The sequence below is a fragment of the Gymnoscopelus microlampas genome, assembly GCF_963454915.1.
Source record: "Gymnoscopelus microlampas genome assembly, chromosome: 2".
In the NCBI taxonomy this organism is placed as follows: Eukaryota; Metazoa; Chordata; class Actinopteri; order Myctophiformes; family Myctophidae; genus Gymnoscopelus; species Gymnoscopelus microlampas.
In genome coordinates, this window is record NC_139939.1 from 43,489,560 (window position 1) to 43,561,648 (window position 72,089).

The window sequence follows — 72,089 nt, forward strand, 5'->3', positions numbered from 1 at the left end:
GCGAAACGTACTAGAATAGAGGGTTGAGATGAATTCACATGTAGGCGTTGGAAGCGTAGCTGTGCTGGTGAGTCAGTAAGTGCTTAGCTATTTGAACACAATAACATGCACACATACAGTAGCTACAGTACAAACACTTTTTATTTTTCATTTTCTTTCAGTCTTTCAGAAACACCAAAAGCATTTTTTCCTCCTTTCACATCTTACCACGTAAACACCTCTCCACTTTTGAACCTGATGTGGAATCTGCTGTATCACTCAAGACTTGAAGACTGAACTCTTTCAGTGTGAGTGACAACAGCCACAGTGAGTCACTTCCCATCCCCTGCCTACAGGGTACAGTCAGTCAGTCAGTCAGCCAGGCACTGCCCTTTCTGAAATGAAACAAGGCAGACAGAGGCAGGCAGCAGTGGTGGAAAAAGTACTCACATTTTTTACTTAAGTAAAAGTATCAGTACTGCAATGTAGATATACTCTGTTACAAATAGAAGTCCCGTATAAAAGATTTTTTGAAAATAGCCGATCTACAAGCTCACAATGTGTCGCATTGTGAGCTTGTAGATCGGCTATTTTCAAATGGCCGAAATGTATATAGGGCTGAAGTGGGTGATGTTTTGTATGTTTTGTTATAATAATTAAAATCTACAAAGTTACTAAAGTTTTCATATAATTGTAGTGGAGTAAAAGTACAACATTTGCCTCTGATATGTAGTGGAGTAGAAGTGAAAGTACAGGAAATTGGAAATACTCCAGTAAAGTAAAGAATACCTCAAAATTGTACATATAAGTACAGTACTTAAGTACATGTACTTAGTTACTTTCTGACACTGGCAGGCAGGCACCAGGCAGGCAGGGCTTCAACATGCAAATGTGGCCTGAGTGGGCGGCGGCCAAGCAGAGCGGCCAAGGGAAGAGTCTGCAGCAATGTGAGGACTCTCCCAAGGCCCGCCCCCTGAAGCCAGTTGCTAAGCAACCACCCCGAGAGGGTGGGAGGGAAGGAGGAGCGATGTGAATCCAACAACTGTTGCCTCAGTCTGATCATCAGAGCTCTCACTGTGTGTGTGAATGCGAGTCAACCGGCGAACCAGAGAGAGAGGGAGTGAGAGAGAGGGAGTGAGTGAGTGAGTGTGAGTGTGAGTGTGCGCGTGTGTGTGCATGTGTGTTCGTGTTACACAGAGCCTGTGCTTGTGTACCGTACGTGTGTGTGTGTGTGTGTGTGTGTGTGTGTGTGTGTGTGTGTGTGTGAGTGTATGTGCGTGCGAGTGAGTGTGTATGTGCGCCCAGGCGGCTGCAGTCTCTCTCGGCAGCAGTTGGGAGAACCCATCCCAGCCAGTGCAGCTGGTTGGTTACACAGCGACACAAGCGGCTCTCCTCCGGCTAGGCTTTCTGTGTTGTTGTGTTTTTGGACTATAATACCAACCCCTCAGGACTTTAACCCTTTGGATTTATCTATCTATCCCTGACACCTCCTCCTCCTCCTCTGCCTTCCCAGTGAACTGAGGGAACACCTGTATGTGTTGTAGTGCGAGCAGCGTGTGTTCGCAGTGGACTTTAGCCCTGGAGGAACAGGACGGGGCAAGTGGATGACTTCAGCGAATGAGGAGGGCTTGTCTGGCGGAGAGTGGAGGCAGCAGGGGCACCATGGACCCCCCTCACTAGCACACAGGGTAAGAGACCACCATGAACCCCCCCCCTAAATAGTGCACAGGGTAGGAGACCATGGACCCCCCTCACTAGCACACAGGGTAAGAGACCAGGGACCCCCCTCACTAGCACACAGGATAAGAGACCAGAGGAGGCAGGGGTACCATGGACCTCCCTCACTAGCACACGGGATAAGAGACAGAGGAGGCAGGGGTACCCCTGTGTGCTAGCGAGGGACCCTCACTAGCACACAGGGTAACAAGAGACCAGCTAGAGGCTGCAGCCGGCCGGCTAAGGGGGTCGGGGGAAGGGGGCTATAGGGGGGTGTCACATTGGGGGTTATAAGGAGGAAGGTAAAGAGATGGAGAAGTGAAAGAAGTAAGGGGCTAGTGGAGAAAGGCAGAGAAAGTGTGTGTGCGTGTGTGTTGGGGGATGTTGGTTCGGTTGGCTGAAGGGTTCATTGTCCTCGTGGTTGTTTGTGTGTGTGTGTTTAACCATTATTTGACCCCAGCTCACCACACCACCAGGCTAGTGGTGGGCTGATCATTCTGATTCTGTAATGTTATCCCTTTCAATGTCTCACCCTGTCAGTGTCTCCTCTTCCTCGTCTCCTTGTCTATAGTGGTTCTCCATATCTCTCTGCTTCTGTCTTTCTCTGCCTCTCTGCGGCTGGTGGTGGCTACAGGGTTTCCGTCTGGCTTCGGCTCTCCATCTCTAGTAATGGGATTAATTGAGAGCTATCCTGCGTGAGGACAGGGAGCGGGATAGAGAGTGGGGACTGGAGGAGAAACAGATGGAGGAGGTATATAGGGACAAACAAACACCCCAGGAAAGTGAGCAAGACAGACATTTAAACCATGACAAATCTCTGCTCTGGACCATGTGATGTCTGTAACTTTAGCGCCGTGTCCAATGGCATTCTGCCTGGATATGATCACACCGAAATAGGTTTCAAATGCGAGGAGGAACACTGTATTGATGTGTTGTAAGCATTGTGGTAAAACCCTGGGACTAAGAATTCTTCAGGAAGCAGGTTTTCTTAGACCTTGTCCTTAACCCTAAAACGTGTGACCATACAATAATCAAAGGATATTGCCATTTTGAACGTTTTTAGCATATAGGCCTACATACAATGCATTAATGTCAATGGCATAAATATTGAAGGAGTGATGTTTTGTTTATTGTTGTTGACAGTTTTATTTTTCATTTTGCACCATATTTTAAAGAACATGTACTTTAAATGATTTGGATTAGTCCAGAAACTTGATTCTGTGTGGGAATATGTTCAGCATATCATGTCTGCTGTCTCAGAAGAAATGAAGTTTGAGTTGTGTCCATCAGTATCAAAGTCCAAAGTATGTTAACCCAGGACAGTGTTTTTTCTTTTTAAAACAAGGCCTGGCCTCTGACCAGATCATTTTACATAATCCATTTGACTCATTTGGCTTGTCATTGGGCAAAGATGTCATTAATACTACTTGTGGTAAACCCTCTGGGTTACTTACTTACTGTAGTACTGTTTTAGATCTAAGCTGCAGTGTACCAGGACTAGTATAACTAGATTATCAGCGCTGACTGCTGAGCCCTGGATAAATGGCAGCTAATCTGCATCAGTCAGATGGGAACCTCTCTTGTAGTGTGTGGGTTGGTTCTTTGACAGAGAGAGAGAAACCAAAAGAGAGAGGGAGTGATAATAAGAAATCTAACATAATCCATAATTACGAGTGCGTGCGAGAGCAGAATTACAGAAAACAGTTCCCACTTTCCGTTCCAGTCTGTCGTTGAGATTAAAGATGGAGTACTTTGAATGGCCCTAAACATGTTCATGTTTTACACTGTCAAACATCATGTAGGCTTTCATTTCAAGTGGTTATAATAAAAAGATCCAAGCCTTTCTTGATAAAGTCTGAAACAGACAGCTGACGGCAGACAGGGCCCGGGGACCACCTGCTGAGGGTCTGCCTCTCTAATCTCACAATGAGATGCCTCCATTCAATGGATGGCAGAGAGGCCTGACAAACTAAGAAAAAGACAATGGACTTTTTTTTAAAGAAAGGCAGACGGATTCTTTTCAGTGGACATTTGTTTTCTTTTTTCCTCACTGGCGGTATGGAGGACAACACAACACACACTGCAGCTCACACTTGGCTGTGAGACGATGGCCTGGCTGGCAGAGAGACATGGAGACAACCAATAGTTTTTTACAGACATTATTCCCGTGCCAGCGTCTCATCTTATTTTCTCCTTGTTTTATTGTAATTAATTTACCTCATTACAAAGGCAACAGTGGGTATTGAAATGTAACTTGCCTTCTAATTTTTTATTCTTACAAAACATTCTTTATCACAGTTTTTTAGCTCAAGCCCCAAAAGAGACTCCCCAGGACCTAAACTAGTGAAAATAGCCGATCTACAAGTTCATAACACATTGCGATGCGACATGATGTGAGCTTAATGTAGATCTTCTATTTTCACTATTTCTTAAAAGTATTTTGTTTCCCTTTTCCCTTAATTTTTGGTAATTGTTTGAAAGTCTTTTGGAAAACATAATCATTAAAAAAAAAATGTAGGAAACAAAAAATAAAGGGGTATTTACTTGCGACCCATAAAATTGGTCCGCGACCCACATATGGGTCCCGAGTCCGACCCATTGTTTGGGAAACGGTGCTTTATCAAATACAAGAGTGCAGATTAGCATGCCCAATACTGCACACACATGTATTTTAATAGTATAAACTACAACTGTACAATTTTACCCAACTGGCGACTTTGGTCTGACTCCATCATGCTAATATTGACGTAGTTCCTTGTTTCGATAAGAGGGAGGAGGCTGTTGGCTGTTTTGTTTGAACAGGACCAACAGTTGTTGCTCAGCACTTGTTGCTCTGTGTGGGAACAGGGGGTTGACACCTTGAGGACAAATGGATGGATAATAAACACAAACACACATCAGGGTGTGACATTGGTGTTGGGTGTGACATGTTCCTGCAATATGACACTTAGTTGATTCTGTAGCTTAAGCTTGGGATTTTGTGAATGCACACATAGGCTCGATATGTACAGCACTCGTGCGAACAACTAGCTCCCTGAATGTTGTGCATTTCTTATTAAACAATAGCGTTTGTAAAATACTTTTAGGTCAGAGTGACGCACACGTAGACCAAATGTTTTCCCTGTTTTACAAAACAAATTCTAGTCTCACACATGTAGGGCGGTGTATAGGAAAACTAAAATAACTCCATATAGATAGATGGGCATGAAACACAGGACAGATACAGGTAAAAGTGGAGATTAAAGCTAAGATTCAATTATAATTAATGGGAATAAAAAGTAGTAGATAAAAATAAGTAATAAATAAGATGGACATTTATAAAATAGAAGGCATAATGTCAGGCCTGGCTATCTGCACTTGCACTGTCTGACCGCGTAATGGGTTAGCATAATGTATGTGATTGTGTATGATTGTTGGAAAACCAGTCAGATTGAAAAAGGAGTGCTCGTTGTCTTCGAGTTCACCTTCCGCGCTCCCCTGCGGCGGGGTGGGGCCTCCCCATAAATAAAAGAAAAGACGTCTTGGAGGTACCGAGACTAGGGGGGGTGATGATTTACGATTCTGTCCCTATCGGGACATAACTCAGACGGCGCTGAGTCGGCTGAAGGTAACTTCGCAACGCTCGGCACAGCGACTTCGGCGTGCCTCTCGAGTCCCTACAGATGGCGTGCCTCCGTCGGTGAAAACGAGTGCACCTTTTTCAATCTGACTGGATTTCCAATCATACTGTAGCATATGGACTGTTAATAGACAGACAGACAGATAGGCCTTTCTTGATCCTTGTAATGAAATTCTGGTGTCATCGCAGCACCGCAGTAGGATGATAAACAGAACAGGTGCATAAAAACTCTGAGTAAAAGAAAGTGAACTTTTATTAAGCAATGAGAACAATGGGATCTGCATTTGTATTCATCACAGCCCCCTGTAACAATAAACATGCAACATCATAGCACAATGTTCTAGTTCAATCTGAGACAAGGATTTAACAATTCACAAAACATAATATCACGACAATGAAGTGTATTGATATCTTCTTTTACGACTAGTACACACACACACACACACACACACACACACACACACACACACACACACACACACACACACACACACACACACACACACACACACACACACACACACACACACACACACACACACACACACACACACCCTTACACACTTGGCTGTATTGGCAGATTGTTCTTGGACACCATACACTGTTGCTACTGTCCTCGAGTTTCCCTGTGTATGCAGCCTTGTACACCATTATTAATTATGCTCCATTCATCTGTCACGTTGTGAGGGACCATGTCTGGGTGAATAAACATTTACTCTCAAACACACCCTGTGTGCGTGTGTGTGCACACACACACACACACACACACACACACACACACACACACACACACACACACACACACACACACACACACACACACACACACACACACACACACACACACACACAAATCTGCAATATGACCTTTTTAAACAAGGCGTGTATTTCAAGCCCTCCAAAGACACACACACAAAACTGCAATATGAGCCTTTTGAACAAGGCATGCATTTCAAGTTTTCCAAAAACACACACACACACACACACACACACACACACACACACACACACACACACACACACACACACACACACACACACACACACACACAGTCACACACACACACACACACACACACACACACACACACACACACACACAGTTCAGTTATTATTTCACCCTGAGGGTTATGCTACATGTGCTTCCACTCTCTACAGGCTTTCATAGAGAATCCCTGTTAGTTAGTCTCCAGTGTACTTCTGTTCTGCTGTCCTACATTGTCCATTGTTCAGGCCAACATTCTTGGTAATCCAAGTACCTACCTGTTCCCCACAGGACTCAGGTGGAAATGTCCATTAACCACTTAAACCCTCTATACTTGGACATGGGTTGCCTCTGTTCTGGGCCTCACAGTAATTACTTACGTCGTTTGACAAATAGCGAGAATAGCCTACATACAAGCTCTGCTATTTTAGCTATTTTTGGAAAATAAGAAATTCTGGAACTTTGGAAACTTGGAAACTTTTATACAGACATCAGGGTTAATGTGGTTAAGTGAAGTCCCAAGATTAAATCACATTTATTGCATGTATGGCAACATGTGTTACGACTTGGCTCTCATCATCATCAGCAGGATACTGTACGTAGCGGTCTGTGTATAAGAACAGGTGGATGTAGTGATCCTTGTCTTACCTGATGGGCTGTCTTGTTAAAGAGAAAATCCACCCGAAAACAGAATTTACATTGTGCTATTCCAATGCTCTTGGATATTGCGTCTGTATCTATAAACAACAGTTATAAACAACTGCTTTCTCCATAAGCAGGAAATCAGCAAGCACCAATACTGAATTCATGTTGTCATCAGCTGACACAGTGACACTTATAGTTTGAGATATCACATGCAAATGTCATTTTATTTGATTGTAGGGCTTACAGCTCTGACTGAAAATATATACCCAGTCCCATACCCCAGGTATGGAGCACTATGGAGCAGATGCAATATTTGATAGAATCACACCTTGATGTGCAGCTGTCTATGTTTGTAAATATTGATATAACTGTTAAATATCATTGGAATAGCACTATGTAAATTCTGTTTCAGGGCTTTCCCTTCAAGGAAGTAAAGGGAAATATTCGCAAAAGATCAAAGCAATATTGATTGGTATCAACCTGAAACACCCAACAGTTGCCAAGGGCCAAAGGAAAACGAAAATAACATTTCAATCTTTGTGACATTTGGTCACATCAGATGTAATGAAGACATGAAGCTTGTGTGAAAATGTAACTTATGTAGAAAGAGAGGTTTGTAGAGAGAGGTTGAGGTGTCATTTAGATTAGAAGTATCTGTCTGCCAGTGGAGTGGACCACGTGTTCATGTGACGAGGCTGAAGGTCTGTCTGCCTCAGCTGTCAAAAAACAATGTGCTTACAGTATTTACTGCGTGAAATTGTGGCCGGATTATGAGTCAATAGTTCCTCTTGTGTGTGTCTGTCTGTGTGAGTGTGTCAGTGCTGCTATTGCTACAGGAGGTGAATCAGACACAAATACACGTAGAAGCAGACAAACTGTACTTTGACACACACCCACACACATATCTAGACATACAGTATATATACTGTACATGTCAGACCTAAAATATAAACACATGCACTTGAAAAGAGTGGAATTTACTACGTAGAAGTGAGAGAAGGAAAATACAGTGCTGAATCGATCTGTCACGCTAAAGCTTTATGTACAGTGGCCACAGTTCAGTGTTTATCTATTTATTTGTTAGTTTATTTATTTATAGTGCAACACCACCCCTAGGTGTCTCTGTACAGTAAATTGGTAAAACTAGGGGAAGCCATAGTGCCCACACTAACGTTGTACTACCATTCGCTGATGTTGATGTATTGACAAACCCACTTATTGAACACATGATGTGTTGTATATTTACTGATATCATTCTTTTCATTTTGTAAATCCTCTGATGGCCTCACAAGATCTTGCGAGGAACCACCTAAGAGTGTGAAAAGACTACCCAGTAAAGAGTAAAAGTTACACCCACTGAGAACACAGAAAAAAGCTTCAAAGATGGTGCATTAAAGCTGACTGGTCATTTTATAGTTGAACATTGTTGTGGAGAGAGCACTTAAGCACTTGAGAAGAAATGAGAGACTGTGGGAGAGAGAGCTGTTTTGACAAATGGATAGAGAGAATGCTACTGCAGAGAAGCATGTCTTATCTCTGGAGTCCAGGCTGACATAAAATTATCTCTCACTCTCTCTCTCTCTCTCTCTCTCTCTCTCTCTCTCTCTCTCTCTCTCTCTCTCTCTCTCTCTCTCTCTCTCTCTCTCTCTCTCTCTCTCTCTCTCTCTCTCTCTCTCTCTCTCTCTCTCTCTCTCTCTCTCTCTCTCTCTCTCTCTCTCTCTCTCTCTCTCTCTCTCTCTCTCTCTCTCTCTCTCTCTCTCTCAATCTCTTTTTCTCTCTCACTTTTCTCCATCATTCTGTTTAAGTGCACACTTGTTTTATTCTGTCTGTCTGTCTGTCTGTCTGTCTGTGTGTGTGTGTCTCTCTCTCTCTCTCTCTCTCTGTCTGTCTGTCTCTGTCTGTCTCTTTCTCTCTGTCTACGTCTCTCACTCACTCACTATCCCAACCCAGTGTTGTCGTATTTCTGCTGACATACTATAAATCAAAGCTTCATCCATTGAATCAGATTGTTTATTCCTGTGGCTACATATCTAGCCCACACACTGCATAGCTCTGTCTGCCTGTCTCTATTTACATCTCTGTCTGTCTCCAGCACTCTTGTGTAGCTGGGATGTTGAGGCAGGAAATGATGCTTAACACAATGAATACATTACGGTAACAGGAAGAGTGGGCACCTTGGATGTAAAATTGGCTATTTTGTCCAAAATGTAAAAAAAAATAAAAAATGAAAACGGTCTTAAGTAATGTAAAGTATACATGATTAGAACACGATCGAACATTTGACAATTAAGGTCTAATATTTCTACAATTGCTACAAATTGCTACAAAACCTGTATATCCAGTCATTTTGGGGCATTAACTAGAACTTTAAGGGTAAATGTAGGTGTGTACTTTACATTGATATACAGTATAACCTATATGGTTTATTTGGTCTTCCTGCTCTTCTATTGAGACATTTAGATCCTGTGTCTAAGTTGGAGAAGACCTTTGACACACACAATCCTGTTTCTGGTTTGGCACGAGTTTTGACCTGAATGGTAAAGATTCTATCTCTCCCCAGAGAAATCAGGCAGGCTCTATTGGCCCATTGGTAAAGATTTCAGAACTTGCGCAGAAATTCTGGGTTCAAATCCAGGGGTAGAACAGGAAAGTTACATAGTGTAGCTTTAAGTAAGTAAGCTAAATGTTCAGTTAAACAAGACCTAGTCTGGGCAGCAGTGGCTCAGGACAGCACGCCTTGGAATCGGAAGGTTCCCGGGTTCGATGCCCGGCTCTTCCTGGCTGTGTGTCAAAGTGCCCTTGAGCAAGACACTGCTCCCAATGAGCAGGTTGGTGCCATGCATGGCTGTCAAATACGTTGTAAAGCGCTTTGGACAAAGGCGCTATATAAATGCAGTCCATTCACCATCCACTTATATGAAAGCAGTCCATTTGAGTCTAAAAGCCCTGCTAGCAGCCCCTAGACTGAGGCTGACATTTTGGCAGAAGCATGGTGCTAGACTAGAGGAAAGGCCATGGGCTCACCAACATCCCTAGCTCAATTTATAATCCAGCCAATAGTTTTGGAGAAATCTTGTTTGAGAGTAAAATGTGAAAAATAAAATGTGAGCCAGTGTAAATTCTGGCCTCCATGGTGACGTTAGAGCAGTGGTTCTCAAAAACGTTTTCATGTCAAGGACCCCCAAAATGATATTTAGCTGCGGACCCCCCATCTCGAAAATATTTTGTGCCAGGGATTTTTCAAAAATAGCAGATCTACAAGCTCATATTGCCACGCTATGAGCTTGTATATCTGCTATTGTTGAATAGCCAAATGATCAAATATGGTTAAAGTGGTTAATATGATTGTGACGCTATATTAACTAATTTTGCTGGGGTACCCAGCTAAATTAGTTAATATAGCGTAAATATAGCGTAAACCTTAGTTAATATAGCGTAAACCTCTAACGCATTGAGAACCAATGCGTTAGAGGAAAGGTGACTGGGTCACCAAAATCAGTAGCAGTCATCCTCAGGGGCTTATGAAGCATAATAATCATCATTGCAATCCAGCTAATAATTTTTGCGATATGTTGTTTGGGATCAACGTGATGGACAGACCATGAATTTTCACAAACACAAATTATGCTTAAAGGGATGGACCCCCAAAAATGACTTGTTTTCTATCGATTACTCACCCCATGGAGACTTGAATTCATGGGTATTTCTTTGTTTTTGTCGTATTCCTAAGCCAATAATTTGATGACGAGCAGTGGGTTCCGGTAGGAGACACAAAGAGTCTCAAAAAGAGTCAACAAAAAAATATCCATGAATTCATGGGGTGAGTAATCAATAGAAAAAAAAGTAATTTTGGGGGTGAACTATCCCTTCAAGAAAGGAAAGTTGTTATACCACACATTTTTCCTAAGTATGAAATACAATAGAAATACAGTACATGTAGCCTAACATTATAAATTGTGGGACATGCCACATTGTTTCACTTGAGGTGGTTTTCTCTCTATGCCATGGCTGGGCAAGTTCAAAGCCAAGCCATCTCTTCTACCCTCCACTAACATGAATTGATGATGCCTTGAAATGCATGGTCATCCACAGTGTTCTCCACGGGAGCCAAGGGGGCAAATTAATGATTTGTTCAGCACTAAAATTGTATTGACCCACAGCACTCAGCCCTGACTGAGACGAAGAGACGAGAGAGGTAGGGTCCATCGTTTTAATGTTGGCCGTTAACAATCTTGCTCAACTTGATGAAAGGAGTTTTAACACTTGAATAACAGAGAGATTGAGCGCCAACTGCTAATGAAGTGTGTGTGTGTGTGTGTGTGTGTGTGTGTGTGTGTGTGTGTGTGTGTGTGTGTGTGTGTGTGTGTGTGTGTGTGTGTGTGTGTGTGTGTGTGTGTGTGTGTGGTCAGGGTGAGAAAGGTGAACAAACCACTAAGAATAGTTTGTAAGTTTGCTGTGCAAACATAGCAAAAACATTTCTATAAAACAAAACATGTTTGTGTGGAATGTAGCATTAGATAGCTACATACTGCGGTTTCTTATAAACTGCTGTGGGTCTCAATATACTCTGAGAAGATGGCCATTTAAAATTGAAATGGCTCTTCCATTCATTGCTAACTTCAAGCTGTTAGAATTGTCCAGCATCATTAAGAGGTTTCCCGGAGCATGTTTATATCATTATGTTACGCTGTGCTATTAATAACAAACATGTTTTGATCCGAGTACATACCGTATCGATTGAGTAACAATTCAGCGTGTCACCATTTACATTTCCTCAACTTCCTTCTGCATTACTCAACAGCTGTGCATTACTCACTATTTGTGTTTCAGTTGGTTACACAACATTCATCAGTAGCATAATAATCATGGTTCATCCCTCACGGAACTTGTCTATCACACTGTTGAAAGACAAAAGGCAACATAGACAGAGGCTAGTTGAAGGTGAGATTAGAGAAGATGCTCTGCAAGGTTGTCGCTGATGTGGTCTTTGTGTGTGTGCGTGCGTGTGTTCTTGGTGTGCGTGCGTTTGTGTATTTGAGATGAGTTAAGTGCCTTTATTTCCTCTCCATGCATTTGAATAGTTCTAAAGGTTTTTCTCCTGTACTTTCTCTCCACCTGACATGCAATCCATTTTATTTTCCTGGAGTGAACGGACTTCCCCCCCCATGCGCGCGCACGCACATGCACACACACTATTTCCCTCTTCTCTTGTTTTGTCTCTCTCCCTCTGTCCCTCTCTCAGCTGCAGTGGCTGTGAATTATAGATGTTTCCACTCATCCTTCCACCCTGTGTGGTTGGCTCCATTTCTCTCTGTCTTTTCTGCTGTCTTCCCTCCCTCTCTATCACACCTGGACACTACACACACACACACACACACACACACACACACACACACACACACACACACACACACACACACACACACACACACACACACACACACACACACACACACACACACACACACACACGCACACTGTGTGCGGGTTTGACATTTATATATCCAGAGACAGAGTTTGCTGAGCACACATGCTCTTTTTCGGCTGCTGATGAGGTTCATAAAGCTGTCATCTTGGTGACGACAGGGTGTAAAGAAGAAAGATAGGCCTCTCTTCAAAACAATACGGCTAAGCTTAAGGAGAGCGTTGGACGCAGAGCACACACAACATGCATGCAATTAAAGAGAGTTCAATTCAAACTCACGATAACACATCTCAGCCACCAATCAATAAATGATGGCATTAGTGACACAATGATTTGCGAAGCCACTGCAACGCTACAGTATGTTGTTATTCACCACTGATCGATGATACTTAATTATAGATTTTTAGATTTGTTTTTTAAACAAGCACTTTGCAATCTTGTTTTGATAATAATAATAATTGTTATTAATCAATTAACAGCCAACCTGTGTTCAACTGTCCAACTGTTGTCTGGCTTGTCTCTAAGCAACATTTGGATGAAGTTTGGGGCAAGGCATCACAGTAAAATCTCTGTGTTCATTTAACTCAGAGTGTAAAAATGTGTACATTTTGTACACGCTCTAACACTGATGATTTTACTGTGATCTTGAGAGTTGGAAAGATGTAGAATGGTTTTCCCTTGTTACTCATCCATTCCATCTCTCCTTCTCTCCATCCCCTGCCCTTGGTATCACCTGGGAGGGAGCGAGAGAGAAGCAGAGGAGAGCAAGAAAAGGAGGTTAGAATCAGGGTCTTTTAACTAGGCCAGACCCTGTGGGGGATCCCTGTTAGGGCTTCATATAAACGATTGCGAACCACCGATGGGTTTTTAATTCTATCTCATCTATTACAGATATGAATAGGGGATGTGTTATCGCACCCATAAGGACGTTGAAGCAGAAAAAGCGGCTTATAAAGGTTCATGTCTTCAGATAAAGCAGGTTGTACCATTCATTATCATCAGAGCATAATACTGGATGGATCTTTTCATCACTTCTTATGGTTGTAAGATTCTAAATGGATTTTGTTACCCACTAAACGTGGGCTCTAAAGACGGCTTTGTGTCCCTCTTTTTGCACGTACAGTTCCGTCCCCCCCCCCCCCGCACCCCGCCTACTCACGGCATCGAGGTTTTTTGAATTGCATCATATTCACATTCAGTCCACATATAAAATACACTACACATTTTAAACATAATCATCTTTGTCGTCACAGTAATTCATAGCAGTCCCTGTATTCAGGCCATGCACGGAGACAAATTAACTATGCTTAGCTTTTGAGACAGATGAAGTGTGCACAATATATTCCAATGTATATCATTATAGTTCTATTATTCTCATATCATACAACGCAATAAAGCCAGCGGCTTGTTGCGGTTCTTTCACATGTACTGTATAGTGTATATGACTATGCAATGTCCAGAACCAGGGATTAAAATAGCAGATCTACAACCTCACAACGCGTCGCATCGCGACACGTTGTGAGCTTTTAGATCGGCTATTTACACTACTTAAACATTTGTTTTTGAATTTATAGAATTTCTTTGATTTTTGGCATTTATTTAGGAAATAATTTAGAAAAATGACAGAATTTGTTTTAAATTCATGACTCGATTTTAATTATTAAAAAATAAATTAGGAAATGAAAAAAATGTAGGGGATATTTACTCATGACCCGTAAAAATGGACCCGTGACCCACAAATGGGTCCTGACCCGCTGTTTGGGAACCACTGCTCTAGCACCACCTTTCTGCCAACATGTAATTTTGTGGCAGCTTATGGGCAGTTCAGAAATTAAAACCAGTTGAGCTTTATACAAAAGAAAAAACCTACTTATATCTGGAGTGGTTCAGTGTCTTGCTCAAAGACACTTCTTTGACATGCAGCCAAATAGAGCCAATGATCAAACCTTCCGATTCCATGGCAGCCTCTTGAGCCACTGCCGCCCTTCTAAGTCTATTTACAAGTCAAATGGAATGTACCAATATGGGAGATCACAGTCAGCAAACTCACTGGAGGAAGGAAGTATGTTTTTATTTATTTTTTAGCATATAAAAACAAATACAAACAGTTTGGGACCTATTGTGATAATTGACACAAACCCATAAAGATAAAAGATTGCACTTAAACTGCCTACGTTCACCATCTGTGTTTGTGGTCTAGCCCAGAAGTCATCAACACAAAACAGTGTTGTGGCAGTTGTAGCTCCCAGTCATCCAGGACCTGGTGGTTAGAGCGACTACACACATACTCTCACACATGTGTACGCACGCACGGGTGTCCACGGCACACACACACACACACACACACACACACACACACACACACACACACACACACACACACACCCTCAATCATCACTCTGTTCCCTCTCTTGTCAGAGCAGCTCAGGAGTGACTGGCAGTGATCCAAATGAACTAATTCCAAAAACCACACACACACACCCTCACACACACACACACACACACACACACACACACACACACACACACACACACACACACACACACACACACACACACACACACACCCTCATGCATGCACGCACACACACACACAAGAGCTGGGGGATGCCACCATTCTTCTGCCAAATGTCTCTTTGCCCTTAACAGACCTCTTAGCAAAGCTTTATTAATTCAGGGCCTTAATGATAGTGTATGTACATCATGTGTCCTACAGTGTGACATTGGAGCATTCATATGGGGCAAACATGGCAGAGGCACGCACTGCGTCGCACACAGCAACAACTGTTTTAGCATATTAAGCAAGGGACAATCCCTGGATCTCCCCGTGCCATGAGATATTTTATGCACCATGCTAATGTGCTCATTTCTGGTGGACATAGAGCTGGAGAAGAGGGTAGAGCCTGACCATCGTTTTTGACTGATGTTTTGTCAAAAAAGTGCAACCTTTTCTCATCGATTTGCAAAACTTTGTTTTGATTAAAGAGAACATTTAACTAGCAATTATTTTAATTCAACACTTAAGCCCTATTTAAAAAATTGGCCGGTCTGTAAGCTCACAACAACGTTGCAACACGCCGTGTTGTGAGCTTGCAGATTCTTTCTTTTACAATAAAAAAGAAAAGAATGATATTATGCCCAAAATAGGGACGGCAGGTTCAAAGTGGTTAAAAATCGCGACACATCGGCTGCATAATTGTAGGTACCGATGTTGTCAAAAAGGCAAATCTTAGCCGATGTATGTAGCTTGAGGAACCGTTCAATAGAGTTCAATGGACAGGTGGCGCCATCTCGAGTGGTTTTTGCTGTTACTTTCAATGGGGTGACGTCATGTTCTCTTACTATATACCGATATATGGGTCGGGCTCTAGTAGAGAGGGGAAACGGCTGTTTTTGACTGTCATTTTGTAGGGCTCAATGAGGTAAGGAGACCCCCTGTCCTGGTCTGTGGAATGCTAAACAGACCTTTCTGCTCGGATTTGTTCTCTTTGGCTCTATGCCCCAGACCCCACGTTGGCTTGTTCTTAGTAACACTGGGCCTCAGTGTGTTGAAAGGGTAATTATTAATTGTGTGTGTGTGTGTGTGTGTGTGTGTGTGTGTGTGTGTGTGTGTGTGTGTGTGTGTGTGTGTGTGTGTGTGTGTGTGTGTGTGTGTGTGTGTGTGTGTGTGTGTGTGTGTGTGTGTGTGTGTGTGTGTGTGTGTGTGTGTGTGTGTGTGTGTGTGTGTGTGTGTGTGTGTGTGTGTGTGTCTTCAGTGGGAGGTAGAACACTAGTTGTTTATCCAGTATAGAAATTAAGAAACAAAGACACGGACATGCATATGATGAGGACGGAGTTTGAACCATGTTTTGTTTGTGTATTTGTACACAGCTTATTGCTCAAACATTTATTGTTAGACTACAGTATAATACCCTCTTACTTAAGTTACTTATACTTTGATCCCCGGGTGAAATTGCTTCTCTGCTTTGTTTTGGCCTTTCCTACACATTGTACAACCTGGAGTAATTATTTACAGTAACTTGAGGCCCTTACGGGTCCATATTATTACGGTGTGGCTCGAGCCGCATATAAGAGTCTGTCTCAAAAATGAATCAAAGAATCGCTGTCACTCATACAGGTACACAAGCAGCAAACATGTTACAAATCCTACGAAGCCTTGACATATATGAAGTGTATATACTGTACATCATAGATGATCAACAAAGTCAGAAATCCGAATGGTAGCCACACCATTTATAGACCCCATCTTGTTACACTGCCATAGTTAATTTAATACTTTAACATTTACTGTGTAACTATAAGAACATTCGGCTACTCTATTCCCGATATTGGCATCTCCTCTTAATCTCTACCTTAAGGCAGCTCTCCACTGCACCAATTTTGGGCCGACTCGGTGTCGGAAAGCATCTGCTGCTGACAAATTGTTGTCGGATGGCGTCGTTCGGACCTCTTTCGACCCGACTCAGAGAAACCGAGCATGTTCAGTCTTTGGGCCGACTGGTAGAGCCGTGGGGTAGTGAAGAGGGGAGAGAGAGAGGTAAGGTTTGGTTCGAGCTGGCTTCGGTGTTGCCAGATTCTGTGAGTGAAACAAACGACCAGGTCTAAGAAAACAAGCCCGAAAGAAGCGATCAGTTTCACCACTTGAGCCCTATTATATCAGCTGTTTTCAAAAATAATCTTGAAAGCCAGCCAAAATAAGCAACTGCACCAGCAACTATGAATATGTACAAGCGACTTTACAGGGGAAACGAGCCCAAAGTCGCTTATAATAAGCAGACTTGGCAACACTGGGCCACAGGCCAGCCTGCCAGCTATAATGCATTAGCACAACAATGGGCACATCAGCCGACAGTTTGTGCTGAACTAAATGCCAGCTTTTACCAACAGACTACCAGTCAGTTGCAGTCTGTTGTAGTCTTAAGTTAGCCTGGTTCCAGACGAATCTGCCTTTGCAAAATTGCATCGCACTTTAGCCCTCGGCAGATTAGGTCTGGCCCCCCTCAATAGAGATTTAATTTCTCTCCCTCCGAAGTCGTGAGGGACCAATCAGGGCCCATTATCCAAATGTGGGCGGGTTTATCACCTTATTGGGATCTTTTTGTAACCGCCCCTTGGAAAAAAATCTATCATTGATAGGGACCAGACTAATATCCACGCAGTGTGTCGTGTGATATTGTCTGGCCACGCGAGGCTAGTCTTAAGTAGTCTGTGTTTGGTGGAGAGACACCTTAAGTTCTCCTCTCTCTTAATTTTTTATCCCTCTCATCCCCTATCTCATCCCCCTTTCTCCCTCTTCCTCCTTCAGTGATCTTTGTCCACATTTAGTCTCCTTCATTCCTCCCTGCATGCCTCCTTCCCTTTCCTACCTTCCACTTTCTCTCTCCCACTTTTCACCTCTCTCCCTCCCTTTACCCCTCCTCTCCTTCACCTCTCTCTCACTCCTTCCTTACGTCATGCTACTTTTCAGTCACGTTCTCTTTAGATTAGACCAGATTAGAGCCGTCCACGGGTGAAAATTAATGGAGAGAGTGACGTATGACCTTTGACCACATGACCTTTCACCCCTTTGCCCCCCCCCTCTTCCAGACACCCTTAAGAACATTCCCACACAAAGGTTTTACCCCCTTAACCCATTGAGACCTGAAGCTGATTCTACATGTCTCCTAAATCTCAAAAGTATTCTGAAGAACGTATGTTTCTATATCAGTGGTGCTCAATCTTTTTCATGTCAAGGACCCCCAAAATGATTTGGCCGCCGACCCCCATCAACATATTTTGTTCCAGGGACCCCCCAGAAGTAAAGATTTGAGTTAAAAATGTTCGCTTTAAAAATATATATATTCAAAGATTTGCACACATTTTCACGATTTTTCAAAAATAGCAGATCTACAAGCTCGTAGCGCGGCACTCGGTGCCGCGCTATGAGCTTGTATATCTGCTGTTTTTGAATAGCCCAAAGTGTAAAATAATGCTTTTTAGCTCAAATCTAAAAATGACACAGTCCCATGTCTTAATTGACATTTTACGTTGATGTGCACTAAATGTAATGCCTTTACAATTCCAAGTGCATTCCACTGCATCTACTTTGATGCAGTGCAATATTTGTCTCGTGTTTTAGCTGTGATGAACAGTTGTTTGCTATGTTTTTTTTTCTTTTTTCTTTAACCACGTTTGGATGATGTTGAGGGATTATGTAGGTAAACACCCAAAAAATAGTATCGTTTTTTTTAGAGTCTTGAAAGGGTGTCATTGTGTTTTTCTTTTTTTTTTTTTTTAAACGTTTTGTTTATTCGTTTTTGTTATTTTACATACTCATAGGTAGTACAGACACTTATTGAAGTAACTAAGCAAATAAACAGAGTATCTCCAAACAGTGAGAGTAAGATATAAACAACATCCAAACAAAACAAAACAAAAAACAGACAACACTCACAAAGAAAAAAAAAACAGACAACAAAACAAATACACAACGTAAAATCTCCAAAAACATGTATGTATATAGAAAACAGTCCATGATCTATAAACGCTACATCGAGTTAGGTACAGGTCATTGAAAGCAATTGTACATGTCAGTGAGGTGATAAGCAGGCACACACCAAGGGTTCATCATATATCAGATTAGATACTTCCATAAATGCAGGTTACAGACTCATTCAGGTTCCGTTGGGGGAGGGTGTCATTGTGTTACATAACTTGCTATAAGCCCATGAAATTCTGTGCAAACGGGGGGGGGGGGACCTAAACCTCAGAATTTTAGTCACAAGGTTTTCACTCTGTAACATTGAGTGAAAGGCAAAGAGGCAGTTTGATTCACTCATGTAAGATCTCAGTAATTGCTATTCTCAACGGTAAAAGCACGTACACCGTAAAATCCTCAGGGTTCATTTAACGGTTACCCGTTTAGACGGGGAACGCATCTGTGTCATTTTAAGATTTCTTTGGCTATTAAAAAATAGCAGATATACAAGCTCATAGCGCGGCACTGAGTGCCGCGCTATGAGCTTGTATATCTGCCATTTTTTGAAAAATCGTGGAAAATGTGTGCAAATCTTTGAATATGATATATATGTTTTAAAGCAAAATTCTTTAACTCCGATCTGTGCTTCTGGGGGGTCCCTGGAACAACATATGATTATGAAAATGATAAAATGATTACACATTTTTAGATTATGTATTTGGCCGCGGACCCCCATCTCAAAATGTTTTGTTCCAGGGACCCCCCCCCCCCCAGAAGCAAAGACTTGCACGAATCTTCAAGATTTAAAAAAAAAATAGCAGATCTACAAGCTCAGTGCCGTGCTATGTGCTTGTATATATGCTATTTTTGAATAGCCAAAGTATAAAAGGTTAAAGTGGTTAAAATTAATGTGATGCTATATTAACACATTTTGCTGGGGACCCCCTGGAACCCCCCCCAAGGACCCCTGGGTGTCCCCGGAACCCGCTTTGAGAACCATGAACTAGAATGTAACCTTTTTCTCATCTCTCTCTCTCTCTCTTCTTTTCCTCCTTTCTGCTTCCCTCGTTCTCCCTTGCCTCCTTCCTATAGCGTGATAAGGAGGCGCAGCAGGCTTGTCCGGTCATCATGTGCACGCGGGCCGTTCCTGACACCGTTCCCGGGCGCCAGCTGTTCCCCAGAGAAGAGGAGGAGGTGGCGGCGGAAGGGAGGGAGAGGGAGTCAGACCGGGACAGTGCAGTGGGGAGCACCCAAGGGTCAGACTCCTCCGAGGGGGTGGCCAGACCCGGGGACAAGGTGGACGCGCTGGGGGAGCTTTTCTTCTCTGGAGACGTGAAGTAAGTTTAGCTCTCTGACTTCCACTGGTTTTACTTATTACTTCCTCTGTGTGTGTGTGTGTATGTGTGTGTGTGTGTGTGTTATGCACTGTGGGCTCTATTTTCGGCCCAAGATCCTATAGCCACTATTTGGGGATTTAGCATTGCGCAAGGGGCGTTCCCATGCAAAAGTTGCTATTTTCGGACACCAGAAGCACAGATCAGAAAAGACTTGCACAAAATGTCCTTGATCTTTCAACAAAAAAAAAATCAAAAATAGCAGATCTACAAGCTTGTATATCTCCCATTTTTGAATAGCCAAAATGACACAGATGTGTTCCCGGTCCTATTGGTTTAAAGCAGTGGTTTTCAACCTTTCCTGCGTCAAGGACCTCCAAATTGACACATATTAGCCCACGGACCCCCATTTTGAAAAGATATGCCAGGGACTCAACCATTTAGATTTCCTAGGGGTCCCAATCTACACTGAATCATCGTCATCAGTGTTCATTTAACTCTGAGAGTGTACAAATGGAACCAAATGGACCCGTTAGGGTCCATTTGGTTCCATTTGTACGCTCTCAGAGTTACAGACACATAAGGATCACTTTGGTTCCTAACTATTAATTCAGCTGTGGACCCCCTGGAACCCCCTCAAGGACCACTGGTGGTCCCCGGACCACTGGTTGAGAACCACTGGTTTAAAGTGGTTTAATATCTAAAAGGCTCTGGCTGTGGCTGGTAGCGGGCGGGGCGTCAGGGTGCAGGCGGTGCCAGTAGTCCAGCATCTCGGTGGGCGTGACGTGGTGAGAGGTGACCAGACGGCTGTACCTGTCCCTGTCGAAGGGCTTCAATCCACGGATATAGAACAGGAACTCGTTTGGCGGCGACGTGATCCGGATCCCCAGCTTGTCCAGGCACATGCCCACGTAAACGTCCTCCATGCTGAGGCGAGGGACGCTCAGGGAGGCTCCGTAGATCTCCGTCGCCAAGTCTCCGGAGAACACGTAACCCGTCCCGGAGCAGTAGTCCGGGTACGTCTCGCTCGGGTACTCCTCTTTGGATACGTAGTACTTGTTGTCTTTGTCCCGGATCGGCCCAGATTGGATTTGTCCCCGCCTGACGTGACCCGTGAAGAGCTTCTTCCTGGGCTTCACTTCGGGTCTGAGCAGCTCGCGGACGAGGTACTCGGTGTTGACGAAGACGTCGCTGTCGGTCTTCATGACGTAGCTGGCCCGCGGGCAATGCCTGGCCACCCAGTTCAGGCCCATCAGGGTCTTCACGGTCAGGTTGCGATAGGTATCCATGAAGTCCTGCTGGAGGATATCGCCGTGCCTCAGACTCTCAGACTCCAAGGTCCTCTGGAGGCGTCGTCGCCGCGGCTCGCCCTCCTCCTCCTCCGCCTTCTTCGCCCCCAGCAGGAACAGCCGCACGACCCGCGGACCCCCCGGGCTCCCCTCCTGGCCCCACGTGCGCCGTATGGCGTCGCGGCGCTCCACCTGATGGGCCTCCACAGTTATAAGCAGCACCAGGAACGGCGGCGCCTCGCCCTCTGGGCATATGTTGGCCTGGTTAATGATGTAGCGGAAGGGGCCGGCGGGCAGCGTGCCGTTCGGCCAGCTTTGGCCGGTATCACTAGCCGCTGCCAGAGACGAGTCCTCCTCCAGACCGGCTTTCTCGATCCAGCCGCTTTTATTGGAGTCGGCCAGCGTTGGCGCTCCGCTGTCTCCGCTGTCTCCGCTGTCTCCGGGATACTCTTCTCTGCGGTTCCTGGGATGATAGCCCAAGAAGGAAATGATTCCCAGGAGCGACAGGAGACCCAGGAGCACGGTGATGATGATGTGCGCTCGCCGGTGTTTTCCTCTCCAGCAGCGCATCATGGCGGTCTGGCCTCGCTGACGGACTCCGATGGCAAGGCTCCTCGCGTTGTTGAAACGTTCAGTCCAACGGGACCTGGCCTGATCTCATGCGGCTTTAGCTTGAGGTATGGATGTAGGGGACAGCTTCCCTAATAGGATGCAGCTGGAGACTCTGTAGATCTATAAGCTCAGAAACCACTCACGGGTCTTTATAAAGACTCTCTCTTGACGAGGGTGTGTTGTCGTCATGACGTCACCTTGAGTCGACCATATAAGGGCCGTAACAATCGATTACGTTTGTGACAATTACTTTGTCCATGCAAATATGTATTACTTTATTTATTACTTTATGCATGCAAATACGTATTTATTATGACCTTGTTTTATTGTAGTAGTGTAGTGTAAGTGTACTGTAGTAATACTCTAAATCTACAAAGTGACTAGCAACTAAAGTTTTCATATAATTGTAGTGGAGTAAAAGTACAATATTTGTATATGAGATGTAGTGGAGTAGAAGTGAAAGTAATGAAAATTGGAAATACTGCAGTAAAGTAAAAAAGAATTTATACTAGGGGATACTTGGTAACTTTGCAGATTTGTGTTTGGGGGGGGGTGCGGGGGGTGCTGGTTGAGGGCCCACTGTGAACACCCTGTGTCTGGGGCCCACCTCAGCACCTTTAGCAGGGCAATGGTTAAAAATCAATAAAAAACACAATCTATAGGAGAGAAGGAAGAGAACGGCCGGTTGGTTTTCACAGAGGGCCCTGTCAGAAATGCACTGAAACGTCTCTCTCTCTCTCTCGCGCGCGTGTGCGTGTACACAGACAGACGGCTACTATGGTGCTAAAATAGATGATGTTGTTTTTCAACGTGCTTGGCTAAATCATTTGAGAAGTTATAAATGTGTGTGTGAATGGGTGAATCTATGTAAAGTGCTTTGGATAAAAGCGCTGTAAAAATGCACCATTCACCATTTACCATAAAGATAACTACTGCACTGCAGGGTGCTTAGGGCTTGGGCACAAGGTTTTCTGTATTTAGACTATTTTAATGTATCATATCTTTTGTATTTAATGTTATAACATTTTATGTTGTAATAAACACTGCGTGCCTGCAGCAATGCGCACTCGGCCATACCATTTTGCTTCAACTAATGATCAATATGATATAATAAATTGAATACCACTGGTTGCTTCAGTGATTTTACAGACCCTTTTGCCTTAAAAGAAAAGCAGGAGTAAGTACTTTATGATATTGATTAAAGATACGGCATATACACTAGTTTTGTTTCCGAGAAAATATGACAGCTGCTAACAGGCAGCTGGTGTTTGAATGAGACGAGCCACACACACACACACACACACACACACACACGCACGTGCACAGTCCCACGCTTTGTGCCTGCATTTTGAGCACACATGCAGCTGTAGCAATATTTATACCATGGATATGCGCTGTATTCAGACAAAATAAATGTACCACAAGCACTATACTTCTGTATTGCATTTTAGAAATGGTCCCCACCACCCCTCCTAGCAGCCGTAGCTGGGTGGTTAGTGAGCCCGCCTGGGGAGCCAGAGCCCCTGGTTGTCCCTGGTACGATTCCAGACCAGTCCAGCAAACTGTTGATGTGTGTCCCTGAGCAAGACTCTTAACCCCTAATTGCTCCCCGAGCGCCGTACAGTGGCTGCTCACTGCTCCTAATGATTATATTAAGTGTTTTTTAGGTTGTTTTATTATATTGGAGCTTCCGAGTGTAAGCTTTTCACATGTATGTACCTAAACAGTGCATCTAAGTGACATATAGTGAATCTGAATCTGAATGGGTAAAATGCAGAGGACACATTTCACGTATGTGCAAATATACAGTGACAAATAATGAATTATATCTTACATTACATCTTACATTTACATCTAACCAGAGAGAACTAACTCCTCTCCGCCAGCCCGCTGCTCTCCAGCGGTCGGTCGGCTTTCGACGCCTCCCTACAACTCTCGACCCGACGCGACAGTGTACCCACCGCACATTCGACAGCAGATTTTTGGCAACAGACGCTTTCCAACACTTACACTTTACACACCGCCGACGTCGGTTTGGTGGGGAGCCACCTTAACATGACAAAAATCCCACAATACAGTGGACGAATCTGATAATACATCCCTGGTGTACAGGGTTGCTCCATACACTACCCGGATAGAGCAGTGGTTCCCATACTTTTTAGCTCTAGACCCAAAAGAGAAATTAGACGTTTGCCCGGGACCCAAACTAGTGAAAATAGCAGATCCACAACCTTGCAACGTGGCTGGATCTGCTATTTTGACTACTTCTTAAGTACTTCTTTTTATTTTTTTTATTTATGGACATTATTCGATTTTTTTATTTTATTCATGAAATACTTTTGAAAAATGTTGGACTTGTTTTTAATTGATGAAAAGTTGTTCTTTTTTTTAAATATTTTGAAATATTGTATTTATTTATGTAGGAAATGGGAAAAAAGGGGATATTTACTCACGCCCCATAAAAATGGCTCTATCTCACTGTTTGGGAAACCGTGGGATAGAGCAACCCATGTTATAAATCTGGTCCTTAACCGGATTGATCTAGATCTGTCAAATAAATGATAAAACCTTGAATAATCATCTACTTTGGGGGGGGGGGGGTGCAGTACAATAAATATAAAATAAAATGAAAAATGCAATATAATTGTGTGTGTGTTCTCACTAGACCCTAGACCACTGTTTTTTGTCCACAAATAAATACAAAAAAATGTAAGAAGTGCTGAAGTGTTTTTTTCACTAGTTTGGGTCCCCGGAAAATGTCTCTTTTGAGTCTTGAGCTAAAAGGTTTGGGAACCACTGCTCTAGAAAGTACTAAGCACTGTCAGAGCAGCCCCAAGGCAGCAGCTTTTGAAGTCAGGTTTCCATGTCACTTCACTTCACTCATCGCTGTCGGTACTGTAGACGGCTGAATTCCTCCTCCCTGGAGACAAATGGGAGTCTCTGTACTTCTTTTGTGATGTTCTGTGTTTCTTAACCTCTGGGTTTCTTCTCTCTGTCTTTACCTCTTTGTTCTCTCATTTTCCTCCTCCTATTCTCCTGTTTGCCTGTGGCCAGTTAATACTCATGATGGTATGCCATCAAATCTGGCTAAGAGACCAAAAGATATGCGCTGTTTACAAACAAATTTCAGGCAATTATGAAATAATCGTGATAGATATTTCTACCAATTGTTGTTTATTGTTTATTTAATTTTAGATTTTTACCCCTTTTTCCTCACTTGTTTTAGTTATGCCAATTGATTCCTCGCCTCACACGTTTCTGTGTGTTGTTGTCACTGCTGTTGTATCCTACTGGATCACCTGCCAGTGAGGAGCCCCCACCAGGAGGACGTAGAGCCATCATTGTCCTACTCCTCCCGCCCAACACTCCCCGATGACAGGTGCCGCCCCTGGCCTGTGGGAGTATGTGTTGTGTAGTGACAAATATCACCCTCCCTGCCCAAACATGGGCCAATTGTGTTCGTATAGATGCTCGACAAAGCCGGTTTTCACTGCTGTGGATTTAAACCCCCAGACCCCGCGGTGGTGGGCAGCTACTCTACCACTTTATTATTATCATTATTATGTTTATTTCTACCAATGCAATTGATCAGACAGTTATTTGGGCAAACACGGCACTGATATTGATGAAGCTCAGACGTTTCACGCTTTCTGTCCTTTCTGAGGACATGTAAACAAATTGTGCATTGGCAGATATGGGATCAACATATTGTTATTTAAGGAAAAGCACAAAACAATATATTTAATGACTCTTTCCATTTCCAACATAATGCATGAAAACTATAATGTATGCTCATGTTGTTCTCTGCTTCCTTCCCTTCAGGTGTGGACAGACCAACATCTCAGTGACCTCCGACCTATCGACACGTTCCTCTGCTTCCCTGAATGAGGAGCAGTTTGAGGACTACGGAGCAGGAGAGGAACCGGACTACATCCCCAGCAGCCCCTGCCCCGACGACGAGACTCGCACCAACGGACATTCCGATCTGGGCTCCTCCGTCCCCTCCAGGTGAGAGAGAGAGAGAGAGAGTGTGAGGCAGAAAGAGAGAGAGAGACAGAGAGAGTCAGAAAAAGAGAGAGACAGAGAGGGAACAGGGAAGCATATCTGTGTATGTCTAAAGTTATGTGTCTCAATGTGTGTGTGTGCGCGTTCCCCATTGGAGAGTGTGTCTATGTTCCCTCAGCCCTAACCCCAATTGTAAGCTGAGGGAACATAGGGCTGACCCCCTCGCATGTACATGTGTATGTTTGCCTCTCCACCACACCATAGAAAATTGTGCATACAGTACACTTGAGGTCAACTAAAACCGATACATGACCGGTTGTGCCTTGACCACATAATAGCAACGTCCACGGCCCCATTACAGCTGGGGACCTGTGTTGCACGTCTACCCCCCCCCCCCCATCTCCCCATCTCGCTACCTATCAAAACAAAAAGCAGAAACTGCTGGAAAAAAACAACAGTATATATAGATGAACAAATATTATAATGACAATAAAACAATTAATATATGATGTATTTGTATTGGAATAAAATACACAGCAGTGTATTACAGTAATGGTAGATCACATTAAATGCAGAGCTTTCAGTACAGACAGGATATATTTCTGTGCTGTGCTTCAGAAAGATGAAGAAATGAAATGTCTTGACCAACTGAAATTGCTTCAGTGATATTGGAGGCTTAAGCCTGAGTTATAGTTGCGTGCGGGTGTCGTGCACCGAAAATAGCCGTTCACGCGTTGTGAGCTCGTTCATTGGCTGTATTTGGTGCACGACACCCGCACGCACATAACTCGATGAACCTGAAACTCCTGACTGCGGAGTAGAGTCACTGAAGGAAGACATCAAGGAAGACATTCATATTCATGTCATGATCAAGCCTATATGTTCTGGGGTATTAACTCTCCTATCCTAATAGACTGGCATCACTATAGCATACAAAACAGATGAAACTCGCCAAGCAATCAAATCATTCTACATAAATTGAGGACATCTACCTTGTGGTATGTTCCTTATCAAATACGTTTTGAATAGGTTGAATTATTTCAATAACTAGAGGGACTCTCTTCCAAAGAGAGAGGAAGAGTTCTGACCAAGGACCCCAGGAAGATTAGCTGTTGTTATGCACCAGCTAATGTGGATCCTAATAAACTCAGTAAACTCAATAATTCAATGAGCTGGAAACATAAAACGTTTAAATACACCAACGCGTGTCAGCTTGTGCCTGCTTCAGGGTGTCGTGACACAAAGAAATAAACAGAGTAATTATAGTTGCAATCACAACAGGTTTACACAGGTGAGTACATGCAAACATTTTTTTTTCTTTTTTTCTGGCCCTAAAGGGGCATCACACATTAAATTATGAAGTACAAAAACAAGGCCAACATCATTTGTATGTTTTTAATAAATATCTGCAGATGTTTAATATCTTTTTTTTTTACATAGACCATTTTCCTGTTAATGGCCTTATTTTTTGATTTTGCTAGTCCAAAGTCATTAAAACATTACCGATGCCTTAAAACCCAATGACAACATAACTTTGACCAAAAATAACCGTGCAATGATATTTTGCGTAGTTGATTAAAGTTTCATGTCTCTGCAAATACATTTTCATACGGTACTATAATTGGTGGAATCCAGTAGAATTCTATTTCCTGAAAAATGACACATGCCACAACAGCGGTATTGTCCCTTAAATGCATTCTCTCTCTCTCTTTCTCTCTCTCTCTGTCATTTTCTTTGCTCTTACCACTCCATACCCCTGTTTCGGGTTTTATTACTGTAATTGGGCAGGTAGCCAGATCATTCATTATACAGCAAGTCTTGGCACCAGTTATAACCGTTTCAGTCACCATCTGCATTCTGAACTAATTGAGCTGTTTTAATACCAAGGTCGCATACTACATGTGTAAAACACTACTATACACAGGTACAGGCACTGATAAGCGACACTAAAATGACATCTTCTTCTGAGTGCATATGGTTTTGCTAACTCTCTCTCTCGCTTTCTCCATGTGTGCGCGCACACACTCAAACGTGGGTGTGTGGTACTACTGTGTTTTATGCATCCTAATATCACTGTATAATTGTGTTGTCTTTGCTTGATGTTCTGTGTAAAGCATTGGTTCTCAAAGTGGGGTCCGGGGACCCCCAAGGGTCCTTTAGGGAGTTCCAGGGGGTCCCCAGCTAAATGATGGATAGTTAAGAACCAAATGGACCCTTATGGGTCTGTAACTCTGAGAGTGTACAAATGGAAGCAAATGGACCCTAACGGGTCCATTTGCTTCCATTTGTACACTCTCAGAGTTAAATAAACATTGATATTACTATATAAATTGGGGTCCCTTAGATAAAAAATGGTTGAGAGTCACTGCTAGAGCTGTAAAAATCTTCTCTCATGGGGGTCCCTGGCATATCTTTTCAAATGGGGGTCCGCGTGCTAATAAGTGTCAATTTGGGGGTCCTTGACATGAAAAAGTTGGAGAACCACTGGTGTAAATCACATTTAATTGCCTTGTTGTTGAAATGTGCTATACAAATAAAACCGCCTTGCCTTACAGTGCGGGCCAGACCCCTCGTAAGGTGCGTCAGCTGTGCAGCGGTGAAATGATGGATGTCTACTGTTCTCAGTGCTGCAAAAAGGTCAACCTTTTAAATGACCTCGAGGCTCGTCTCAAAAACCTCAAAGCCAACAGGTAGACACGCGCACGGTCACACGTTCACACACACACACACACACACACACACACACACACACACACACACACACACACACACACACACGATAAAGAAGGATTTCAAGTAATTCAATTAGGATGGGGATCAGGTTAGGTTGGATCATGGATAACTGCTACTGTTTTCCATTAAAGTATGTCCCATAAATTGGTGATTTACAGTAACGTTTTATATGAATATAGCTCAGAATGTGGCTTGTAATGTTCCTACCCTAATACCAACACCAACTCACAAACCCCACCCCTCAGTCACACACACACACGCACGCACGCACGCACGCACGCACGCACGCACGCACGCACGCACGCACGCACACCTACAGTACATACAGTATTTGTACACATACACATGCACACACACACCCAGACAGATGGTTATATAAGTGAATTTTACAATAGGCCATCCTTCCGGTGCTTTCCTCATCAACCTTTGTATGGGGGAGTCTATTTTTAGACATATAATCCTGACCCTGTGTGAACATTCATAGCTGTTCTGCACACACACACACACACACACACACACACACACACACACACACACGGTCAAATGTATAGTGATTACCTGGGCCTCATTCTAAGCAGTGGCGTAAAGTATCTAAGTACATTTACTCAAGTACTCTACTTAAGTACAATTTTGAGGTCCTTTTACTTTACTGGAGTATTTCCAATTATCAGTTCTTTTACTTCTACTCCACTACATCTGAGAGGCAAATATTGTAACTTTAGACAACATGTCTTTGCACCTTGAAGTTCATCTAGTTATACTGCAGTCTCTGCCAGCCCTCCAATAGAGGTCTCTGAATAGAGGTCTGGGGAAACTCGCTCACTCATTGGAAACAGTGGATAGAATGAGCGAGCAGCTCGCTCACTCACTTGGGGCGTGGCTAAACTGTGATTGAGGTAATGTAGGAGAGCTTCAAGGCCAAATTATACTTGTCACGTCCGTCAGTGTAGCCTCGTCACATGACGTACATTTCGTCACGTCATATCTATTTTCTCCCTCCTCTAACCGCTATGTGTCCTGTATTAAATATGTTCAATGCACTATATATCCTTTTATATGTTTATATATTTTGTATTCGTTTTGTATCTTTAATTTTGTGTCTTCATGTCTTGGGGTGATAATGGAATCCGTATTGAGCTTTTTTATTTTATTGGTTGCTTTAAAAAGCTTTTCTGTATCCTGCTATATGCATTTAATGCTGAAAACTGCTATGAAAAAACCCAATAAACAAAGTTTTAAAAAATATATATATATGTTCAATGCACAAAGCATCTTAATTTGAGTGATGTTACTGTGATGAAATTGACGAGACTTTTGTTTTTTGTCTCTGCTGTAGCCCCAATAGGAAGATCTCCAGCACAGCCTTTGGACGGTACGTCACTTTCCCGCGGGGGGGGGGGTGTGTGTGTGTGTGTGTGTGTGTGTGTGTGTGTGTGTGTGTGTGTGTGTGTGTGTGTGACCTTTTTAAATGAAGGTTATCCATATGTATAGTATGTGAGTCAGACATATGTGCTATTTGTTTATTAACAGATCAAGTTAAATCGATCTGAACTTGCACATGGGCATTGACAGTTGGCATATGCAGTGATTGACAGAGCTGATTCTTAACTTTTCCAAAATGTAAGCTGTTTAGTAGCATCTTTGCCACGGGCTATGGGATCTGTAGTCATGGCTGCAGTCCCATAACCTGGATGGACTTGAACTTTATTTATTGGTTGTTGGTTGGTTGTCAGGGTGACATCATGACCAGTCATGAACCGGCATCCCCGGGTATTAATCAGTAACAAAGCTAATTAGAAGAACTGGAGAACTATTTGTTTTGTCTGCAAGGGCAGTAAATACTTTATGATTGTGTTGTGTAGAGGTCCTCAGCTGGCGACCATATAAGCACCACAACCTGCTGTATCTGTAAATTAAATTAAAACCGTGTGCATGTTGAAATGCAGTGTGAGTGCATTGCAGATTGGTGCAGTACACAGTAAAACCTGTGGAGTCAATTTATCCATTTGAAACTCAGAGAGTGTACACATGTAACCAAATGGTCTATTTGGTTATATTTGTACCCTCTGAGTTAAATGAACACTGAGGATTTTACTGCGTAGTCACAGTAACGGTGGACCCAATGTAGGTCTTTGTCCTAGACCCCCCCCCATCCCCCCCTTCCCGGTGAGTTATTGTGGTCTGCCAGACTCCTGATCTATGAATTCTATATGAGGGTTTGTTAACTGTGCCCAACCCTCTGTTCTCTTTTTTTACTCTTCTGTCCTGCCCGTCTTCTCTTCCCTACAGCCAGCCCTTTATTGTTTCTTTCCTCCGTTCTCCTTGCCTTCGGCTCCTTCTCTCCTCCTCTTGCCTTTTGACGTGTCTTTTCTTCTCCTCACATGTCTCCCCTTTTGTCTCCTTTCTTCTCCTCACCTCTCCTGTCCTCTCCTGTCTTTATCAGTAATCTCGGTAATTGAATGGACGCTTGCTGCTGTGAAGTCATTCCATTAGATAGAGAAGGGTAGCTATAGTGACACTGTGTGTGTGTGTGTGTGTGTGTGTGTGTGTGTGTGTGTGTGTGTGTGTGTGTGTGTGTGTGTGTGTGTGTGTGTGTGTGTGTGTGTGTGTGTGCGTGTGCGTGTGCGTGCTTCTGCACACACATTTACTGTTATAGCTCCAACTCCTCTGCTAGCCTCAGCTCATGGACATACAGTCCTACTTCCCTGCTATCCTGCGGCAGTCTGTGCAGGACGCTCTGTCTTACATACACACTCACACACAGACAGACACACACGCGCGCACACACACGCGCGCAGGACCAGCTGCATCTCACCTGGCCTTGTTCTGCACAGATTTCTCTCCCTAAGCTTGTGTGTGTGTGTGTGTGTGTGTGTACGTTTGTGCGAGCAGGCAGCTGCTCCAGAATAGCAACTTAAGCAGTAGCAACGGCAGTACCGAGGATCTGTTCAGAGATAGCATCGACTCCTGTGACATCGACATCAATGAGAAGGTATGTATTTGTGTCTGTGTGCGTGCATGCATGTGTACTGTATGTCTTGAGTGTGTGTTTTGTATGTATGTGTGCCTGTCTTTGAACATTATGTTCTGTACTTACGTTTTAGCTAGTAGCACAGGGCAGATGCTCAGGGGAAGTGCGACTCATTGCTGCAGCATTCACTCAAAAGTTCTGCGTTGTTTCGATCATTTAAATTGCTAATTGATCATCAATCTTAACATGTTTTCAGATACAGCAGTGGCTCTCAACCTTTTCTAGATAAAATATTTGAAAGCATTCGTGGCCCAGTGCCCATCCACCTGACCACTTGTGGTCAGGTGGGTGTGTCACGCAGCATGACACTCTCAGTGCAGCCGTTTTCTGAGATGGGGGCGTGGCCAAAGTGGGACTCTTTGGCGATTCGTTCATACTGGTTACATCTTCAACCAAGAAAACCCCGCCTTCGACAGCGTCACCAGATCCCTGAGGCGTGGCCAGTGATTCAGGGGCTGGAGCCAGGCTATGTGTCACGTGCATTTTCAAAGCATGTTTATTTTAATGATCAATCGATTGTGTTCCACCTTGAGATCAATGAAACTAACTTTAGGTTCTTATTCACTGGTACCACTTTTTCATATTATTGTTATATCATAAAAATCGTAGTGTTTTGCCAATTATTTTGGTGTCCACTTGCAATAAATACCCTCACGGCCCACCCAGTGAGACCTGGACCACAGGTTGAGTATTAGCCCTTCATGCCAAATTCAAGTGTTTATTGCTGTGATTGAAGTTGAACACGTAACAGAATATGGTTCCCACTGTAAATATTAAGAATTGAGAATAACCAAGGGTTATTGTAACTGGCATCCCTATTTTGGCCATGTCATTTCTGTAAAAAAAAAGAAGAAGGAAAAAGTCCAAATTGTTCAACAATTAAAAAAAAAGAAAAATAATTTTTAAACGCCCATTTCATAACAAGGATGGGGTGGGGCCCACCAGAGGCTATGGCTATTTGGGGGTCCTTGGCATGGAAAGGTTTGGGAACCTCTGCTGTATAACATACATATATTACAACATAATCACATACAAAAACAAAGTTCACCATATAAACACTACATTGTTCTAGGGGTTTGTCTTCTCCTCCAAGCATTTGTTTTATTTTTTTAGGAATTTTGCCAAGAGAAAAATCTCCTCTTTGAAAATCCATTTCAGCATATTCCCTTCACCAGAGCAAAAGAAATACAGATGTTTTTTACTTTCACTTTTCAAACAAAGTTTACCTTAGGGTGCAGTTACACCAAACTTTAATTCTGCCTATGCGGCAGATTCTTCCAATGCTTTTTAATGGAAACGGGGCGTTATTTTTTTGCGGAAATCCACGAATGGCAACAAACCGCTCCGTTCCCATAGAAAAGCATTGGCAGAGTCCGTCCGCATAGGCAGAACCAAAGTTCGGTGTGACCGCACCCTTAGGGTAGTATAGCTAGTGCAATGGAATACCAAAATAAATGAAGTGTGGGAAACATCTAGGTCACAAACAGTACAGGAACATACTTCAGGTGTGCCTTTGAATCTGGAAGGTACTAGTTCTCAACTGAGCACATGGGGACCGTTGTCTTCTTTCTAAGTCACAGGTTTATTTTAAACATAAGCTCCGAGCCTTGCTTTATTCCCAAATATCCTCCATCACTGAACGTGAAAGGCGCAGTCACACTCTAAACCCTGTACCCTCTCTCTCTCTCTCTCTCTCACTCTCTCTCTCCTCACTCTCTCTCTCTCTCGCTGTCTCTGTCTCTCTGTATCTATCTCTCTCTCTTTGCCAGGTGACCTTCTTGGAGAGGAAAGTAGCAGAGTTGGAGAGTGACAGTTTAGTGAATGGTGATCTCAAGTCCAGGCTAAAGCAGGAGAACACACATCTTGTGCACAGGTACAACAAGAGAACACGCACGTGTGTGCACACACACACACACACACACACACACACACACACGTGACAAACAAGAATACTCTGTCTGGTCTCTTAGTACAGTGGTTCTCAACCTGTGGGTCAGGGGGGGGCCCAAATGATTTTGGGGGGTCCCCAGAGATTAGCTTAATGTACAGAGTGGCCTGAAAAGGTTGAGAAGAACCACTGTCTTAGTATATGGATGGAAGGCCAATTCCACCACTGAATAAAAAAGCCCTGAATCTTTTTTTCCCCCTTGCTTGCATTACATATTTTTTTCCTCTTGTAATTGTAATATGATATCTCAGAATTCAGCTGCTCTTTCTTGTAAATCCGACTTCATATGGTATGTCATAATTCTACCTAGCGACATGAGAGTGTCTGAATGAAACCGTCTATAAATATTGCAGCAGCACTTGTGGAAGCCCCCCCCACCCCCCCCCCCCAGTTATACATCTACTGTCTGCATTGTGTTAATAATGTAGCCACTGCGGAAGCTTGTGGTTTCTCTTTTACTGTTCCAAATGTACTACTTTACATGTAGAGAGAGCTGAACAATGCATGCCTCTCTCCTGCTGTGACACATTTTCCTAACGGTTCCTTTTGTACATTCTAGGTAAATGCGTTACTGCTACGTCTCATTGAGAGCAACACATTTTTTTTTATCTGTTTGTTGGTTTTATGTTTTATTCTGTATCCCAGGGTGCATTTTAGAGTGTTGCTCTCAGTTTGCCCTTTCCCTCGTGGTACAAATAAAAAAGGTTTCTACATAATATATCTGCTCAATCTACATATACTGTAAATCTGTGTCAGAACAATGGCTTGCATCCATATTTTATCCATCAATACATCTTTAACTCCATGGCATGTGATGTATCTTCATGTTCTCTCAGAGTGCATGAGTTGGAGGAGCTGCTGAAAGACCAGGAGACTCGTTCAGAGCAGAGCATGGGGGAGGAGCTGAGACGTCACAGAGAGGCTTACAATAAGATGGAGAGAGACAAGAACACACAGATAGAACTTCTAAACAACCGGTGAGAAACACACAGATGTTGTGCAAAGACGCACACGCACGCACACGCACACACACACACACACACACACACACACACAAATGTTCTTTGCTAGTTACTATATACTGTATATTGTTGCTGTCGGGCAGAAACCAGCTACCGTAATTCCATTTTGACGCTTTTGCATTTTTTTTCCCATAAATCATTGCTATTGAACACTCTTTACGTCTTTGGTAAAAAAAATATTGACCCAATAAAAAGTATTAAAAAGTGCTTCTGACAAAACCAGCTAACTCCATTGGATCCTCAAACTTTCTGCTAAGTCCACCAAAGGGGGGTGGAGTTAGCTGGTTTCGCTGACTCCAGGCTCCACGCCCTTTTGACGTCCAACCTCGATGTGAGCTTGGAGGTCCATTCAGCTGTTCTTATCAATGATGAACAAAACCTCCTAACTCTAAGATGGTTTCTGCCCGACAGTAGAGATACGTATAGATTATCAACATGCGGGGGTTGAACCGGTGACCTTCCAATTCTCACCGCCTACATTGAAACATGGCTTCCTGTGTCTGTGTAGACTTCAGCAGGTGGAGGACGACAACAGTGACATGACTATGAACATGTGCCGGCTCAAGCAACAGACAGAGAAACTGGACGAGGTAAAAGCGTGACTTATACTTGGTTGCACTATTTCTGCTATTGGCTCTGTGTCGTTTACGATAGTCAGTCACTCATATTTGACATGGTCTGTTTCTGGCAAGAATTTCATTAATTTTGGCGGCGGTAACGCCGAATTAATATGAGTCAAAGCGCCTGGCTCATCTGTTTATTTTTGGAACGCAGTTCTTATATGGCGCGATATTAAACACGTCTATGGGAATTCAGAATGGGAAGAAGAAAAAAACATGCGTAAATTACGTCAGACTTCGGTACTCTATAATCCTCCGGTCTTGGCGGTTTGGTATAGTCACTCTGCCAAAGCAGCTCACTATGCTCACCGTCTCTTGTTATCGTGTTGACTTTCTAACACAGACAGTGTCTGTCTGTTTTCCGTATTCACATACTGTCAACACAGTCTTGTTAGTCCAGTGATTGTGTCCCTGATAGTCAAAATAATTCTCAGGAACAAATTAGTGTGCACACACACACACACACACACACACACACACACACACACACACACACACACACACACACACACACACACACACACACACACACACACATACAGTACACAGCACACACATGAACGAGGAAAGAGAGCTGGCAAGAGCAAATTAACTAATGAGTTGTGTGACAGGGAGAGGGAGGGGGTAGAGAGGGAGTAGTGTTTTAGAGAAGGTGTTAGATCTGGGTTGAGTTGTGAAAAACACCTCTATTCTCAGACTGTATACTGTATGCAGGACAGCAGTCATCACTTTCAGTCCCTACAGTATGACATGTGGTTGTATGGCACCGAATGGAAATGTGTATGTAACATGAATGCATATTTTTGTGCATGTACGTGTTTGTACATTCGTGTCTGTATGTGTGTGAGCATGTACTGTATGTATTTGTATGTGTGAGCATGAATCATAGCACAAGATGTACTGCATACATTACGTTATGCACATTAAGCATATCAAAGTGATTTATTGTCACATGCGCGACACTACAGCAGCACGGCAGGCAGTGAAATTCTTGGTCTCTGTGTTTAACGTTGTGGAAACGTGGTAGATAAAATGTATGACAGAGAAAAACAAGCATGTAATCTGTGATAAGCTGAAACCAGCTCTCACTTGAAAGTTGTAATCGGATAAACTGACCAACAGTGTGGCTTACAGTACAGTATACTTAAAATCAAATTAGGAATAAAAAAATAAGTCGAGTATGTTAAATACATATTGCAGGTAAATAAAGTGTGTGTGCGTGTGCGTGAGCGTGCGTGCGATCGTCTTGTGCATATATTGATACATAATGGCACATGCAGTTTTAAATATGTTACTGTTTATGTTCAAGAATGACTATATGAGCTTAGAGAGACCTCCTATACTGATATCTGCAGTTTCCACGTTTTGCCTTTCTGACCCAAAATCTAATCATGTCTTTGTGGCAGCCTGGTGATCATGCCCACACATTATTGAGTTATTTTGCTGTCAGACATTGACCTTGATTTTGACATTGACGTTTGCCATTTTTGACCCAAAAGTTAAGCATCTCTTTGAGGCAGCATACTGCAAAGTAACAAGCAAAAAGGGCGCACACTAGTGTTGGGGGTTGCCACGGTGCGGAAAACTTTAAAAGAAGAAAGAGGCCACACTGCTCGCAGCCACAATGCAAACAGTATTTTACAACCAACGTTTTGCCCAGAGAGAGGTCTTTGTGTGGTCAAAACGTTGGTTGTTTATCATTAAAATAGTGTTTGCACCGTGTCTTCGAGCAGTGTAGCCTCTTTCTTCTTTTGAAGCATACTGCAAACTAAGTGTCATGGAAGTCTGGCCATCTGTTCTCTGGTTATTTTGCTGACAGTCAAACAAACAAACAGAATGGGGGAAAAGAACACAACCCTTCTAACTTCATTTGTGGAGGCGACCGTGTGAAAATAAACACAAGCAGTAAAATGTGTGTTTGTCCGTTGTCAGGAGAAACAGAGGATGACGGACAAGCTGGAGGACACAAGTCTGCGTCTGAAGGATGAGATGGACCTCTACAGGAAGATGATGGACAAACTGAGGCAAAACAGGCAGCAGTTCCAGAAGGAGAAGGAGGCAATGCAGGAGGTGAGGCAAAATGACCAGCACAATACACACACACACACACACACACACTAATGCGTGTATGTGTGCACCCACCGGCACCTACACAACTTCTTTCTCACAAGCGCTCCTTCCTCCTGATCTCTATCTCTCTCTCTCTCTCTCTGTGTCTCTCTATGTCTCTCTCTCTATTTCCATCACCTTCATGACTTCCATCGCTGCAGGTGAAGTGACTCATGGACTGAGTCCAGATACACGCCTACACACACACACCCACACACACACACACACACACACACACACACACACACACACACACACACACACACACACACACACACACACACACACTCACACACAATTACTTCCACTTCCGCACCGCACCACTGCAACCAAAAAAATGCTGCACTGACCTTACATAACACTCATCCTTTTCCTGTGTGTGTGCGTGTGTGTGTGCATGTGTGCGTGTGTGCAGCTGATAGAGGATCTGCGTCGGGAACTGGAGCACCTCCAGCTGTTCAAGCTGGAGACGGAGAAGCCCGGACGCGGTCGCAGCTCTTCCTCCAGCCTGTCCGACATCACCTACAGAACCAGGGAGATGGAACTCGAGCATGAGGTGAAGAGACTCAAACAGGTACAACTCAACACACGGTGCACACAGCAGTACAGCTATGGTCATTTTAAGCTATAGAGAGGCCGATTCTACGAAGGCCTTCTATATCAGTAGTTCTCACAAGATTTTTCAAAAAATTTCAAAAATAGCAGATGTACAGAGCTTGTACGTCTGCTATTTTTGAATAGCCAATGCAAAAATCTGAAATGACCCAGATGCCTTCCCAGTTTTAATATATATTGTCATGTCGAAGAGAAGGGCCATACTCGGGTGGCACAGGGGGTCAAGTACCTGTCCGTGTCCAGACTGTCCACCACCACAGAGTCTAGGGGTTTGATTCCACCTCAAATCCCGCTTGGCCAAGGGTCTACACACAAACACAATTAGCCTTGTTCAGGGCAAGGAAGTTGGGCAGCAGGGATGACGCTAGCGGCTCCTACGGGCTGGGGTGGCGCCTGTCAGTGAAGGAGTGAAGAAGCACAGAGTACACAAATACTTTACCTGCCTCATACCCAGTTCTTCTGTTTTTTGTTGTAGTTTTTTAATTTTGTACGAGAGGGCAGAGAGAGGGATGGCCATGTGGTGACATGATGCCTGATTCCCAGTTATTACAAATGCCAGTGTGATGTGGGTGTGATATGAGGCTGGAGATTTAACTTTTTCATGTCCTGACCCCCAAATTGACTTTCATGATAAGACCATGGTTTCAAATGAATATACTTTACAATACATTTCTATAAGAGAATACCAGCACTCATGGAACTGTCCTTTAAGGCACTTTTATTTATATAAGTTGGCATGGTATACTTGGCATGGTGCACCTGTCTGCTCTGCAGTATACCATGCCAACTTATATAAATATAAATAAAAGTGCCTTAAAGGACAGTTCCGTGAGTGCTGGTATTCTCTTATAGAGATTTATTGTAAAGTAACTTTTCCAGACCGTGCATCCGGTAAGAAAGCTCAGTAAGATTGGAGTCGTGCTCGCCACCCTTGATGCATATACTGTATATATCCTGGGGATCCTGACGTTAAGAATAATTAAATTAAATTGTCTGAATGTCCTAATTGTTCATGAGGAATAGCTTAATAACGGTGATATTTAAACATATCGTTAGCATTAGTTTGGATGGGGACCCCCTCAAGGACCCCTGAGGTTCCCTAGACTGCTGTTTGAAAACCACTGCTAAGGCATAGCTGGGACCTTATAAACTAATAGTACTGAAAGGCATAGGGATGTTTGTCTTACTTATAATTGTGCTGTACATTGTACTTTATTGAGGTGTGTGTGTATTGATATTCTCCATCAAATAGCATTAGGCCTATTTCTGTTTATTTTTCTATGACCTTGTCAACATACATGATCTAAATCGCTCAAGAAATACTACCACTACTTCTACGGTATCTGTACCATTTACGCCAACACTGAAAAGCTTGACGCTTTCTTTTACAAAACGCATACGTAGGGTGACATTGTCTCAAGATAAATGGCTGCCAAGAGTCAAGATCCCAAAGGCACTTAAATGCGTTGCTGTTGTTTCCAGTTCCCACTAAGTGAACAGACCTAGTAAAGTAAACGTTAGAGATAAGAGATCAGAAGAGCATGGTTTTAAGATGTCTTATAAAAAGTAAACCGTGATGTTTTACACTGAACAGACTGAAGCCTTCATTGACTGGGAAGTAGGCAGTTCCCCCTTGTTCCTCATAGTGAGAATACAGCGTAAGGCCTTTGACGTTGCTGTTGCTGTGTAATGGCTTTCACCTTCCAAATATATAGCTGGACTAAGCTATTAAAAGTTTAATAAGAGTGTCTCTGATTCTTAATAAGAGTGTCTCTGTTTACTGTCTGGTAAATAGATTCTTTCAGCAATGCATGACTGGTAAATGGATTCTGCAGTAAGTCTCCTTGCTAAATAAAACAAACAAACATGAAAAGCAGAATTAAAACAAAACCACAAAGCCACAGTCCATAGCCCCCGCAGTCATTTCATTGAAATAACTGGATTTTGAACAGCAGGCAACTCTCTACTGGTCACGGCTTCTCACCTGCAGCTCCACAACATCACTCAAGCAATTTCTGTTTCAAGTAAACATACTGTACTGTACACGATGCAAGACTGGGATGGAAGAATGATGTTGTTGAGTCTGGTGATGATGAGTCAATGCCCTGTCTGTAGTATCTTATCTATACTTGTGTGACTATGATGATTAGTTGCAGGTCTTTCTCTGTAAGCTTAATATAGAATATCCACCTGTCTCTCTCTTTGTCTGCTTGTCTGTCTTTCCTTTTTGCTTTTTTTTCCCAATGCTCTATTATCTTTTACTAATTTATTTGCTACAGGTTCACATTTAGAACCGTCCTTATTTGTCGACGTTTCCAGTAGTGTGTTCTACCGTGTTACACTGTATACACCGTATACAGTGTAGATTTGTTTTGAAAAAAGCATATACAGTAGTCTAATAACCATTTCATCCATTGAAAACGTGCTAGCGTATCGCGCATGTCGTGCAGGGAATAATTATCGTATACCCTCCGAAAAAAACTAGAACACACCACTGGACGTTTCAGACAAAGTGTGTACAAAGAGTACACAAAGACAAAGAGTGTACTGCCATGTGACATCAAGCAAAGTGTAAGGCTGAACACATGATCTTAAACACATAATCTTTGTATTTATGTATGTGTGTCCAGCGATTTGCATCCCAGGACTTTCTCCCTGCTGAATTCCAGCATCTGGTGCTGGCTGGGGCACGGTTCCGTCCTGGTCCAATGGTAAAATCTGTTGCTTCCTGTGAACTTTGACTTCCTGATTTAACCACTAACTATAACGAAAGTAGTGTGAACTTGCCCCTAGAGATTGATTTGGGGGTCAGTTTTGTTCAGGTTGGGGAAGGTGGGGCAGGAGAGCTGATTCCTTGTCAGTGCCCATGGGCAACTAAACTTCATTGTGGAGCAATCATAACACCCGTGGGGAAAACGCACATAGAGAGCCACATCCAATAATAATACAGGTGACCTGTTTGTGACATAACACCACATAACCCCCTGTTCTGTCCTGTGGGCGTTGCCCGAATAGATGTGTGTATTGCTGTGTTTGCTGCTGGATGTGGTACCAAGAGCAGTGGGCTGTTGTGACTTGCTGTGTGCGGCTTGATAGTTTCAGATGCTACAGTACTAACCGAGTGTGGATGCAGAGGAGTTTGGCAGGAGAAAAGGAAGGGAGTAACCATTCTAAAACAGCACCACAGGCATCGTCGCTCTGGGCAGCCTCTAGATGGTACTCTAGAGATGATGCTAACTGCTTTGCCCCCCCCCCCCCCCTCCCCTCCCCTACTCTCCTTTTTTCTCCATCTCTTCTCACTCCAGGAGAATCAGAAGTTGAGGGAACAGAACGACGAGTTGAATGGGCAGATCCTCAGCCTGAGTCTTTTTGAAGCCAAGAACCTGTTTGCCACACAGACTAAGGCCCAGTCTCTGGCTGCCGAGATAGACAACGCCTCCAGAGACCAGGTAAAACCCTAGGCCAGGGGTGGGCAACTTTGATGATGGAGAGGGCCACTATATTTCCACACTCACTCCAGGGGGCCACATTGCATATTGTTGCTGTCAGGCAGAAACCTCTTATCTCCATATTTTTACTTTTTTCGTAAATTAATGCCGTTCTAGTATGTCACACAAAAGTAACAAAAATAGCTTATAGCATTTTGAGCTTGTAGATCTGATATTTTTGCTATTTTGGAATTGGAATCCTGAATTATTTTTTTGCTATTTTGGAATTGGAATCCTGAAAAGTAACCTTTTTATTTAATTTCAAATGCATTTAGTTATACTTAAGTTAACTTTATGAACTTAATACAAATACATTGGACATAAAAAAAAGTAATCCAACTAATAATACAGACTGAAGTAATTAAAGCGGGTCATGTTTGCATGTTTGGAATTGTATCAGCTGAAATCAATATATCAGTATTCCGATATTATCAGTATAGCGGCATTAAGTGAAGGTGAGGTTGCCCATGTATGCCCGAGGCTATGCTGTGGTGGTAAATAGATCGCTATCATTAAATGGAAATCAGACGGAATCTTAGAAATAGCCACTGAATAGTATGATGGAAATAATAGGTCTAAGCATGCATTGGATTTATGGTATTATTGTTTGTGCTATTATTGAAGGAAACTTTGTTTCTTACATCTTGAATCATTACCTAATATAAAAAGTAACGGTTATTTGTCACTCAAGTATGTGCAGTGAAATGTTGGTGTGATATGCTCTGCAGACAGTACAGACAATATAGATAAAACATATGGAAGTCGTCATACATCTAGAGGGCGAGCCATGTGAAATCTGATTAATCTGATGCATCACGCTCTCTCTCTAGTTAATGGACGCCCTGAAGCAGCAGGAAGAAATCAATTTCCGTCTGCGGCAGTACATGGACAAGATCATCCTGTCCATCCTGGACCACAACCCCTCCATCCTGGAGATCAAGAACTAGCGGTCAACACAACTAGCATGAGAATCATTCTATGGTGCTAGAATGAGGATCATGTCTGGTTGTCTGATAAGAAACTGAAATCCCAATTTTGGGGTGGGGGGGGAGTGTGAATGCAGCACTGGAACACTGGACCAGAGACAGTAAATTAATGGACAGATATCGCCCTCTGCTGTTAAGGGGTGAAAATGCGCTTTTCTTGCAGTATTCGTTTTTACTGGAATTTCTGTACTAAACGAAATGGAGTTTCTCAGTTACTCACGGACTGTCATATTACTGTGACTCTTCAACTTAATCGGTCATGTTTGTGCTTTCTTTCTGTTCTGCCTGTCATGGTTTCTTGCTGTCATTGGCGTAACTTTGATCTCATCAGACGACACTGGAGAATTATTCCTGGGAATATACTGTAGTCATATGTTGAAATAGTTGGCATTGCTAGATATTGTACACTGGACACACCTACGTTTAATATGTAAACAGGAATACAGCCGTATGATGTTGTTTCATGAGGTGTTATATGTCCAGAGAGACACTGTAGGAAAACATCACGATGCAAGCTGGCATGCTGAATATGCACAAAGCCGGACAGATAGAAATCTGAAACGGCCTGCCTTTGTTTTCTTTTGTCATTTCAGTTTGAGGAAAAAGGCCTAATGTGGATTCATTTAGAAATAATGCATGTCGATGATTGAAGTATGTAGAGAGATACGTGTTTATCAAACATTTATTAAGAAAACTGTAAGAAGGAGAGAGACAATATACCTTCTCACATTGAATTAGAAGTTGAATGAGAGTGGTAGAAATGATTAAGATGGTCTTCCCTGATGATGAGGAGGGGGTTCAGATGATTTGCCATGAAGGCCAAGGTGAGAAGTGTCATGATGAGGGTGTTCAGAAGATGATTTGCCATGAAGGCCAAGGAGAGAAGTGTCATGAAGTCAAAGAAAGTTAATCGAAGGTTATTTCTTGAAATGACGTCTTCCAGGATCTTTCAGGAGCATTTGCATTGTCAATCAATTCAACAGTGTGTTGTCTTGACACACACACACACACACACACACACACACACACACACACACACACACAGACACAGACACAGACACACACACAGAGGCGTGATGTTAGTGGGTCAGAGAAAAGAGGAAGTGTAAAATGTCACTTTATGGAGCGGAAGCTGCAACAAAGGAGTGTTTACTGCTTCTGTGGATGCAAAATGCTAATAAAGAGTGAGCTTTTGATAGTACACTGTCTGTGCGGTAGCAATAGACACAATAATGATGCACAGAAATGTAATGAATGTAAAGAATGTGTTGTGGATTTCCATTGGTGTGGATTGGACATCTCAAAAAGTTTAATACGGTTTACTGCATAACCCCCTCGATCTATGTCTCAAGGAAATCAACAGAAAGAATTATACTTGATTAACCTAAAACTTAATATGCAGTGAGGTACCACAAGGGTGTACAGTATGTATACAGAAGACTCACAAGACTGGAATAGAACACTGAATTAATTGAAGCTTATAGGTTGTGGTTTGTGCCCTCAGTGGCTCACATAATACTGTACATAACATGAATGTATCACTCAGCAATTCACTTTCTGTGAAGTCTCAAAGGCTGTTTTTGTGTATGAACCGCTTTGGTTTGTCATGGTATGTTCTAATACATGTATGTATGTATTGCATTACTGTATTACACAGGGCATTGTTTTTGGCAAGGTGGGGGAAAACATTCTGCTGTATTACACAATTGCTCTAAACTTGAGTTTTGCTTCATTGCACAAAAAGATGTTAGTTTCATTCTGCATGGTTCGGTTCATCTTTTCTCCTGTCTGTGCCTTTTTGAAGACACATTTTTTTCAAGATGATGTTGCTATAACTTGACTTAAGTTCTTGAGGGTGCATTAAAGTCTGTGTCTGAATTATTTTCATGACTTGTAAATGTTGTACATATATAGTGATGATTTGTATTCATGTGCCATTCGCCACTCTTTTTCAGATACTATGACATTTTATACTGTTTTATCAAGCAAGACCTTGTGATAGTTTAGCTGTACTAATAGTAAAACAGGCATAGCACAATGCTTTGTATTATAAGCAGATTAGCGAAGTATTTAATCGATTAATGATTAATCTTTGAATGCAAAGTAATATTTCTTGTTTTGTTGTTAATTTGGAGCTTCATTAAGTCCTTGATTTCCAGGTCGCTTTGTGACAGGTTTTATTGGGGTATGATTGTCATCTGTCTTCCTAACTTACAGAAAAGAATAAATGGTGAGCATTATGAGCAATATAAATGTGTTACCAATGGTCTCCTCACTGACTCATGGTCAGATTAAAACATAAAAAATACATATATATCATCACATCTGCTTGTCTTTGGTCATCTTTTAGTCATTCAGGCGATTCAGTGGGAACAATATTGAGCTGCATTTGCTCTGTCATAAGGTCACTATTATGTTCTTCAGTTATGATTGATATTTTGCCATTATTTCAAGCAGGCCATGAAAATGAAATGGATTTTCCGTGTTATCCTGAATTTCTGTTACCTTGGTTTCCCAAATAGTGGGTTCAGGACCCATCTTTGGGTTGCGAGTAAATAAATTATTTTTTTCCATTTCCTACATTTAAAAAGATTACAAAAGTTTAAACCAAAAAAATCACAACTTATCAACAATTCCAACATTTTTGATCTACAAGCTCACACCTTGTCCTCAGAGTTACTACAGGGGGGCATTACATTAACCACTTGAACCCTAGCATCCCTATTCTGAGGGGAACGTTAACCAAAAATAGCAGATCTACAAGCTCACGCGTTGTGAGCGGCTCATTTCCACGAAGAGGTTTGGTGTAGAGGGGGGAAAAAAGAGCAGGCCAAGTACAGAGCCAGCGGTCAGGCTTACTAGGGTTTAAGTGGTTAAATGTCTGAAAATACACATTAACATGAATCCAACATAATAGAAAATATATAGTGTTACAGATGATTGTGCTGTCATACAAGTCTATGTAATTTGAAAAAGTTTAATGTGCAACACAATTTTATACAATATGTAGTGGGGGTCCCTGCTTCATCTGTTAAGGATTCCTTGGCCTGAAATACGTTGAAGACCCCAATAATAATAACTCTAGGAGTAGAGGCATTACATTTAGTTTGACTCTGTTCTACAGATACATATTGTGAAAATAGCTGATCTACGAGCTCACAATGCCTCACAATATTTTCATGTGGGGAACTCGGGGTCCCGACCCACAGGTTGAGAACCACTGTAATATACAACACTATCAAATAGACGTAATAACGCTATTTAGTTTTTTTTTTCTTACTGCACCCATGTTAATTATTTAGAGTCTAGAAACATCAGATAAGACTAATTCTGGGCCTTTGACGCCCTCTGCTGGGCTTGACCCACCATTATTCTGGGCCTTTTAGTTTAGTTTATTTCAGTCAAAAACATTTTTTGGTAACATTACAGATAAAATAACCACATTTCTGCCCAAAAAGGTATAGGCTGAAGCATTGCTTATTACGCCTACCCTTTTACAAAACAAAGAAAAATGAAAGTGAAAATGGAGGGGGAAAAAAACAAAAATGAAAAACAACCAAAAGAAAAAAAGAAACAAGGTACAAGCACAAGACACTTTTCTGTACATGTACGTGTTTGCTATACTGGACAAGTATATGTATATAATGTATATATGCTATAATAAATAAAATCATACAGAAGGCACATGCCTTTTATGTTTTAGACGCCCTCTGCCGGCCTTGACCCACCATTCACCCCCTCACACGCATGACAGTCATTTCTTAGTACAACAGTCAGCGTCCAGGAGGTGGAGGTGAGTTCAGGACCTACAGTAACAGGTCAATGAGGGACGATATTTGCCTAAATGTGCCTGATTTTAGCTTAATTTGAACCCCTCCCACTAAACTCATCTATAAAAGCGTGTGTAGTATCATGTCGGGTGTTGTTTTGATTAGCTACGAAGTAACCAGTCTTTGGTTATCAGATTGACAGCCAATTCCACCTAATTGAGGTTAGCCTGCTCGCTACAGCAATGTCCACTTTAACACACAGAGAAGGAAAAGGTTACATTCTGTTGTCAAAATGAACCTGTCTATGTGTTTACTGTATGCTGGAGGCTTCTGAGGCCTTCATATGAACCATAGCGTCATTTTAATGGTGTCCTGGTGTCTATCAAGGGACTGTGTCGGAAATGATCAAAGCAACGGTCGGCCCACATCAAACAACTGGCTCCAGTGTTACTTTGTAGCCACTTGTAGTCCCTTACAACTTGTCAGTGGTGGAAAGAAAATATTAAAGTACATGTACTCAAGTACTGAACTTACATACAATTGAGGTCTTTTTTTTTTTTTTTTACTTTACTGGAGTATTTCCAGTTTTCAATACTTTTACTTCATTACATCTCAGAGGCAAATATTGTATTTTTTTTACTCAATTATTTGAAAACTGAAACGTAATAGTTACTTTGTAAAACATACATTAACCACTTCAGACCTATACTTAGGCTATTTGAAAATAGCAGATATGAGCTTGTAGATCTGCTATTGTCAAAGGAATTTATACATTTGGAAACTGGGGCATTGTGCATAATGTGTAATTTTACTTTTAGTACTTAAGTATATTTTGACGCCAATACTTCTGTACTTTTATTCAAGTACATTTTGAATACTGGTACTCTTACTTTTAACAGAGTACTTCTACATTGTGGTATTGATACTTTTACTTAAGTACAAAATGTGAGTACTTCTTCCACCTCTGCACCTTGTATAAGTGGTTACAAAGAAACACTTTACAACGAAACTAAATGAGTTGGGTTACAGTTAACTGCAAGCAAATTCAGTTAAATTAAGCAGAAACAAGACTCCATTTTGGAAAAACGTTTGAAAAGATAGTTAACAGCTGTCAACAACAGTTTAATGAAACTAGATTCATTGTGTGTGTTACTTTAAAGGACGACTAAATCCATTTTCAACCTATCTTCATATAATTGATCTTCACAATATGGTAATGGTACCACTATTATCGGTAACAGGATAGGTGGGCACCAAGGAAGAGTGGGCACCTCAGTGTTAAATTGGCATTTTTTTCCAAAATCTTATCTGGAAAATGTGTTAAGTGAAGTATACATGATTCGACAATTAAAGTTTAATATTTCTACAATGGCTACAAAACCTTTTAATCATCTCCAGTCATTTTGGGGCATAAAGAAGTTTAATGATAAAATTCAATTTTATAATGATATACCATGCATGTTCACATCATGTACTTTACTCAAGACCATTTTTCAATTATATATATTTTTTTGTGGACAAAATAGCACTTTTGTGTGCAACCCAGATAGTGTTCACTGTTTATTTTTTATTTGATCGATGCAATATTTCAATATTTGATGATGCTCATTTGGATATCCTCCTATATAAGCCAATTGAACTTCAAACTCCATGTTAATCATGTTACTCATTGAAAACACTATCCCTGGTTGAGAGTCGAGGGTTGTTAAGTTATTTTTTTTCTCTTTTTTTGTTTTTTAGAATGACACTTTTTTATGATATATATTTATTTACTGACGCATTAGAAGGACAATATCGGTCACCGGAACCAGGGACGCGTGTTTTCAATGAGTAACTTAAAAACTGTGTGGTGTGCACACACAAGCCAGAGTAGACCCCAGAAGTGTTTTTAAATAGAAATACCCTTTTAAGACCCTCCTCTAGTGAGTTTGTTTAAAAACCTAGTTATTATTTGGTTTATTGAGTCTTGTTTTCCCTTTACCCATTTAGGGTTACATCAAATTCCCCAAACCTTACAGACTCCAGTCCAGGCTGCGCAATATCTCACTCTGTCCACCACATCATGGGCAGGAGAAGAAGGTGGTACTATAACGGCCACGTCAAACCGAATGGCACAGTCAACGGTGAGACGTCAGCTGCGGGTTTGGTTAATGAAGTCTGTGTCAACGGTGCCTCTCCAGGTTCTGCCAGTGAAAGTGTTGCCATACAAGGGTACAGGTAGGCCTGTCACAATTATTACATAATCACCTAATCACAATTATTTGAGATAATCGCAAATTATTTTGCATAATTGTTGAAAAATGTTCATACTGTACATTTTCCGAAATGTTCCAAAAATAGTACAAATAGCAGATCTACAAGCTCACAACGCATCATGAAGTGATGCGTTGTGAGCTTGTAGAGCACCTATTTCTTTTTATCTAAAATGATTAGATACGTCAGTAATTGCTTTGTATATTTCAGTTATTTGTCATATCTGCCCCAGGTGTGGAATTTTTGATTACGAAACCTAGAAGGCAAACAGAAATTAAGTTTTTATTCACATGTTCCAATGTTCAATGGCAAAAACACAATACAATCGCTAATCACAATTATTTGATTGACAATTAATCGTCAAATTAGGTACAGGGTCAACGGGTATGAGTCAACCACAAGGATGGATAAAAAAACAGTAACACCCCCATCGACAGCTGCTGTGGTCAATGGGAATGGAATGTCATCTCTTACCTCCGAAGGGGAAGGCACCAGCTCAGACACAGCTGGTTCGCCCAATGGTTCTTCTTCTGATCCAGTGGCACCGATGACAAATAAATGCGACCCAACTGGACCAAACAAGAGATGGAGCAACAGCTATCGGTTTAAGAAGAGGTGGGCCCATAAACTCATTTGTTTTCAAAGAAATGCACCACAGACATCACTGAGGCAGGCATAGTTCAATGTCCCACAAGGAACACAGGAAACAAACACAGTCACTGTCTATTTAAGCAGTGGTTCCCAAATTGGGGATCCCCAAATTATTTTGAGTGGTCCCCATGTGATTAGCCTAATGTGCAACATTGTTTTCCCACTCAACAGTAAACAAACCAACATACAGTATAAGTGTATACAGGGCATCTGCACATTTCTTAAGTTACAATTTAATGACTTGTAATACCGTTTTAATACCAAATTGGCAAATATTACATAAGAAAAAGGCAAGTTTTTGACGCATTCCTAAGCCAATAATTTGATGACCGGGTCATCGGTCAATAGGAGACTCAGTAGGAGTCTCTGGGACTCCCGTTCATCAAATTATTGGCTTAGGAATGCGACAAAAACATATCAACAAAATCTGCATGAATTCATGGCTTTATGGGGTGTGTAATTGATAGAAAATAAGTAATTTCTTGGGTGAACTACCCCTTTAGCAGCAAAATTTTTGGCCGATTATATTGCTCAGTAGAAGAAGGTTGTGAAATGTTTAATTCAGTGGTAAGAAATTTGTTCCAAGACTCAGACTTAGTGTCCTAACTTTTGTAGAAGTAAGGTTTTGGAAAAGCCAGCCGTCCACGTGGCCCCAGGGTTACCACGGTTACCACCCCAAGAGAAGGAGGACTGGTCCAATGGTATTCAAGAGGTTGCAAAAGCTATCCGTGAGAACCAATCCCATGGTAAGACAAAAATATCTTATATACCTTCTTCCAAATTATTGTATTAACCCTTTAAGACAGGGAACGCATCCGTGTCATTTTAGATTTCTTTGGATATTCAAAAATAGCAGATATACATGCTCATGCTATGAGATATGATTTTTTTTTTTAATCATGAACATTTTGTGCAAATCTTTTCATGTTTTTTTTAATGCGAACATTTGTAACTCAAATCTTTGCTTCTGGGGATTCTACGATTGTCTTCTAAATCCTAACAGTTTAAAAAAAAAAACATGTTGCTATAATCAGTGAAACTCTTTTCATGTCAAGGACCCCCAAAATTATATGTATTTTGCCGCGGACCCCCATCTCAAAATATTTTGTTCCAGCAGGCACCCCCCAGAAGCAAAGATATGAGTTAAAAATGTTCGCTTCAAAAATATATATATATTCAATGATTTGACCCAATATTTCAAAAATAGCAGATCTACAAGCTCAGAGTGCTGCGCTATGAGCTTGTATATCTTTTTTTTCTATGGAAATGACAAAAACGATAGAACTTTCACAAGAACAAATTTCACCCACTGTTTTACTTCTGTAAATCTGTGATGTGACAATAAAGCAGATTCTGATTCTGATGTCAAGTATCAACATATTTATGTATAATTAAATGTGTATAGAAAAAACTAGAACCTTTACGAAAGGTTTTTGTGGTGTAAGTACAGTGTTTGAATGTCATCAACAGCGGGTGTGATCAACGGGAATGGAATTTCATCTCTCAGCTCCGAGCCGGATAGCACCCGTTCATACACAACTTCTTTTTGGGGAACCTTACTATGGGGAAATATGGGGACCAGGGAGACCAGGAGGACCAGGGGCACCAGGAAATGGAAACAGGAAAAGGCCAAGTGGAAGAAGAGGTGCGTCCCTTAGACTGTACCCATTTATTTTTAAAATAATTGTACCACGGAAATCACTGAGGCAGTAATAGTTCAATGTTCCAAAAGGAACACAGAAAACAAACAACAACAGACAGTCACTGCCTATTAACAAGCCCAGTCTTTGGCTTAAAAAGTAGGGTAAGTGATTTTCTTTGATTAAAATAAGTGTTAAATAGCTCTATATTCTGATAGTACTCATTGCTATAGAGTGTTTGTTCAATAACAGGAGTCTCCATGTCTCTCCATCTCTTTATTAAATAGAAATTGTATTTTCAGGTCTGGATATCAATTTGATCCAATCAGGATACAGATTAAACAAGTGAAATGGGAAGTGATGGCACAAAGAAATGAGCAGGCAAAATTGGAACTGGAACATTATAACAAAAAAAAGCTGATAAATGGGTACTCTCTCCCGATTGGCCGAAATGTTGTCACCTACCTGAAAATGTATTTTCTGTTTATTAAAGAGCTGGAGATACGAGGAGACTCCTGTTACTGAACGCTATAGTAATGATTACGATCAGAATATTATGATTTAACCTTTTAACAACCTTTTTGTTCTAACCAAAAAATATCACTTACCCTACCTTTAATAGAGCATAGCAGTGGCGGACATTTTGCGGTTCCACATATAGAAAGCCCATTCATTTTTTTCCCCATAGAGATTTCCGAAAATATTAGGTGTAGGTGTTGGATACCCTTTTTTGCGGTTTTCAAATATGTTTTGACACAGAATCAAATGTTGTATGGTCATGATTCCCCAAGAGCCTGGATGGCATGGTTCCTTATGATGCCTTAAAATAATTAATATAAATATTTTCAGAAATCTCTAATGGGAAAAATGTATGGGATTTCTATCTGAGGAACCACTCTATAATGTGGTAGAAATGTAAGTGGTGAAAAATGTGTTACATGACTCCTTGGTGTCCTAACTTTTATAGAAATAAGGTTTCGGAAGAAGAGGAATACCCAGCCTTCCCCATGCCCCCACGGGTAGAACCCCAAGAGGAGGAGGACTGGTCGGATGAGATTGAAGAGTTCAAAACTGTCTACGAGAGGAGCGCCCCCTATGGTAAAGCCAAAAATATATACCTTCTTCCAAAAGATATTAATTCACTGATGTCAAGTATAAAAGTATTTATAATTAAATAATATGAAAACACAAGGACCTTTACAAAAGGTTCTTCATGTTGTGCAAGAAGTGTTTGAATGTCTGACGAGCCATTCAATTAATGTAGTAATTGACTCCCAGCTAGCTCTTTTTAACTAGATGAGTGAGTTTTGTTACTTTATGCCTAGTTCAGATCAATGATCCGCGACACATCAAAATTGGTGCAACAACTCTGCAGATAAAATGGCAGCAGTCTGAATTACCCCTTTATTGAGTTGTAAGTGATTCAATTTGTACAATCACAAGCAACAAGTTGCAACACATTTCTTATCACACAAGTAAGACGCGCAAACACGGGAAGCGAACGCAGCTCGAAAATAACAATAAGAAGAATCGAAAGGAATGAGCAATTGTAGAGAAGTGGGTGGTACAGTTTGTCTTTTTTAAATTGTTATGTTTGTTTGTTGTGTTTTTTTTTTTGTAAATGTGTTTTGTCTTTGTAGTTTTTGAAATGTGTTTGGTTTAGGCATGTTGCAGGCTGTTGTGCATTTTAATCAGAGCATTGTCTACATTCCTGCGTTCTTCATGGCCCTTGTTATTTTTGACTGTAGCTGCTACACTTTAGTGCACTCTGGCGCACTCTGGCGGCTGCACACAGGCAGTGCATGCACACAATACTAGCTGCTACACTGTTGTGCACTCTGGCGCACTCTGGCGGCTGCACACAGGCAGTGCACGCACACAATACTGCACACACAGACCACACAGAGACACAGAGACACAAGCCGAGCACGGTTTCATAGTAAGCTCCACTTCGCGCGGAAGCGAGCCTTTGGCGCGCCTCCTTCCGCTGCGTTCGCAACCAAACCGTTGCTCACGCGAATCTTTCATTATAACATGTCGTCCCCCTTGCCCCCATGGGAAAGGATTTCCGCTCATCACCTTCATGTGGACTGTCCGTGTCCAGTTTTAGGGATGGGGTCAGTGTGCCGTTTGTATCCCATATCCCGGAGGGACTGTGACAATACCGTTATTGAAACGGCAATCGGTTGCAGCTCTGTGTGCCTGGGTGTGAAAAGTCCAGTTTTATAACATTGCAAACCACACTTTAAGGGAATCCGTTGCAAGTCTGAACTAGGCGTTATAATTATCTTTTTGACAAGAACTGGGTCGTTGTACAACTTTAGAATACTCTAGTCTACGTATTATGTCGCTCCATGAAGGGAAATGCTTAAATAACGGAGCTTCTGTGACTGCAGTGCCGTCTGTTGTGTCATCAGTCTAATTTGATGAATAGTGAAATAAATGCATCACGCCTCTGATTCAGAAATGCTGCTGTGCTACTGTATGTAAAAGCACACATGATAGAGGTGGCTTTGTTTGGTTTTGTGTACAAAAAAACTGTTACAAATGACCTGGTTAACAACATACGTATGTTACATACAGTACACTATCTGTGCAGCCATAACCCCTTCAAACCAATCTCTGAAAGTTGTCGGCCTTGCATTGTATGTCAAGGATTGTCTGTGAAATTTAACGATGTCTTGGTACAGTAAATGGCGTGTAAGATTTGTGTTCAATTTCCCTCTCAGTGGCATTAAAAAGGCTTACATTTAAATTGATGATGGCTGCAGATACCTGCTGTGTGCCTGTGAGTAGGCCTACATATAGAACAGAAGCCCTGATTTTGAGTGATGTGAGTTGGCTGCCTCAAAGATTCTTATAGATTAGACATATTTGGGTTGAAACGGTAAAGGACAAAATTATATAATCATTCGTATCAGGTACAGAGTACCTTCCATGTAAAATAAGGAACGTTGGTGCGTGCAGGGTTTTTGCACACCCAGGTGCCTTTTTCAATTAGTCCGACAGAGCTTCTAGTAAATACTCTTTACTCAATGCTTTCTTTACTATTTATGCCTGCATCTGATTGAACCTTACTTGACCTAAAGCATGCAGTCAGTGAGCAACATATTTCACGAAATCCCTTGTATTTGAGCTCATTGACAATGTTAGACATGTTATGCACAACTTTCAACTTCAGCTTTCTGAGTTTACTCAATCTTCACAATGTGTGTCCTCAGATCCAGAAGATCTCCTGAAATCTGAGCTACAGGGTTTGAGATTGTACCCCAATACTTCTCCCATCCCTGGACTGATGGGCAACTACGTACCAGCCACGCACCACCGTAGGCCTGTCAGGTGGACCTGCGGCCGTCCTTCAGCTGAGATAGGCCAGTTTGCAGATGCGTATGAGTAAGGAATAGCAATCTACACTAGGAGTGCCTTTTATCGTTAAGTCAGCATTCCTATGCACAAGATACCTTACAGAGTTTGTCATTAGTAGTTTGTCATTCAGGTCATTGTTAAGTTGATGTGGGTATGTGCCCAAATCAGTGATTCTACTGTAGATATGCCAGATTTATACTTGATAATTCCTGTCTTGTTCCAAAGATGGTAGATTTACAACCTTGCATTGTGAGATTGGCTGTTGTTGGTGCACAACACTGTTTTATAAGGTTTAAGATCCTAGGTAGGCCTACTCTAATTTTGTGATACAATTTCACAGTTTGTTGATGGTGGCTTCATCAATCAACTGATGTTCAACATTGTTAGAACCTTGGGTTGTATAGTGTAGCCTTCTTGCTATGATACAAGTCCTAATATTGTATATCATCTTTATTAGTTCCACTTTTTGTTCCCTCTCTCTCCATTCACTCTCACGGCATGACAAAAGAAAATGTCACTTTAAGCATAGAAATGAAGCAAAAAAATGGATTCTGTCATATGTATCAAATTATTTGTTTAGTTTTGGGAAAGTGAAATGGCTCTTTTGATCTTACAGTACGTATATTACCCTGAAAGAAGATCCAGTCGGCAGTTTATGTCAGGATTTGCTGGACATACTTCATGCCCAGATACTGTAACTAAACAACCACCCAGATACTGTAACTAAACAACCAAAGGTTCTACCAATTTTCAACATCACTTTAAGAATTAGGGGTGTGCGGTGGAAATATTTAATCTTTGAGCTGTTGCCTCATTCCCATATTGGCCCTGGCCCAGTTTCAGTTGGGTAGTAGTGAGAAATCTGGCAGCCAGGTTTTGAGGTCTTTATATTAGGTTTCATTTTAGATTTTATATTTTGTTGTAACTTTGCAAGGTCTTATATTAATTAATTACTGAACTGTGAGCTCAGGAGGATTTTATTTGGCCTCTTTCCGACATTGACTGTTGTGTTTGATAACCCAAATGTTTTCTTTATCTCTCTCCCTTTTTCCCCACTTTGTTACTGTACATAGTTGATTGTAAATTATTTTAAAATAAGTGTTCATAACTTCATATTAATTCTCCTTTGATCTACAATATCAACTTTGTTGTTGTTGTTAAAAACTATGTAACTCGGTTATGCATTTAGAACAGATATGTTTTGATACCCATGAAGGTAATGGTTCTTTCTACCCATGAAGGTAATGGTTCTTTCTCATCAGACCTGTTCAGAATTGAAGAATAGGTTGTACATCAGTTCTTTGATTTTCATAAACCATAAGTTTCAACCAATAAACTACTTGATATTGAAGCTTTGTATTGCAACCATTTAATCAAACCTCATCCAGTCTCTCAATTGCCGTCACTATAATTTCACAAATGCAATTTTAAATACACATTTATGCAAACTTGTCACTGTCAAATTTAGGCAATTACTATACTTTAAATATATATATATTAAGTAAGTCTTGGTAATCAAAATGGATGGTAGAATATTATCACTCACATACATGCATGTTCATTGTGAAAATCAAACAATTGATATAGTGACACTCATACCTGTGAGACTACAGTGTGGACATACAGTCAAACAAGTTCATTTCTCTTTTTTCTCACAGTTGAAAGCAACCAGTCACATGCTGCCAACCTCCCCTCACAGGTGCAAATTGTGAACAATCAGTTCTCAACTATATTGCAAAGTTACCAGTGAATTGTGTTGCTGAGAGTGGAACACAAATAAGCTGTTGTCACTCAGACAGGGACAGGATGCAAGAGGAAGTTTATGCATAATAGGCTTTTATGCATCGATGCACAGCAGCCACATTGTAAAGAATTGGGCATCTTCCTTAACTGGTGTTACCAATGATACTAATGAAGGATCTATTCCATTCTGGTCAAACAGAGTCGGGGTGCTGATACTGTGCATGTTGGCTCACTGGAAACACTGCTATGCCAGTGGGTCTCAAATTGGGGTCCAGCGACCCTCATGTAGTCTCTTGAGGGGTTTCCAAATGGCTCCTTCCGGGCGTGTAATTCTTGAGTGTACAAATGGAACCAAATTACAGGTCCATTTGTACACTCAGAGATATGCGGGTCCTTGAAATTTAAAAGTTAGAGAACCACGGTGCTACAATAAATGGAACAGAGTCTTCCTTAGTTTAATTGGTAAGACCATAGAGCCTATTGCAAATCATATTCGGCTCACAATTGTGGACCAGTAGTCGACCATGGCCGAACTACGGCTGATGCTAGCTGGGTGCTGCCTCATCTGAGTCAGTCTTCAGTAATGTGGAGTAATTAATGAAAAACAGGTATGTGATTATACGTTACTTCACTGCTACAAACTCAGTCAATACAAACCATTTCAGAATAAAGAAACCATTGACTTTGTTCATCAGTTTCTTTTTGTTTTCTTTTATAGAATTGAAACACTATGCTGTTGGCAGCACACGCTGAGGAGCAGTATTTACACCTGAACAAGACAGATCAGTCAGAGGCTTGGACAATCGAGCTGGACATGAGGTATGAAGCATCATACACAATAAAAACTCAAACTGGTGGATAGACTCGGATGAACCAGGTGTTGCAGGGATTTCACTTAGGGTTTTCAGAATGTTGACATGTCTCAGGACTTGCATGTAAGCAATTGAGAAAACTATACATCCTATACTACGTACTATACAGGTGTGATTATTTCCACTTCAGTCAGGAAAACTCACATCATAGATGTAACCATTTATTGCAACAAATGTAATACAGATACTCGGCCCTGATGGCTCAACTCTTAAGATGTTCCCTCAATTAGCCAAGCGGCATGCCAAGCTAAATCAGGGAACGCAATGCAGAAGTTACCCATGAGTATACAGGAGTGGGGCAAAACCAATACATTGAATTCAGTTTAACTAGAGCCATGCAAACATTGAATCTCGGTTAAACTTTAGAGCCATGCAAAACATTGAATTTCTGTTTAATTTTAGAGCCATGCAAAACATTGAATTTAGGTTTACCTTTTTCAAGTTTAACTTTTGAGCCATGCAATACTCTGAACTAGCAGGTGGAGGAGGCAAAGCTTTCCCAGCAGCAGCAATGTGTTTGGCAGTAATGGAATAGCTGAGATCCAGTGTGGGAGAGAGACATATTTAAATGGATGCCTCGCTGTGACAATGATCTGTGATTGGTCTGTAGAAAAGTGTGGCTGAATAGACACACTCAGCTGTCTGACAGCTGAATGCAGCTGGGTGGGGGGTGTATGCCTCCTGTGACCTGCATGTGATGCTTCATTAGTCACGATTCCAAAATTAGGGTTAATAATAACTTGAATTTTATACTGTAGCGCCTACGCTTTACATCAACAAATAAACAAACTAGCTGCCAAAAGCCTGTGTGAACAAGTCTTCAGCGCGGACTTAAAAGAGTTCAGTGTTGGACGTGCCTGGCAAATATCCATGGGGAGAGATTTCCAGACGGTAGAGGCTGCCAGACTGAAAGCTCTATCCCCAAAGGTCTGCCTATTGGTGCGAGGGATTGAGAGGAGCCCCAACCTCACTGGGGTATAACCATAGAGAAGGTCTGACAGGTACCGTGGGGCCAGGGCATGGAGAGCTTTATAGGTGAGGAGGATCAGTTTATAGGTAGTCTCGCGTAGCCAGACCCCACAGAAAATGAAAAACAGCGACCTCTGCTTTTCTGATATTCTGTGGAGTCTGGCAGGAGTATAATGTTAGACCAGAGCGCAGGGAAACACCGGTTTCATGTCTGCCTATAGCGCATCACTTCCGGTTGGTGCGACCATGTTTTCATTCCCACTAACAATATTTCTACACGGAACACTAACACCACTTCTCCCAGAGAACATGGATGGTTTTGGTTATAAGCCCACTTGTTTCTATGATGAAAGAGTAATTTAAAATGTGAATATCTTTCCGTGGTTTTGTCCGCTCCGAGGACGCTATTGTTAAATTAGTTTCGGCTAGTTTCGAGGGGGGGAGGGTGGATCATGGTGGATGGACACGTGAATCCCGCCCACTACATTTGATTGGGTAAAGCGCGGCCCACTTCCTGATCTGAAGGCACGCCCACTTGTATCCAATGCGCACTGGTTAGGACGAACCGCTCCGACAGATTCCACCGCAGGTCGGAATCTGTTCTTGAGAGATTAGTTTATAGGCAATCTGGGAACCCATTCGGTAAAAAGAAAATCATTTTTAGTTGCCTCTGGGGGGCCCCTTAGTTTTTGTCTCTGGGTGCACCACCTCCTTTTTTGTAAAGAAACATGGAACTCGGTTTTGGCTCCTCCCCTATCTTAGTCCACTTCCTCCTGGGTGCTTCTCTGTTTATTCCTATGCTAACAACACTACATGTTTAGGGCAGTGGTGCTGACAGATTCTGTCTTGAAAGATGAGTTTATAGGTGATGCGGAATTCAACTGGAAGCCAGTGTAGGTGTTCAAGGGTGGGGGTGATGTGCTGCCAAGGCTTGGTACGGGTATTAAAGCACTCTGGCAGCTGACTTCTGCACATGCTGCGGTCAGTCCAGGGCTTTGGAGCCCGAACAGCACACCATTACAGTAATCCAGGCAGGAGGTGATGAAGCAATGGATGAGGATCTCAGCAACTGAGTCTGAGAGTAACCTGCTGCTTTAGTTAGGGAACAGGAAGAATCAATTTACCATTAAGACCTGATTGATACTTTTTGCTGGATATTGAGGACATTGAGGGGAAACTTTAAGAAGTGATAACAGTCTTTGACCACTAGGTGGGAGTGTTACCTAATGCATTATATTCCACCTCTGTGCTGAGTTATTTCCAGACACCTCTGGGAGTTCATTGGGTTCACACCCAAGGACTCAGAAGATGTGTGAATTTACTTGCATGCCCCCCACCCTCCTAGAGTTTCATTTAGAGAACCATTTATGTTGCTCAACTAAAGACACAGTCATGGCCAGCTGTTTCCTAGCTGAGTAATGTCACCTAATTAATGTCCACAGATGTCATGTCAATAATAGATGGCGGTCATAATCATCAGCTCTTATACTGTACTTGTTAAGTAGAACTTTGAGAATTTCAGTGTCGACATTAATTATGAAATTAAATCAAGGTATCAAAGTAATGCAGCAGCTTTTCATGTTGTCCCTGTCTAATATGAGAGCTCATGATTTTCATTCATCGAGGGCAAATGTGAGCTGAAGAGTGATCATGTTAGACATCAATACCTGCAGCACTGCATTACCATACTAGTCTGGAGAGACACTTTGGATAGGAGTATTGTGAAGCACTGAGTGGATAAATTCAATTGAAGGCAATGAAATAAATAAATGATATTCTGACTAGGAAGTTGTGAATATTGGAGTAATTGTAAATAGACATTAAGGATTGGCTGAATGTGATAAAACAGTTATTTTGTCCTGCTTATTTTGTTATTTACAAACAGCCCAATTTGGTGTGGACTCATTTGTTTTTACATAGGGCTGAACGATATTGGACACATTTGACATTGTAATATTTGTATTTATTTATTTGCTAAATATATTGCAATATAAATTGCAAAAAATAAGGAGTTACATAATTACGTCTAAACTTTTGAACTCTGAATGCAGAATATGTGTCTGTACAAGAGCGGTTATGATTGTGATATGTGATTTATTAGATGGACTGTAATGTTTTACTTACAGATTAGTCGTAAAATATACGAAGACGTGCTAGTACTGTAGTTTAAAGGTTTTTGTACAATGTGACTGACTGACCAAATTTGCCTTAGCTACATTGACTTGACTCAGTGTTATAGCTTTGGATTAGACTAAATTTGGACCAAATCATTTCAAAGGCGAGTAGCATATTTGTTTTATTATCACAGATTTCACCTATGGTGCTGCTCTGATAAACGTTGTGCTGTGTGTTGTATCAACAGTGACTGCATTTTTTTTTAGAGATGGCTGATCGTATTTTTTTTAAATCCTGGTCACCGATTTAATACAGTACCTGTTTTTTCCACTGTACCCCTCTGCCAGTGCCACATCCTGTTTTGGACAAACTTCTAGTTTTCCTGTTGAACCCGTTGAACCCCATAGTTTCAATGTCATATTCAGCACACCATTAAAGGGATTCTAGGCAACATTAAGCCTCAATTTTAAAAATATTTTAATATATATATATATTGCATTTTTGGTGAAACGAACTGCTGATGAGGAGGGGGGGGGGGGTGGAGGGGGGGGGGGGGGGGGGGGGAGAGTGGAGGGGCGGTGTTTGACAACAGTTTTTTTCATTTTTTTAATCTCTGAACTTGCCTACAATCCCTTTACAGCTGGTAATGCACAGTAACTCTACAAGCAATGACTGAGAGACGTTTTGCATAGACATTTAATCACAATTAAACCCACCAGTTGACATTCTAAACAAGGACCTCACACTGTGTGTATCCTATAATTCAACTTTTAATCCAGGGCCAGATGCATTTTTGCAAACCAAGACCTTTAGATCCTTTGAGATCCATATTTGTCCTTTGTGAATCACCATGGCCACCATGGTTATGGCCTTTTCATCTCTGTTTCAGCGTATACGGGTAATTCATCATTCACACTTCTGATTGATCTGGCAACTTAATGGTTTGTTAGACTAGCACAGGAAAAGACCTGAGAAGAGACTGGGGTAGAGGATTGCGGTTATAGCTCACCCCGGTCACAGAAAACAAGAACAAAGAGTGATGTTTTTAACCTTTCTGCCTCTCACTCAGGAGGAAGATGATGAAATGCTAAATGATGACCTCAGTCAGTGATTCTGGATGATTACTAAGCTGAAAAGGCTTCACATAGGGCACGGAGGGCATCTGTGTGGGATTTGTTAAACCTCCACCTTTTCCATAGTTAAAAGGTGTGGTTGCTGACGTGGGTGTATGTGCTGTAGGGGGGCCGTGTAATAATGTAATAATCAGTACTCTGTCAATTCAACAACTTCCCCCCTCGTCGCCATTCCAGTAATCTCCTGCCGAGCATGATAAATTTTACACCCAGTTTAGACAGCTAGGCTCCACATTTCTTCTCTGTGAATCACTCCCAATTATCTCCTTTTCATCTCCGTTCAGTTTGTCCGGTCATTTCGTCTTAATCCTCTTGATGGATCTGGTAATGGTATGTTGGCTTAGTACAGGAAGAAGCTTGCGGCTAAATAACCACAACCACTGCCAGAGCTAACTAGTACAGAATGGAGAGATGGGTAACGATGATGTGTGCACTGTTGAAAATTGGTAAAAGATGGTTACATATAGCTCCGCCAGACTTTAGAAAATGCTTCACTTGGGTCAGATCTACATCAGCATTGGGATTTGTGTTTTACATTTATTTGGCAATATTGAAGGAGAAATGCTGATGTAGTAATCTTTAAAAAATATTTCTTGTTTTCTTTCCTTTGTGACACGGGTCCCAGTAGGAAGACATCCAGGGTAGAGGGTTTTGGGTGACAGGTCGCTAGAGAAAACACTGCTAGCCTGTGGTAATAGCTGGCAGAAGGTATACAGAGCAACTCTGCAATAGCTTGATGGCCTAACGTACTGCTTCTTAACCTTGTAATGACACAAATGGGTCACAAGACACCATTCATTTGGGCTAGCCTGGTCCAAATTCAACTCTAGACTTGAAGCGAGAGCCAGGATTTTAGCTTTGATAGCACAACTTCAGTGGTGGTCAGTGGGTTTTGGTATTATAGTGTTTTTGGCGGGTGTTCTGGAAGAAAAGTTTTACCACATCTGGTGAACAAAGGAAAGGGAGCAGATTTTGCTGAGTCAGTGTGATTGGACTCTGTGGGCATTAGTCAAAGCTTCACCATATGGTCAAAGTGCTGCATCATTAACAGCCCTGAACTGCTAATTTCACTTCCCGTGTGTCAATGAACATAGCAATATGATTATGCCATAATATGATATAGGTACTAATATGGCTTGAAGAAATGATAGTAAAGGCACATGCATTTCTTTTAAGAGCGATTGCTACTGTGAAGTGGAACAGTGAAGTATATTAATCTTAAACCCAGTGGCAGGTCATAGACCATTGTGCCTGAAAATGAGAGCAGTTTGTACGTCCTACTTACTGTATCTGTGATGTATGATATACTGTTTCATAGAGAATTATTAGGGGAGATGGAGAAGGTAACTGTGATAGTGCTAGTTATGGCTATACTGTTGCATCATTGTCAATCTGCCTTTCACTGTCAGCACAGCCACCTTATGCTTTCAAGTGAAGGTGCCATATGTTTTTCCAGTTCAAACCTGCTGCTGAGCCAATAACCCATTAAGACCTGAGGCCGAACAGTTTTCTGAAAAACATATGTTACTATATCAGTGGTGCTCAAACATTGAGCACCACCAGAAGCAAAGATTTCAGTAAGAAAATATAGGCTATATTCAAAGATTTACACACATTTTCAAGATTTTTTCAAGGATAGCCGATCTACAACTCATAGCCCAATTGGCCCATGGCCTCGTGGGAAGCATATCCCATAGCCTGGAGGGACAATTGTTCTGTGATTATTAGTTCACAAAAATTACACAGTTGTCATAGACTGATTTAAGCAGGCAAGTCCTTAAGTGAGGTCTTGCCTGCTGATCGGCCCGCTGATCAGACGAGTGCCGAGATTAGCTGCGGACATACATAGGCCTACTGACACAAAGACAGGGGTGAAAGCATGATCTCCTGGTGGAGATCAAAATCAAATGAAATACATCTTAGCTTCTAATCTACTGAACGACACCAGTTGCCTCTGTTGCCTCTGCCCCACTAAACAAGAGATTGCGTTTTTTCATCAGGTCACAGAGATGATTAATGTGTCATTGTGGTATAGGGCTGAATGATTCACTATGTACTATCATGCGATTTGTCCCTGGTGGCAGTACCCCTTCAGGCCCAGAAGGGGGCAGTGTTTATCAGTCGGTGGCATCTTGACTAACTGCCCTCTGGCCTGTTGGGATGCAGGGTGCATAAGATTGTCTGGTCTGCTGTACACTGGCCTGTGACGACCTTCTTGTCTGGGTGCTCTTACCTACCTACAGTACCTGTCTGCCTGGCGGTCTGCCTTCTGCCTGTTCACTCACTGATGGGTAACCAGCACAGTGCCCATCCCTGCCCACCTGCCTGCCATCTTTATCCTGTTCCCTGCTCGGTTGTCTGGCTGCCTTTTGTCCTCTTCTTGCAAGCAGACTCTCTCTCTCTCTCTCTTCTGGTTGCCTGTCGGTCTATCTGCTTATCAGGTTGTGTGGCTGTACTGTAGGGTACTGTATACTTATACCTTCCATGGCTGTCAGTAAGTCTGTCTCCCTTGTTGCCTGTCAATCCGTCTCCCTTGGCTGTCTGGCAGCAACGGCAGCCCCCAGCTGGAAATGTCTGGGTTAGGTGCTGGATAACAAGCACCCTGCAGACTCGCCACACACACAGGAAGGGAGGGAGGAAGAGAGAGAGAGGGAGAGAGAGAGAGGCAGAGGAACAGGAGGACGTGATGGATGAAAGAAGTGATAAATGGAGAGAGGAGGGGACAACAAGGCAAGAGAGGAAACGGAGAAGAAAGAGAATGCAGGGATGTAAACACGCGTGGAACACATGGAGAGAGAGAATCGCACAGTAAAGGAGGCAGGAGGGAGCCAGACAGAGGAGGGGGAGGAGGGGGGGGGGGTGAAGCTGGCGAGACAGGAAGAGCGAGGGAGGGCGAGAGAGAGAGAGAGAGAGAGGTGTGGAGGCAGGTAGTGTAGATGGGAGGGATGGAGAGTGGGAGGTATAGAGTGGAATGAGCGAGGGAGGTGCTGATGTGATGGTGAGAGGAATAAAGAACAGCAGAGTGGGGTTTGACGGGGAGGCAGACAGGGAGATGAGGCACACTGCTTATTAAGAGGCTCACACTGCGGCTGTCGCTTTATTGAATTAACACACAGACGTACTGTTAGTCTGAGCAGCAAAGCTGTAGCTCTGACAGAGAGACACACACACACACACACACACACACACACACACACACACACACACACACACACACACACACACACACACACACACACACACACACACACACACACACACACACACACACACACACACACACACCTCTGTCTCTTTTGCTGCTTAGCGTCTGGGTTCTCTGTGTGTCTCCCTCAGCATACAGTCAGTCATTGTGATGAGACCTGCATATGAATTGCAGATGAAGCTCGTCTTGTGTTGAAGTGCTGTCTTTAATTTGTTTTTCATAATCTCAAACTTTGTAGTTAAACGTAGAAGACTATATGTACGTGTGGCAAGCTTACATTCTGCATTTCTCTCTAAGGCCAAATGCAGCTGTGCCTTGATGGACCTTAGTTTAAAACATTTGGTATGACATTGTGTTGTGATGTGGACCTGGGCATGATATATTGTCCAAATATTGTCCATAATCTTTATTAGTTGCTTCTGTGCTCTGTGAGCGAGTAACGGGATTCCATTCACTCTCACTGTTTGACGAAAAACGATATCAAAATCACACTTGGCACATTAACAAGGCTCAAGGTGTTTATTATGATCACATACTCAATACAGCTGGTAGATGCATACTTAAAGCTTCTGTGGATAACAGTCAAATAAAAGATAGAAAGGTAGAATAGAAGTTGTATAATAACAGTAGGAAGTTGTATAATAACAGTAGGATTAGGATAACAGTAGGTCTAAAAAAGGAATAATAACCAGCCAACTAGACCAAAGAGCCATACAAATAGCGAAATATTACCAATTGTATATTGTCCACAAAAGTGTGTGTGTGCGCATATATGAAGAGTAAAGACACATAGTGACCACAGTGGTGAGGTAAAGTGAACATTCTAAAATGCATTCTAACACAATTGCAGAAGAAAACACATGGCAATACAGCCTGTATGTTACTGTCCTTGAGCCTGCTGAATTGAGTCCCAATCCTCCAGTAGCATTTGCCAGATGGTATCAGAGTGAACAGCCCATTGTTGTGGTGACAAACCTAATCTTTGATGATTTTCTGGGCCTTAACCCTACTCCTATAACTTCAACTTGCTGCTCAATATTCTGGTGACGTGCTGCACTGTTTTAACCACCCTCTGTACAGCCCAAGGATCAAAGTTCTCAGTCGCCACGACAGATTTTCAGTCATTTGGAAGCATATCGCGTTTGCAAGCTATTTTGGGCTTGTGGCCAAGAAATGCGTGTTGAGGAGTTTTATTATGAATTGACGCTATGCAATCCAGCATATCTGTGTATCACTGACTTTGCAATGTACAGTGGAATCAGACATCTGACATCGTATACAAATAGCAGGTGGTCTTTTTCATGTAAGATAAGATAGTCAGTTTACGTATTCAACCACATTCCCTATGGTTTCCCCACTCATGGACTGATTGCTCATAACAGTCAGTTGCTCTAACATACTATTTGCTGAGCTCGGCACTCTTTGTGTGTGTGTGTGTGTGTCGGTCGGTGTGTGTGTGTGTATGTGTGGGCGGGCAGGGGGTGAGGCGGTTGTATTAGGCTTTCTGTGTCTTTGATCAGCAGGGCTGCACCCAGAATCCTCATTCTCTACATTGCTCTGTGGAGAGATAAGAGGGGCACAAGCCAGCTCCCACGCCCAGCGTTACAGTCTGCACGTTGCATGTTACGCCCGCCCACACACACACACACACACACACACACACACACACACACACACACACACACACACACACACACACACACACACACACACACACACACACACACACACACACACACACACACACACACACACACACACACACACACACACACACACACACACACACACACAATATACTATACAGATACATCACCTTGGAATGTGCCCTTTTAAGATAAATTACGTTGACTTCTCTCTCTCTCTCCCTCCCTTATACACACTCACACAATCTACAAAAGTGTGTAAAAAATTAAAGGTCTGCGTTTTTTTTCTCGGTTCTTTAGCCATCGTGTCATCCATTCAGACAAACTTCCCCTCCCTCTTTCCTCCCTCTGTCTAGTCCTGTGCGCTCTCTTTTCCGTGCCTTCCTTTTGTAGCTGTGGTCAGTGGTGAGGCCATCCTTGCAGCTGTAGCTACAGTCCTAACTGAAGTTTCCATAGGGGAAAGGCCCATTCGGACAGCACATAACAATGGAATGTGACCTGGCTGTCACAGCTGATACAGATATCTCTGGCCTTTGTGTGTTATTCTGCAGTCTAGTGGCAGCAGGTGGGGATTTCAGCTGTTTTATCGTTCACTACCGTAATGGATAATTGTCCTACAATACATGACAGACCGAGTATAATACAGTCAGTTGTCACAGGAAGCTGACGGCTGCCTGTAGAGCCTTTTATATAACTCCCAGGTTTTTACTGAAATCGATGTCTCAGGTTCTCCCTCACAAGGACTGAGGGAAATGTTTCTTGACACCTAGACTAAACCTGAACTGGTGGTAATGCATTTTAAAATGTCAGAGGAGTTGAATGGTAGCAGAGTGCTGTAGCGGTGTAATCCGGCTGTACCTTTTAACGTACTGTAGATCGCTATTATTAGAAGTCAAGAGGGCAAACGATAATTGAAAGAGTACGCGTGTTTTTGCATGGTTCTTCTCCTTCGCTGAAAATGATTTGGTGTCTCCACGGATTTCCAGGAAAATGTGCAAATCTGACCACCTCAAGCCACATGTGGCGTCCCGTTCCCTCAGGTTCCGTGATGCCGGCCTCTTGGAGGTCCCCGAGACCAGGCGCCAAACCTAGGGCGACACAGGGCCTTCTGGCTGCCCCCTCCCTCTGAAATGCACCCCTCAAACGCATCACAGACGCCCCCTCCCTTCCTACCTTCAAAACCACTCTGAAAACCCACCTGTTCACAATTGCCTTTCCGAGTTGACTTTGTATCAACTCTTGTTTTTAGTGTTTTTCTGTTCTTACTTCTTATCTTACTTGCGTTTCTTTCTTTTTTCCCCTTATATTATTTAACCCTCTCCTCCTGGCCCCCCACACACATGTAAATGTGTAAAGCGACTTTAGTTTGGGTACTTAGAAAAGAGCCAAGATGGCTGTCCTACCTAAATGTCTATACCTTTTATAATCCCAGTATTTTTCAGGAAGAGCTTTTTTTTATAAAACTTGATCAGATAACATCTTTTCTATGGGGAAGCAAGCCACGGTGCATTAATAAAGGCTTATCTTCAACGGCCTAAGTCGATGGGTGGGATGGCTCTTCCAAATTGTACCAACTACTACTAGGCATGTAATATCCTAAAGATTATTCACTGGGTTAAGCCAGAGAACACTCCTCTGTGGGCCTAAATGGAAATATCCTCACCACTTGCCTCTGTAGTCAACTCCATGCCTTCTGGCATACACACTATTACAATTTGGACACAATTTAGGAGGCACTTTGGTCTCAAAAGCCCATCCTCTCCCATTTATTTCGCTACTTTCAGATTAGACACTTTCTACAAAACCAATTTCCAAATATTCCAAACCATCCCAATCATTCTGCAATTGACTCTACTCTCTTTGAACTCTAACACAAGGCCTTCATTTCAACGATATATAACCAATTAAATTCAATAAACCCAGAAACTCTTACCGTCTTAAGACAGCCTGGGAGCAAGACCTGGGAGTGGAACTGCCTGACGCGACATGGGAGACTGCTTTGAGACTAGTCCACAACTCCTTAATTTGTGCTAGACATAGCCTTAGACAATGCAAGATTATTCATCGTGTTCACTGCACTAATGCGTGACTAGCAAAGATATTCCCAGGTATTAGTGACGTGTGCAACCGATGCAGACAACCCTCTGCTGATCTGTCACATGTTTTGGTCTTGCCCTCATATCAGGGGTAGCCATCCCACCCAACCCTCTAACGGCCCTGTGTTCTCCTTGGGACTAACATCCCTCTACACCTTAAGAGAATGATCTCTTTTACCTCTCTTTTAGCAAGACGTCTCATACTCCTTAAATGGAAACAAGTTTTCCACCTACGCATAATGGATGGATAAAGGACTTACTATTCTATCTCAAGCTTGAAAAGATTTTCACTCAATGGTTCTTTGAGAACTTACAAGCAAACATGGATGCCTTTTGTGGACTATGTAAAGACCTTGACAGTGGCTCGTGAGGAAAGCGATATTTGAATTAGGGAATGGAGAACACATAGGCTTATGCATTGTACATGTGAACTGGGGTCTACACACACACACACACACACACACACACACACACAGGTGGTCCCCCCTTCCCAGTGTTGTAGTGCTAATTTTGGAAGTGAGGGAGCGCACCCCCCCCCCCCCATGATTAAAAAATGTAAGAAAAATAAAAATTAAAACAGAAGAAAAAAAGAAGTGAGGGAGGGCCGCTCCCCCGCGTCCCCCCTCCACTACACCCCTGCCCCTTCCACCCCTTTATAAAAAAAAATCGTATTTCTTTTTCCTTTCTCTTTCTTTCCTCTCTCTTTTATTTTTATTTTCTATATTTCACTTTTGTTATTTAATTATCTCTCCTCAATCCGCAACAGATTGACTCGATTCATAAGGGGATCCATGCTAAATGTTTTTTTTTTTTACCTTAGAATCAGTTGGGCACAAGTTTATAATCAAACCAGACAAACAGATTTCTTCATCCTGTTGCAAAAACAAAAAATCCTCACAATTCGCTTCACATCTGTGTGTTTTGTCTGGCTCAGTGACGGACCATCCTGAAGATGATACAGTACAGTATATTAACATGGAACATCGTCATCGTCTAGAGGTGATTTTTTTCTTTTTTTAAAGCACAGTACGAGCACAGAATGTGCATCTGGTGGAACGGCACCTCTGCGCTGGTGGCATTGCAAGCTTGGCACGGGATGCCTCGTGGCACAGCAGGATCATGGCAGGCAGACGATCGGCGGGGACGTGCACCGTATTCAGGACAAGCAAGGTCGCCGGCAGGCTGATTGAGCGCTTGTAGGTGTGGGTGACCTCCTTCGCTTCTCCTCAGCAACAAAAGAGGAGAGGAGAGGGAGGGGAGGGAGGGAGGGAAGAGCTCATATCACTACTACGGTTTGTCCCACTTTCTGTCTTCTCTCTCCCTCAGTCCCTCTCTCTGTATCTCTGCATCTCTGTCTTGCATTCCTCATCGTCTAGTATACTTCAAGAGTGATTTATACGTGTTTTAGTATTTTTCCATTCCCATATGCCCACAGTACAGCATACAATACGGTGTACTATAATACATACCGTGTATCTACATGCATGCACAAAATCACAGATGTACCATGATTTTGAATCATTAATATCAAATCAGCCTATTCGTAAATGCTGCATTCCGACAACAGCATGTGTGTTGATCAGTATGCCTGCCTACACACCACACTCACACACAGTGGTGTTAAGTAACTAAGTACTGTACATTTACTCAAGTACTGTACTTAAGCACAATTTTGAGGTACTTTTACTTTACTGGAGTATTTCCAATTGTCTATACTTTTACTTCTACTCCACTGCATCTCAGAGGGAAATATTGTACTTTTACTCCACTGCAATTATTTGAAAACTTTAGTTACTAGTTACTTTGCAGATAAATTGCAGATAAATTATTACATTATAAAACATACATTAACCACTTTAGCCCTATTTTATACCTAGGCCATTTGAAAATGGCTGATCAACAAGCTCACAACGCGTCGCATCGCGACGCGTTGTGAGCTTGTAGATCTGCTATTTTCAAACATTTTAGTACTTTTACTTTTGGTACTTTAAGTGCATTTTGATACCAATACTTTTGTACTTTTACTCAAGTACATTTTGAATTCCGGACTTTTACTCGTAACAGAGTACTTCTACATTGCAGTATTGATACTTTTACTAGTAAAGTAAAACATTTGAGTACTTTTTTCCACCACTGCTCACACAGTGGTACGAAACTACCATCCAGGTGAATGGACCTCGCTATTAGTTCCGTATCTCACGGCGTCAAAGCAGCACTCTATTATATGAGACCTACATTATAGTAATGTATGACTTTATTTGATATCTGAGCTACATATTGAGCTCTGCAAGCCCCCTTTGTCTTGGCATACAGTACATTCAGCATGACCTTGATTAGCGTACAGCAATGAATGATTACCCTGCCGCACCGTCTTGAATCTTGAACAATGGTGATCAGATGCATCAAATGATCTACTATTGAAATGTATGAGGCAGACTCAAAGCCTGGCCAAGTGTAAGATGCTGTGTCTACGCAGGGAGGGAGGTCACTTTGTCAATTAACACAAGGTTTTTGAAATGGAACTTCTTTCTCTCACACACACACACACACACACACACACACACACACACACACACACACACACACACACACACACACACACACACCAAAGGTGTATATCCCTGACCTCACAACAATTTCATTCGATTGTTATTCTTTAGGAAACGGTTCAGTGAATCATGAAATCTCTAATTTCACCTCCATTTGCTATGCATAGAATGGAAGTAAACGGCAACAAATCACAAAGAATTGTATGCGGTTGACCGCTCTTGGCTGACATTGGCTGTAGTTTTCTTAGTGAGCCAAGATGGAGGAGATCATAACCACTCAAACGGACAACCCAGCAAACTGATGTCTATGTGCGTTACATTTCTGCACTGCCTGCATTCACCATGACAAGATACACATTTTGTCTTGGCAGACAATGGGATGCCTGCCCTGCATACAGTCCGTGCGACCCATTGCTGCTGGTCCACCGCCTTTCTCCAGTCTGGAAAATGCCAAGTCGGTCACCACGTCCAACCACCCTGCAGTCACCAGTTTATAGCTGTAATACACCCTCCTGTCAAGGTGTGTCCCTGCCCGAATCGGAAGTTGACCTTTGAGTCACTGGTCGGCCTCCCTCCAACAAAGCCAACGTGCCATCCCAGCACTGTACTTCTTGTGCTGCCAGCAGTGGGGAGGTGGAGCTGTAGTTTAGCCCTATTTGGGGCGGCCTAATGATATCTCAAAATCTAACTGGCAGACTTGCTAAAGTATTCATGCTCCTTTTGGGGACCCAATTGCCTTTCTCCTAGCGCCTCTGTTAGACCAAAATATCCAATTGCACACACGATATCTCAAAATCTAATGGCCAGCTTTAGATGAAACTTATTAGCAAGGATACACCCTAAGTAATCATGTTGGTAACCCCGTGGCATTTCTAATGCTATCCCCCACACTGCACAAGGGATCTGACCAAGACAAGATGTCCTAGGAGGTTCGTGCAGCAGTTTTTGTGCACATCCACCCATGTAGAATTTAATTGGGCTTTACTGAGAAACGCTTCTCTCAGACAGTATTAACTGCATTTGTTATTTCCTCCCCAAGATAATATGACATCATCTGCTCTGGGTGGTTAGCTTGAGGTGCTGTTGATTTGCTGTTGATGATTCTGTGTGCCTCTCGCACAAGGACATCAGTTTGCTCTTGGGAGAAATTATCTTTCCACGGCTTGTCTTCCATTGTGCTGAACGCAGCGCTCTTCTCTGATACACTTGCTGTAACCAGTCGACCACAAAATACAATTCGTAAATATTTCTAAAATAGCCAATAGAGACCAAACATTTCTTTCCAAAATATTTTAAATCGGTCACACATTTGCAAATTGAATATTCGCATGCCGTTTACTCCCATTTTATGCGAGGCAAGGGGAAAATAAAGCTTCTGGTGGCAAAGCAAGTCAATAAAATCACAAAGAATTGTATGTGGTTGACCCCTCTTGGCTGGCATTGGCTGTAGTTTTCTTAGCGAG

The 72,089-nt window shown here is 42.3% G+C and overlaps 2 protein-coding genes and 1 long non-coding RNA gene across 5 annotated transcripts; 1 reads left to right on the plus strand and 2 right to left on the minus strand.

Moving 5' to 3' along the window:
* Positions 1-1,067: 1,067 nt before the first annotated feature.
* rab11fip4b (RAB11 family interacting protein 4 (class II) b) lies at positions 1,068-44,316 on the plus strand. 3 transcript variants are annotated; one of them, XM_084068488.1, is made up of 14 exons: positions 1,068-1,252; positions 1,285-1,667; positions 19,919-20,163; positions 25,884-26,069; positions 28,622-28,756; positions 30,136-30,171; positions 31,692-31,791; positions 33,600-33,703; positions 34,615-34,755; positions 35,309-35,390; positions 37,353-37,490; positions 37,945-38,103; positions 41,450-41,593; positions 42,463-44,316. In XM_084068488.1, the coding sequence occupies exons 2-14, from the start codon at positions 1,584-1,586 to the stop codon at positions 42,577-42,579; spliced, it is 1,671 nt and encodes a 556-aa protein (XP_083924614.1). In that variant the 5' UTR covers positions 1,068-1,252; positions 1,285-1,583; the 3' UTR covers positions 42,580-44,316. The 3 variants fall into 3 exon arrangements, with proteins under 3 accessions (XP_083924614.1, XP_083924613.1, XP_083924615.1); XM_084068487.1 differs by having other exon boundaries at positions 1,068-1,667; XM_084068489.1 differs by having other exon boundaries at positions 1,068-1,667; positions 37,945-38,085.
* On the minus strand, positions 20,844-22,022 carry LOC311065204 (beta-1,3-galactosyltransferase 5-like; the record flags this gene model as incomplete). Its single annotated transcript, XM_084085421.1, has 1 exon — positions 20,844-22,022. One exon carries the CDS (start codon positions 22,020-22,022, stop codon positions 20,844-20,846), a length of 1,179 nt encoding a protein of 392 aa, XP_083941547.1.
* On the minus strand, positions 43,189-45,017 carry LOC311053128. The gene is made up of 2 exons (XR_014601616.1): positions 43,648-45,017; positions 43,189-43,609 (listed from the first exon to the last, which is right to left on the minus strand). It is a non-coding gene; the product is annotated as an uncharacterized lncRNA (long non-coding RNA).
* Positions 45,018-72,089: the final 27,072 nt, after the last annotated feature.

Excerpts from the sequence above, each read along its gene's own strand:
- rab11fip4b (XM_084068487.1), top strand. The coding sequence starts at position 1,584 with ATGACTTCAGCGAATGAGGAGGGCTTGTCTGGCGGAGAGTGGAGGCAG. Across the intron at positions 30,172-31,691 it reads TCCAGCACAGCCTTTGGACG|GCAGCTGCTCCAGAATAGCA; the intron begins GTACGTCACTTT and ends TTGTGCGAGCAG. Across the intron at positions 31,792-33,599 it reads ACATCGACATCAATGAGAAG|GTGACCTTCTTGGAGAGGAA; the intron begins GTATGTATTTGT and ends TCTCTTTGCCAG.